The sequence below is a fragment of the Carassius gibelio genome, chromosome A5 (genome assembly GCF_023724105.1).
Source record: "Carassius gibelio isolate Cgi1373 ecotype wild population from Czech Republic chromosome A5, carGib1.2-hapl.c, whole genome shotgun sequence".
Lineage (NCBI taxonomy): Eukaryota > Metazoa > Chordata > Actinopteri > Cypriniformes > Cyprinidae > Carassius > Carassius gibelio.
The window spans coordinates 35,901,865-35,973,953 of record NC_068375.1 but is presented as its reverse complement, the minus strand read 5'-3'; the positions used below and the strand labels follow the sequence as shown (position 1 = coordinate 35,973,953).

Below are 72,089 nucleotides of genomic sequence, written 5' to 3'. Positions count from 1 at the left end.
AGGCTTTTGCATCTGAACTCTTCATATATATATATATATATATATATATATATATATATATATATATATATATATATATATATATATATATATATATATATATATATATATATATATATATATATATATATATATATTATGATACAATAACAATATTTCAATGTTTATTCAATATATATATTTTAAAACAGATATTTCTAAAAGCACAGACAAAAAAACAAAACAAAAAACAAGTGGCCTAGTAGTAAATCTCCACTTCAATAGCCCAGGGTCCAATCTCAGTATTTAATGCAAATCGCTGCCCTTTTCAAATAGTCAAAACTACCACCAATTTAGCAAATTCAGTCTACCATATACAGATAATTTTCTATCATATAAAAATGTACATTTGACTGCACTGTAAAAAATAATTCAGTGGCTTAGTAAATTTCACAAAAATAAAGAGCTATATTAACTTAATAAAATCTTTTGAAATCATTTAAGTGATATTTTGAGTGGGTCAGGTTAAAAAGAATAATTAAAAATCCAACAAATAATTTCTCTAAAATTAACATATATTATTTAAGTTTATGAAATGAAAATAAATAAGTATTTAACTAACTAATTATATCTTTAATATACCCTCAATATTTCTGGTGAATTCTAATAGAAATATTTGATAATTATTTACTTGTACTGATCTGTTTTAGAAACTAAAATTATTAAGTATTTCCTATCAATTTTCCTAAATAAAGTTCCAGCTTAATAAATGACAGTTTAAATAAATTGAGTAAATTTCGCGGCTGAAGTGATCACGTGTGCAGCTCGGCAGGAAAAAAAAAAAATCTGCTTTCCTCAGCAGCGACGTCGACTAGCCATACTCCTCACAACTCCTGGTATGTAACGTTAGTCAGCTAATCCTACTTACGTTTGTAACACTTTATTAAAAAGTTAATAATTATTAAGCATTTCCTAACAATTGTCTTTGTATTTTACGTCATATTCAACAAGTTTCGTAGCTTAATCGAAGTCACCTGAAGGACGGCTTTCCTCAGCAACGGCAAAGCCCGCACTCCTCGCATATCCTGGTACGTTATGTAATTTAGCCAGCTAATACTAATTATGTTTGTAATGTTTAATTCAGAAGTTAATTAATAAGGATTTCCTAATGTAACGAGTATTTAACCCGTCTTGTAGGGGAAAATGTATTAGTGCTGCCACAGAAGACTGAATAACGAAAAGATCTTAGTCCCCGCTTCCAGTGCTTTTAATCTCATTACACACTAATTGTATGTATGTTGTGTCTACTTTATTGGAATGTACAGACCGACGAGGGTAGGCTTCAGCTTAAGTAATGTCACTGGCTTCCTGAAGTAAAAGTAGGGGTGTGAGAAAAATCTAATATACTCCTCCCTCCTCTGGTCTAATAAAGTAGCTGAGATGCCCCTACTCCTTGACAGCTCTAAACAAAAAGAAATACAATGAGGTAAGTATGAAAATTAAACAATATTTATTATCTGTGTCTTTTCTTCTTTCTTGTAATCAAGTGTTAATTAAGGGTTACTAAAATAAAATAGAGTAAATAAAATAAAAATAAAAAAATGCATGGACTTTGTGTTTTCTTTCAAACTCACTACAACCCAGTCACTTTCAATGTAAAAACTCTAAACTTTTCACTTGTACAAAGATAAACCTCACTTCAAAATTAAATAAAAAAACACTTTTGTAAACACCACTTATGATGAATTTTAAGTTTTCAAAATGATCAACTTCAAATGATCAGACAATTACATTTGAGGAGAAAAAAACAACATCAATATATACGATGCAATTTCACATCTGGAAGAGCACTCACTCAGTTCACTTTAAGTTCTGTGATTCAACCGAACTCTCACAGTTCAAAGTTCCTCGGATCAAAAAAATATATATAAAAAAAAATAAGGAATTGAGATGAGCTGTCTTGACGTAGCGTGCGTTGAAATTATCTTGAGATTTCGTAGGAATGTCACCCAAGCTCAATGAAATGTCCCACAATAAAAAAAATTATAAAAAATGAGTCGAAAGCGAATGAATCAAACTGAGGTGAATCAAAATGAAATGAACCAACAGGGATGTATTAAACTGCGATACACCACTGAGATGTCAAACTAAGATGTCGTTGGATGGCAGGGTAACACAAAATAGTCTTAAACTCAAATCTTCTGAGGAAAAAACCCCCCGATGTTTAGCACCAACTGCAGACAGAAATTTGCATCTCACGTCCGATAACACGTACCGAACACTAAAATGCGCGTGACCAAACTTCCTGAAACGTTAGTTTGTACGAGCGTTTCATGATGGAAGAAGTCCAAAACTTTAACAAAAATGTGGAGAAAAAAATAAAATCTCTTCAATCGTCACTAATCAAGCTGAACTTGTGCTTTAAATACACTCACAGTTCTTATAGCCTTCACAAACATTACTGCGTCGCTCCAGCAGTCCAACGCAATGCGATTCACAGATCGAACTCACAAAAAAAACTACGTGACGCGAGGCACAGCTCACAAAAATTACTTGATGTTGTCCTTTATTCGATCTAAGCCCCGATTAACTTTCGTTTAAGTCACTTTATCGGACGAGCTTCTCAAATACAACACTCACTTTTTCTGTGCGTCACCATACAACCCCGTTCTTCCTCTCCTCTCTCACTCTCAACCCCCGAAAACCAATCCACCCTTCAAAATAAAAGTCCCCCAAAATTATAATGATTTTTTAGATAATATATACCCGTTACATTCCCCCCTGCTAAACCCTGCCATGCCATCGACATCTCCAGCAGGCTCATCTCTGAAACACAAAAAAACATATTAGGAAGACATCACATTGTACATGACTTTTTCTCCCATACTTTAAAAGTTACAGAACTTTCTAGACTCTTATTTCAGAATGTAATCATCCTTATACCTTGCAGGCAATCTACCCTGGGTTTCCCTCTTCGAACGTCTAAGATCGGGTACCCCACTAGTGTCAGCCTCTGAAATATCAGAGTCTTCAGATTCCCCATCTTGACCTGTGTCTACTCTCTCACTCCCAGCTACATTACCCTCTTCACATACCACTCCACCCTCAGCTTCCCCAGGTAAGCATGTGTTTGGTAAGTGTGTAGTATATGGGATGTAAACAATGTCTTGTGAGTCTGAGTCTGACAATTCTTTTTCTCTTCTTGCATGTGTAACCTGCCTTGTGGGTGAGGGGAAAGTACAGTGTCTCAACTGATCTCTGTGAACGACCTTTGTGGAACCTCCCTGCTCAGGACGTACAGTAAAGACTGGTAAACCTGCATGATTTTGCTGCATTACCAAATATGGTACAGACTCCCACTTATCTTGAATTTTGTTACGTCCTCTAAACTTGTGGTTACGCAACAATACTCTGTCACCAGGTCTAATGAGCGCTCCTGAGGCCTTGCGGTCATAGACCCTCTTCCTTCTCCTGGAAGCTTCTTGAGCAGTTACCTTCGCCGTCTCCACTGCAGTTCTCAGGCGTTCATGGTGATTCTTTACCCACTCATCAAGATCATCCGCCTCATCATCAGATAGGTCTTTTCCTCCGAGAACATCCATGGGCAGTCTTGCGTCCCGTCCGAACATTAAATAAAATGGGGAGTAACCGGTCGATGAATGAACATGGCTATTATAGGCCATCACAAGTTCAGGCAGGTGAGTTTTCCAATCCTTCTTCTTTTCCCCAGGTAATGTTCGCAGCATATCATGCATCGTGCGATTGAACCTTTCGCACTGCGCGTTCCCCTGCGGATGATAAGGACTGGTGCGACTCTTGCTGATTCCATACAATTTACAGAGCTCCTTTATTACGCTTGCCTCGAAACATCTGCCTTGATCCGAGTGCAATCGGGCAGGACACCCATAGCAGACAAACCAGTGTCGTACAAGGGCTTTGGCGGTGGTAAGTGCTGTCTGATTTTTCGTGGGGACTGCCACAGTAAATCTTGTAAACATGTCTGTAAGCACTAGAACATTCTCGTAACCCCCTGCTGATCTCTCCAGCACAGTGTAATCCATGGCAAGTACTTCAAGGGGTGCGGTTATGTTGGTGCAGGTCATAGGAGCACGAATCCTGGTGAATACATCCTTAGCTAGAGTACATCTTCGACACTGAGTTACCCATGTCTGTACGTCATTAGCCATTGTGGGCCAATAATAACTTTTTCGCATCTGCTCTAATGTACTCCTGCTGCCAAAATGTCCTCCATGTTCATGAACTCCTTTAAACACTTTCTCCCGTAAAGACTCAGGCACTACCAACTGCCAAATTTCTTCTCCGTCTCTTGGGTCCGTAATCACTCGGAACAGCACTTCATGTCTTAATTTCAAACGCTCCGACTGTCTAGCTAACTTCCTTTGCTGGGTTTCCATATCCCGGAAGGTACGTGTCATTATCCTCCTGTTCTCGAGTACAGCATTGTACACAGGTTCTATACAAGGATCCTTCCTCTGTTGCTCTTTAATGGATGGCCAGCTATAACCATCAACACCCTTCCTTATGGCCGCTTGTTTGGCAACTCGAACAACAGACTTGTCAACTCCTTCTTTTTTACTTGGCCACAGGCATGCCCGAACCTCGTCTGATGTCAGCCGAATGAAGTCTTTTCCATTGTCATCCTCCTCAGGTTCCATACTCCAGGGAATCCTCGAAAGAACGTCAGCATTGACGTTCTGTCTGCCGGGCTTGTAACACACCTCAAAGTTGAACTCTGCTAACTGTGCAGACCAACGCTGTTCCACTGCTCCGAGGTTTGCTGTCTCCAGGTAGCGAAGAGGGTTGTGATCAGTAATAACCTGAAATTTAGCAAATATCAGGTATTCCTTAAATTTCTCCGTTACTGCCCATTTAAGGGCAAGCAACTCCAACTTGAAGGCACTGTAATACCTGTCATTTCTTTCAGATCCCTTTAGACCTCTGCTCGCGTAAGCAATGACACGTTCAACGCCCCCCTGCTTTTGACTGAGTATTGCTCCAAGTCCATTGAGGCTCCCATCCGTCGTGAGTATGAACGGACACTGAAAATCAGGGTAAGCCAGAATCGGAGGCGACATGAGACAACTCTTTAGCTTGCTGAATGCGGACTGACACTCATCACTCCAGATAAACGGTTCTGCTGACTTGCCTTGGTGACCTTTTCCCACCAGGGCATGTAGGGGCTTTGCCAGCTGTGCGAATCTTGGGACAAACCGACGATAGTAACTCATAAATCCCAGCAGCTGTCTGACCTCTCTAACATTCTTCGGTGAAGGCCACGCATCCAAGCACTGAACCTTGTCCTTGTCCACTTGAACTCCTTTTGACGAAATGATGTGTCCCAAGAACCGGACCTCTGGTCTCAGAAGGAAACATTTACTTGGTTTCAGCTTCAGTCCGTGCTGACGCAACCTTGAAAACACAAGCTCCATCTTCTCACAATGGCTCTTGAAATCCACAGAGAACACAATAATATCGTCAAGATAGATCAAGAGAACGTCAAAGGCCAGATCACCTAATGCTGCACTCATTAATCGCTGAAAGGTGGCCGGAGCGTTGCATAAACCAAACGGCATCCGTGTCCACTCAAACAACCCGAACGGAGTTGTGACAGCAGTCTTCTCCCGATCTGATTCATTTACCGCCACTTGAAAATATCCTGCCGTGAGATCCAGTGTGGAAAACAACTGTGCATTCCCCAAAGCATCTAAGGATTCTTCCACACGCGGAAGGGGGTAGGCATCCTTAAATGTGACTTGGTTGAGTCTCCTGTAGTCGCAGCAGAAACGAACACCTCCGTCTTTTTTTATCACAATGACGGCAGGTGAGGCCCACGGACTGCGACTCTCGTTCAGTACACCTTGACTGACAAGATCCTGCACATGTCTCTTAAACTCTTGAAAAACGTGAGGTGGGACTCGTCGATGGCGTTGTTTTATTGGCTGAGCATCTCCAGTAGGTATGCTATGTGTCACTGTTGTTGTGTATCCATAATCTGTGTCAGTCTTGGAGAAAATATCACTGTAACGTCTCAGTAGGGCATTTAGCTCCTCCCGTTGCATCTCAGACAGTCCGTCCTGATTCATCTGAACTGGAATTGACAATTGTTCAGGCTGGCTCTCACTCTTAATGCTGCACTGTACATGTCGTTTAACGCGCAACTCATCATCATCCTCTTCAAATTCCACCATTTGCTTTGGAACTACTTTTTGAGGCCTAGACACAACTGCAATCCTGGATCTCGGCATTAACCTGACGGTTTCTTGACAGAGATTTAACACCCGCACCGGAACTTTCCCCTTTTCTGGGCTTGCAAGCACATTGGCTACTAACAATCCTTTTGGAAGGGTAACAGAGCCTGTGCACTCCACCAATACTTGATGCTTTACTTGATGAGGTATACTGCAGTGGCCTTCCACAATTTTCTCACTTAAGGGTGGGATTATCACAACTTGCTTCCCAGACACCTTAACGAATCCTATCCTTCCCTCTGGGCCCACGAGTCCTTCATCTTTCTTCACTTTGGCTATCACTCGTCTGACATTAGCATCTGCACGTTGGCTCACTTTGCTCTCCTTATCCAAATCCTTTCCAGACAGCAAAAGGGTTTTCAATTCACTAAGCACATTCATCCCCACAATTCCAGCCAATCCCTTCATCTCCTTCACTTCGGGGTTCGAGTCTGTTAGCACGAAAACACACTTCCCTGGAAGTAGCTTTCCCATGCACTCTATGTCTGCCTGTAGACATCCAAGGACAGGAATGTCTAATCCGTTTGCAGCAGTGAGGCGCACCCAGTTAGCAGATGCCAGCTGTATCTCTTGCCCTCCGAAATGATGTTTAAAGTGAGACTCTGAGATGGTGGTAACCTCTGAACCGGTGTCCAACAAGCATTTGGTGAGCACCCCTGCTATTTTCACATCCACTGTCAAACAGTCTCCAAAAGCGCTACCCCTTAGTGTTTCTGGCGCTATATCTGAATTCCAGTCAGCTGTATGGCTCCGGATTACGGAAGGCCCACTGGTGCTTGGATTGTCACCTGACGAAGCTCCTCTTAACACCTCAGATACTTCCGCCATTGATGATGACGCAGTGCCCCGGTTACCCAGCTCCTTAAACTGCCTACAACGTCGACTGGTGTGACCTGGTTGACCACATGTGTAACAGATATATTGCCCTTCACTGTTTCTCAGAGGCGGTCTTCTCATAACATCAGACTGGGGATCAACTCTCCCTTGACTATGGACAATTCTGTACAATTCTTCCTGTCGTGCAGCTATTTTCTCTATTGCCTCGTGCAACTTTTCTAGTGTCAGTGAGGATGGATTGTCACCAGTCGCAACTGTAGTGTGAACTGCTACTCTCGCACGCACAGGGGTCTTCAGGTTACCTTCAGATTGTGCTTCCTCTTCCTCAGACCATGTGATGGCGTCCTGCATCAGCTGTGCAAAAGTCAACCGTTGCTCTTCCTTGACCCTCCGTTTCATCTCTCTTCTCAGGAAATCATCTCTCAATCCAAGGACTAACTGCTCTTTCAAAACACTCTCTTCGTCTGGAACTCGTTTGGGCTCTCTGCGTTTCACTTTGTTGAGTTTTTCTCGTAAATCGTAAGCATAGGCACGTATGGTCTCATTCGGTGCTTGTTTTCGATCATAAAAGTCTTTCAACCTTGTGCCAATAGGTACCTTGTCTCCATAGGTTTCCTGAAGCAGCTGAAAAATGGACTCCACACAGTCATCCACTTCTTCCATCATGAACCTCACAGTATCTTTAGCCTCCCCCTTTAAGTGCTGCTTTATCAGCTCCACCTGATCTTCTTCTGGCACCTTCATGACTCGAAAGGCTGATTTCATAGAGACAATCCACTCTTCCACACTTCCTTCTCCAGGTTTTGTGGTTCCAGTGAAATCTGTAAGCTTATGATCTCTTGGAATATAGATCGTTGCTGGGGTTGCACGAGTGGATGCTTGCTGTTCCATTACTGCTCTGGCCAGTGACAAGGCTTCTCTTTGTTCCGTTCTGGCATGATCCAATGCCCCAGCTTGCTCCGCTAACCTCTTCTGCATTTCAGCAAACTCCTTCTTCAGTTCTTCCAGTTCTGCCATTTCCCTCTTGCTCACAGACCTGGGACAGAATACTACAACAACCACAAAAATTAGGCTAAGTATGGATCCTGTTCGTGACGCCACTTATGTAACGAGTATTTAACCCGTCTTGTAGGGGAAAATGTATTAGTGCTGCCACGGAAGACTGAATAACGAAAAGATCTTAGTCCCCGCTTCCAGTGCTTTTAATCTCATTACACACTAATTGTATGTATGTTGTGTCTACTTTATTGGAATGTACAGACCGACGAGGGTAGGCTTCAGCTTAAGTAATGTCACTGGCTTCCTGAAGTAAAAGTAGGGGTGTGAGAAAAATCTAATATACTCCTCCCTCCTCTGGTCTAATAAAGTAGCTGAGATGCCCCTACTCCTTGACAGCTCTAAACAAAAAGAAATACAATGAGGTAAGTATGAAAATTAAACAATATTTATTATCTGTGTCTTTTCTTCTTTCTTGTAATCAAGTGTTAATTAAGGGTTACTAAAATAAAATAGAGTAAATAAAATAAAAATAAAAAAATGCATGGACTTTGTGTTTTCTTTCAAACTCACTACAACCCAGTCACTTTCAATGTAAAAACTCTAAACTTTTCACTTGTACAAAGATAAACCTCACTTCAAAATTAAATAAAAAAACACTTTTGTAAACACCACTTATGATGAATTTTAAGTTTTCAAAATGATCAACTTCAAATGATCAGACAATTACATTTGAGGAGAAAAAAACAACATCAATATATACGATGCAATTTCACATCTGGAAGAGCACTCACTCAGTTCACTTTAAGTTCTGTGATTCAACCGAACTCTCACAGTTCAAAGTTCCTCGGATCAAAAAAATATATATATAAAAAAATAAGGAATTGAGATGAGCTGTCTTGACGTAGCGTGCGTTGAAATTATCTTGAGATTTCGTAGGAATGTCACCCAAGCTCAATGAAATGTCCCACAATAAAAAAAATTATAAAAAATGAGTCGAAAGCGAATGAATCAAACTGAGGTGAATCAAAATGAAATGAACCAACAGGGATGTATTAAACTGCGATACACCACTGAGATGTCAAACTAAGATGTCGTTGGATGGCAGGGTAACACAAAATAGTCTTAAACTCAAATCTTCTGAGGAAAAAACCCCCCGATGTTTAGCACCAACTGCAGACAGAAATTTGCATCTCACGTCCGATAACACGTACCGAACACTAAAATGCGCGTGACCAAACTTCCTGAAACTTTAGTTTGTACGAGCGTTTCATGATGGAAGAAGTCCAAAACTTTAACAAAAATGTGGAGAAAAAAATAAAATCTCTTCAATCGTCACTAATCAAGCTGAACTTGTGCTTTAAATACACTCACAGTTCTTATAGCCTTCACAAACATTACTGCGTCGCTCCAGCAGTCCAACGCAATGCGATTCACAGATCGAACTCACAAAAAAAACTACGTGACGCGAGGCACAGCTCACAAAAATTACTTGATGTTGTCCTTTATTCGATCTAAGCCCCGATTAACTTTCGTTTAAGTCACTTTATCGGACGAGCTTCTCAAATACAACACTCACTTTTTCTGTGCGTCACCATACAACCCCGTTCTTCCTCTCCTCTCTCACTCTCAACCCCCGAAAACCAATCCACCCTTCAAAATAAAAGTCCCCCAAAATTATAATGATTTTTTAGATAATATATACCCGTTACATTAACAATTGTGTTTTGCGTCATCTTAAGAAGTTTAACAAGTTTCGCGGCTCAAGCAAGAGGCACCTGTCACTGAAGGACTGCTTTTCTCAGCAACGACGTGAACAGCATCACTCGAATTTCCTGTAAGTAACGTTAGTCATTTTATAACTATGTATATTTGCAATACTTTATTCAAAAGTTGATTAAACATTGACCGTGTGTACGTGTACATAACAGTGTAGTTTTCTAAGTTCGTTAGTGGGGCAGCCATATGTATGTAAGGTTTTTTTTTTTTTTTTTTGGAGTGGGTTAACGTTCGTACTATTTGGATCACTGTTTATTTCAACCGCCATTTGAAAGTATAACGATAAGTGTAACCGTGGTCCAGCAACTATAACTATACATGCCCAATGGAAAACGATTTTGTACAGGTTCCCCTTTGGGGTCAGTGGCTTGTCAAAAGGGAACACATCATTTATGAACTTTCAAATGACATTCTGTCTTGTAAAAAGCTGTCATGTTTTTGTAAAACATCATAATTACTACATGAACTCAAGTATGAGCTCTTAAATCACCACTACAAATACGCCATGCAAAAGTATTTAAAATGGCGTGGACATAACATAGACTGGTGCGTTTTAATCAGCTCCCACTATAGGGAGTCGGCCGGTTTAAGGCCTGCTCCGTTGTAAAATCATTCTAGTGCACTATTATATCGCCAAACTGATATATATATATATATATTTTAAAGCTGAATTTTCATTCCATTACTCCAGTCACCGCAGCTGTTCTACAACAAATCCAGACCTGGTGGGTATTGAAGGACAGAGGAGGCTGGGGGAGGGGTACATTGTTTTAATTGAGTAAACTTACTAAATTTCTTAAGAGTGTTTAAATATATTCATTTTGATTTGAATTAAGTAATACTTTTGTTCCCTGAAACAGATCAGTTTAATTTACCATCCTTAAATAGTTTGATAGAAATTTCACAAATATATTATGTGTATTATAAATAAACAATTTGTTAGTCAAATACTAAATTGTTTTAGTAGAAAAAATAAAATAAAATATAACTGTACATTTTAGATAAAATTAACTGTTGTATTTTTAGTCAGTTAATATGTTTACATTTATGCATTTGGCAGACACTTTTATCCAAAGCAACTTACATTGCATTTCAGGGTACACATTTACAATCTTATAAATTTTTGCTAGCGTCGACGCTCTACTGTTTGAGCTACAGGAAAGCCATCTTTTGTATAATCAAGTAAACGATATTCGAGATTTTATTAAGTTAAGTTAAATATTACTGTAATATTTACTAAGCCACATAATTATTTAGAGGGTTAAGGGTTGAGTGTGAGGGTTAATGCAATGCATATTTTTTTTCAAGTAGTGCAATTAAACAAGTCATTTTACTTAAATATTAAACATGTTTATAAAGAAATTGGTTGAAATAATGCGGACCTCAATGAAAGCCTATAGCATTGATTTACAGCATAGAAGCTCGCAGTTGGTCTCTTTTCATTTTTCTTTTAGGTTTATTGTTAAAAATAAATGTCCCTATGTAGAAAATTAACCTGTCTTGTTGTTAAGAAGAATGCTGTTAATTTTTGCAACTCCTCCCCCTAGTAAACTTTGTTTGAGATTTTACCTATCATATGGTCCAACAGAATGTTTGCTTCTTCAGGTGCTAATTGTTTTGTGTATTTGTCACTTTCTTGTAACATTCAGGTTTGAATGTTAGCTCTAACCAGTTATCTTTAAAATATGCCTGTAGGGTTCAGCTGATCTACCCGTTTTCGTACAAGCAGAGTTGTCAGAAGAGGTCATAAAAATCGACATCCTTCGGAGCAACGATGGGGCAGTCAGCGATGTAATCTTGGGAATCTCAGCAGATTCTGCTGCTATCCTTTGGGAGTCACATTGGATTTGAGATATCCCAAGACCCACAAATACAGGTCCTTCTCAAAAAATTAGCATATTGTGATAGTTCATTATTTTCCATAATGTAATGATAAAAATGAAACTTTCATATATTTTTGATTCATTGCACACCAACTGAAATATTTCAGGTCTTTTATTGTTTTAATACTGATGATTTTGGCATACAGCTCATGAAAACCCAAAATTCCTGTCTCAAAAAATTAGCTTATTTCATCTGACCAATAAAAGAAAAGTGTTTTTAATACAAAAAAAGTCAACCTTCAAATAATTATGTTCAGTCATGCACTCAATACTTGTTCGGGAATCCTTTTGCAGAAATGCCTGCTTCAATGCAGCGTGGCATGGAGGCAATCAGCCTGTGGCACTGCTGAGGTGTTATGGAGGCCCAGGATGCTTCGATAGCGGTCTTGCGGCTCTCAACTTTCTCTTCACAATATCCCACAGATTCTCTATGGGGTTCAGGTCAGGAGAGTTGGCAGGCTAATTGAGCACAGTAATACCATGGTCAGTAAACCATTTACCAGTGGTTTTGGCACTGTGAGCAGGTGCCAGGTCGTGCTGAAAAACGAAATCTTCATCTCCATAAAGCTTTTCAGCAGATGGAAGCATGAAGTGCTCCAAAATCTCCTGATAACTAGCTGCATTGACCCTGCCCTTGATAAAACACAGTGGACCAACACCAGCAGCTGACATGGCACCCCAGACCATCACTGACTGTGGGTACTTGACACTGGACTTCAGGCATTTTGGCATTTCCTTCTCCCCAGTCTTCCTCCAGACTCTGGCACCTTGATTTCCGAATGACATGCAAAATTTGCTTTCATCCGAAAAAAGTACTTTGGACACTGAGCAACAGTCCAGTGCTGCTTCCCTGACGCCTGTGCACGGTGGCTCTGGATGTTTCTACTCCAGACTCAGTCCACTGCTTCCGCAGGTTCCCCAAGGTCTGGAATTGGTCCTTCTCCACAATCTTCCTCAGGGTCCGGTCACCTCTTCTCGTTGTGCAGCGTTTTTTGCCACACTTTTTCCTTCCCACAGACTTCCCACTGAGGTGGCTTGATACAGCACTCTGGGAACAGCCTATTCGTTCAGAAATTTCTTTCTGTGTCTTACCCTCTCGCTTGAGGGTGTCAATGATGGCCTTCTGGACAGCAGTCAGGTCGGCAGTCTTACCCATGATTGCGGTTTTGAGTAATGAACCAGGCTGGGAGTTTTTAAAAGCCTCAGGAATCTTTTGCAGGTGTTTAGAGTTAATTAGTTGATTCAGATGATTAGGTTAATAGCTCGTTTAGAGAACCTTTTCATGATATGCTAATTTTTTTAGATAGGAATTTTGGGTTTTCATGAGCTGTATGCCAAAATCATCAGTATTAATACAATAAAAGACCTGAAATATTTCAGTTGGTGTGCAATGAATCTAAAATATATGAAAATTTAATTTTTATCATTACATTATGGAAAATAATGAACTTTATCACAATATGCTAATTTTTTGAGAAGGAACTGTACTCACTTGAGTTGTTCCAAAAACTGTTTCTTGAGCTGGATCCTCCAAAACTCTGTTAATGTAAAAAATTATCTTCTTGTATAGTAGTGGTTCATGATCATCCCACAGAATGGGTATTCCTGATGGAAGTGTCTCTGTTATCAGATTAATTCTGTTGAAGGGATAGTTCACCCAAAAAGTTGATGTTGTCATAATGTACTCTCCCTCAATTTGTCCCAAACTTGTACGAGTTTCTTTCTTCTGTTGAACAAAAAAGATATTTTAAGTGAAGTGACGTAACATTCAGCCAAGTATTAAAGAGTGTTTGTTAATGCAGTTAAAGGTTGCCATTGACTTTGCATAGTATACTTTTTTTTTTTTTTTTCCTACCATGGAAGTCAATGGCAGCTTTCAACTATCTATTAACCAACATTCATTAAAATATCTTTTGTGTTCAACAGAAGAAAGAAACTCGTACAGATTTGGGACAACTTGAGGGCGAGTACATTATGACAACAACATCTTTTTGGGTGAACTATCCCTTTAATATTGAAGTGTTGCTTTTATTTTTTTTTATGGTTTAATGTTGAGTGTGACTGCAAATGGCTGGTATGCACCAGGAACAAAGTAAGATGTCATTTCTCTTACGGCTATCGTATTTTACATGTAATCAACTTGAATACTAAGATGGATGAAATGTTTCATAAGGTTTAATCATTTCCCTTATGGCTACTTTACAGCTTTTAATTTGTGCAATCTACTGGAATATTAAAATGGATAAAATGTTTCAAAGGTTGATTTTAGACTTTGTCTAATGTTTAATTGACAAATTTTCAATAAAAAATGTGTTTCTTTCTTTATTTGGTTTTATTATATTAATTATAAAGGGTAAATAGTGTAAAAAAAAAAAAAAAGTGAATGCAACATTTTGATAATTTATAGTCCAATATTAAGTTAAATTAACTTTTACATCTAGTAAACATAGCACATTTGTTTGGTTAAATTTCATCCAATATTTCAATTATATCTACTCAATATTTTTTTTTTATTTTACATAGAATTACAGTTGTGGTGTTTTATAATTTTGATTATATCTAATTAATTTTATTTCTCATATAAAGTAATTGAGTTATTCAGATTTACTTAATTTTTTTACTGACAATTACTCAATTTAAACCGTATATTTCATTGATTTCACAGCTTTAAAATTTACTCAATTTTTTTGAGTGTAAAAATGTTTCACCAAAAAAATTGAGTAAATAATAGTTAAACTTTTTACAGTGTGCCCTTTTCTTTATGTCCACATTATAATACAGGATGTTACGTTTGCTGTTAAGCTGACATTATCGCCCAGTGTCAAAGGAAGAGGTGAAATATGGGTCTTGTCGGTGATAACAGCCGTTATGTGAGATACTCTGTGACTCTCCAGTGACTTCGATTTTCACCTGTTTGTAAATCAGAGCTGTCACTTATGACAGGAGTCAGCTTGTGTGATAAGCTTCATTAACCTAACCACACAAAAGCTAAGTTTCGGGCACTATATTTAATTTGCCAAATGGGTGGTAAAAAACCTGGCGCCACATGGACAAGGACATGCAAAAAAAAAAAAAAAAAATAATAATAATAATAATTAAATAATAATAATAATATTAATTAAATAAATAAATCTCACAGATGTCAAACATGTACTAAAAAGTGAAAAGTAAAAAAAAAAAAAAAAAATGCTGATCTAATCTTTAAAAATCCCTTTGCTGTGTGAATTGTCATGTGCGAATCTGATTTAGTCACATTAAAGCATAGATGTATCCTTCACTGTCTTTGATATCCCACAATTCTGAGTTATGTTCCCTGATGGTTGAGCTAATAAAAAAAAAGATGGCATCTGAAGGTTGCGTTTGGTGTTCAGTTTGTGTGTAAATGTATATTTCTTACTAACATTTTTTACTTTATTCGCATAACTCAATTTTTGATAGTTTGGTTCAAAAACACTATAGCATTTACTATAGTACTATTTCATGTGGAAGGCGCCGGACGATTCCGTAGTTCTCACTTTCACACATTCAAATTTACTGCGTTGACGATAAAAAAACGTGAGGTTTGTGTTCCGTTTTTCTGTATCTGTACCACGGTATCAAACTTAAAGCATTCTATGACAGATTCAAATAGGTCATCTTGAGAGAGTTACAGCTTTTATTTCGGTATGTTTTTCACAAAGATCCATCTGTCTTCTGAAAATTGCTGGAATAATGATTTTATTTGCATTTTGGTAAGTATATTATAGGATTCAAATTTTTCATATTGATACTATTTTGATGACTTTTTGAACATTTATTTCGACATTGCATATTAATATAATCAAAATGGTGCATGTGTTTTGTGCCATACAGAGAAGTAGTAAAACTACTATATTAAGGTAACTGTTTGGCTACTATGTATTAATGATAATAACCTTTAAATAAATACTGTAGTTCTGCCAACAAGAAATATCCAATGTATCCAGTCAGAAATGTGTTTGACTTTAATTGGCAGTTTTAAATCTACCATATAAAGCATATTTTCACAATGTTCAATTCTGATGCGTAACCCGATTTATGTTTCACTTTATAAATGTTAAATGAATTGAGCAAAACAGGAAAGTGGAAGCTTTTGTCATTTGGGTTGATTGGACAAGGCTACATGAGTTAATGTGCATGACCTTTAATTTCTCACACATTAACATTTGGTGTCCTTTGAAATGTTTGTCTCCTCTTCGGTGTGTCTTATATTTTGTAGTCATTGTTGATTTTAATCACTACAAATGCCAAGTCTTCACAACAATCCTTCCAGCTCCGTAGAGGACACATTATACACCACTGAGCCACTCTAAACACCCCCTTTTTTACTTGCTTCTCATTTGTGGACTCTTGAAGGTGTCTGCTCAATGTTACCCGAGGAAGGAGTGGTCAGCCCTGGCAGACTAGCCTCAGGCCAAAACAAGGCCTGCTAGGGTGAGCGACTCACTCAGAATAGAATATGCTGCTCACTCAGCTTAATGCTTGCTCGCACCTGGACTTCTGAGCATTCCTCTTGGAACACAAGAGGAGTGAAATACAGATTCCATATGGAATAGTGTGTCTAAATTTAGCCTATGATTTTTCTGCTGGGAAAATTCACTATTTTGGCACATGGTGAAAATGATTTTTTTAGACTGTGGATATGCGTTAAAATGCAGCCTAATGCCTTTTAGAGAGGGCATGGAGTATTATCAGACAATCAAGATTATTCTAAGACATTATGAAACGATGCATTCGTTTAAATCAACAAAATAGATTGTATATTGCAGTGTAAGACATTACAGAGTTGCAATGGTCACAGAAAACTGGGAAATTAGATTTTCAGGCCGGAAGAAAGAGTAGAGATTATGAAACAGAAATGAAAAAGCCATTTAGACCAACATACATTTCACAGACTCGTATTTGCTAGTTACATTTTAAGTCTAACTGGTGAAGCAGCATTGTCAAGCATGCCCATTGAGACTTTTTAATAGAAATGTCAAGGAAATTTCTATACACTCAAAAAAAAAAATGCTAGATTAAAAACAACCCAAAACGTTTAAACCGGATTTGTTGGAAATTAACATTTATTTATAAGCTGAATAAATAGCATTTATTTATTTATTTATTTATTTATTTTTATTATTATATATAAATCTTCACCTTTTGATTATCGCTGACGCTTACAGCAATTTTGTGATGGATTTTTAATTTACAACCTATTTTTGGTTCATTTAAAGCAATCCGTATAAAACTACCCAGAAGGTTTGGTTAAACATTTAACCCAACCGCTGGGTCAAAAGAATCCAGTTGCTGGGTTTGTCCATATTTCACCCAGCATTTTTTGGAGCATATTCAATATTAATTTATGTAGTGGTTCGGTTATTTAACTGAATGGAAATTGCTTTCTGTGAAAAATCTCTGTTAAGGGATTTCTAAGAAATAATATCCATTAGTCAAGAAAACTCATGGAAATGAATGTGAAACCCTGTAGGTTGTCACATAAAATGTACTTTGGTAACCACAGTTAACAAAATGCCATATTACTGTTTCCTATTAATGTATTTCTTTTTTCTTTTCTTTTATTCCAGTGTAGCTATCACAGTGGTAATGCCTATACCAGTTTTCATAGTTTTATTTTATGAACAAAAACCATTTACTGTGGCATTTCTGTGGAAACTATGATACCATAGTAAATCTCTGCGAGAAGTAGCATTAGAAAGTCATCATTAATTGATTCTTATTTATTGCCTAAAATAAAGCCACTTATTGACATTTTAATAGGATTTGTGATGGTATCCTCATGCAGAATTTGCAGATGTTTGACCATATTGAAGATAAAAACCACATGTCTTGTGATTATTTATGAAAAGGAGAATGAGCCTTAATAACAATCTAAATACTCAATTAGTTATGCAAATTGATAACTTGATTGTTGAATAGAACTTAATAAGCCGCCAAAACAAAGAACTAATGAAAGTTCTCATTTCTCCAATATAAAGAAAGAATAAAGCCTTTCAGTGTCTATGAATGCAGTCAGTGAAAAAAAAAATGATTTAAACATAATTCTCTGAGACACCCATTATGTGTTTTTGAATTTCAAAGTCAGTAATGCCTTTCCAGTAAATTAACTATAATATAAAAATATATCATTCTGTATACAAAGAGACTGAAAGAAAGAAATAGCACAATTGTATTAAACTGAGATGTGGAAATTAGAAGAACAGAATTAAATTGATTTGAAATCATTAATAGACATAATTTCAAAGCTAATTATTGTAAATCATACACACTCAGTCAATCGAACAAATAAAATGTTGATTTGGAAATTGTCTGAATAAAGTTCTGTCTCTACAGTTTACTGCTGAATAAAAGTCAGATAGAAAGCCAGATGTATCCAACGACATACATGCTTCTATTTCTATTTCTGCTTTTGTTTTAATAATTGATTATTGATTGCTATCATATTGAATACAGCCTGAATGATCTTTCTAATTATTGTAATTGACCCTTAGCTGGGAGTTTGATTGACAGGTAATCAAACAAACATATTCCAAGCAAACCAGACAGGAGAGTAGATATACGTCGCTGGACTTGAACTTGAAAAATGGAATATATTGTCGTCTTTCTGTGGTTGAAATAAGATACCTTCTGATGTTTGATAATCATATTTATTTCATGCTAGTAAAGAGTTAAAGATGATCGGTTTACGTGCCGCTTGAAATGTAAAAAAACATTTAGGAGCCACAAAAACTTATTTGTTGATTGAATTTAATTAAGAATTTCTAAAAACCATTGCTCCACAATGTGTTTGTCACTGCGTGAGAACATTAATACATTAAGTATTGCATGAGAGTGTCATGGCTTGTTGGACGTAGCAACAGTAACTAAGAGGTGTGGGTCTTTGTGAAGGGTCAATTGCTAAGGCATTTGCATTTGAACAACTCCCAAATATTAAACGTCTGTCTGTAACTCCACACCGGTTGTGCTACAGCTGTGAATGAGACCAAAATCATTGAGGAGATAGGCCTATGTACTTTCTAAGTGATCAGATAGACAGTACTGCCTCAAGGGTGATAAAACTGATTAGGAAATCGGTGGAACCAAAGTCATATAGACCAGGATATTATAGAAGTGGACTCTTTTAACTTGGGCCAATATGCAACCTCCAACATACTATGGCATTGTGTTGGCACACATAGCAAGCAGTCTAGTAAATATTTAGTAATGCATCCTTATTATTGTGCCAGAGCTGCTATTGTTTTATTTGTTGCAATACACTCATGCTCATTCATGCATTTATACATTCACACTCATGCTAGGCGACTCACGGTTTTGTGTTCTGTGCTTGTGTTTCCTGTAGCCCTGTGGAGCCATCGCTGCACTACTCAGAGCTAGAGCAAGAAGGAGAATTATTTATTTAGCACACACCTCTCCTGTCATAGTTCATCTGCAGATAGCAACATAAGTACAGCCCAGAGGCCTTTGCATCTCTGCACATTAAGAACAACACTGGAACCCTCCCCAAAAGGCAGGACATTCACAATCATTGTATGCTGTGTTAGTGAAACTGTAGGCTTTTTCTTTAACTACTTATTTCTCATGACTTAATATAATATTTTATAGTGTGTGTTTTGGTTGTTTTTGCCACAAAAAAATAAAATAAAAATAAAATAATCTTGCAGTTCTGCAGTTGACTTTTTTTTTTCTTTCTTTTTTTCATTGTGGAATTCAAAAATGTACATCTCTCAATTCTTAACTTGTTTTCTCACAATTACAATTTCTGAGTTTATACTCTATTTCACAATTCCTTTTTTCTTTTCTTTTTTTTGCAATTCTGAGAAAAAAAAAATCTTTAAATTGTGAAATGTCATGTGTGTTTTTTTTTTTTAATTCTATTGTAGAAACTAACTTCTTTATACACTGAGCATAACTATAAATGCAACACTTTTGTTTTTGCCCCCATTTTTCATGAGCTGAATTCAAAGATCTTAAAAAAAATTCTATGTACACAAAAGTCCTATTTCTCTCAAATATTATTCACAAATTTGTCTAAATCTGTGTTAGTGAGCACCTCCTTTGCCAAGATCATCCATCCACCTCACAGGTGTGGCATTACATCTAACCGGCCTCACTACCGCAGGCGTAGTAAGGTATAATAGTAAGGTCTATAAATATGAACGCAGCACATAGTACATTCAATATACTGCAACAATAGTGGTATGCTATTCTGAAAATAAACTATGAGTACTCACATTTTTCGGATTTCCAGATTAGCTTCCCCAGGTTGTAAGGAGTCAATTAACATCTGAATAATATGTATTCAATTTAATCAGGGTGCAATGGCATAGAGAAAGAGAGTCTTGTGTCTGTTTTTATGCAAATTAAATAAAAAATCTGTTCAAGCACATAAGATAATAAGAACTTCTATGGATCATTGCATTATGTCTGTTCATTAAAATAAAACAATCAATTATATTTGATCATTACATCTGGTGTTTTCTCAGGTAATGTTTTTTTAGTGTGTTGAACTCCTTTAGATCTTTGTCTGTATTTTAAAATATTTAAACTAAATTTTCTGGTCAAAAAGTAGTTTTCTGATTATTCTTATTTACACTACAATTCAAAAAGTCGGGGTCAGGAAATTATTATTTCCACACATGAATGTTAAATTGATCAAAAGTAAAAGACGTGTAATGTTACAAAATAAATGTTTTGCTTTGCATCACAGGAATAAATTACATAAAAAAATATATTGAAGAAGAAAGTTTCCACAATATTGCGTTTTTACTGTACTTTTGATCAAATAAATGCTGCCCCGGTGAGCATAATAAACTTCTTTCAAACATTAAACAACTTTATGTAATCAGAATCTTTTTAACTATACAGCATGTGTTTTCCCCTGCCATGTTCTAATGCACATAAACTTCTGGAATATTCTTAGGTGTGAAAGCAAGTTTCTCCATGTGAGATTTTGTAATTTGTGTTATCAACTATGTCTATTAATACACTGCTTGACTTCTCAGATTTCCATCAAATTATGGAAGAAAATGTTAGTATTAACATCTAATTTTCCTAACTGGCAGGTACCCCATATGTGTGTGAGATCTCACCAACCCAATTAGAGAACACATCTGTTCCATCAGAGAATCTAGACATCATCCATCAAATGTGTCATATTCATCTCACTTCCTCTTTCCACATACTCATGCTACATATTACGCTCAACAAGATTGGCAATTCGCTTCAACTATGTTTTAGTTCAGTCCCATTTTAGAGGAGGGTTGGAAATTGGAATTGAAAGGATTTATTCCTACCATCTGATACACACAAGTTATATGGACTACTTTATTTTATTTATTAATTATTTGTGTGTGTGTGATTTTTGGTCTCGATTTTGCCATGACAGTCCCTAATCCCCATCTACTTTGTTGTAAAGAAGCATCTAAAAAAAAATATATATAATATATATATATATATATATATATATATATATATATATATATATATATATATATATATATATATATATATATATATATTTTTTTTTTTTTTTTTTTTTTGTTCAAATGAAAAGCACTTTGCACTTGACTGGGATGTATTTATATTTTGAAAGTTTGAATTAATAGACAAAGTTTTGTTCTCCCTTATGTAGACTACAATAGAACAAGTTAAATAGTTTAATTCCACACTACAAATGGTAATCCATTAGCATGCACCGTAAATGTTCATTTCACACATTTACGGAAATCGAAATTCCTAGCAAGACAAATTGTAAAGACTTCCATAAAGTGTTTAGGCCTGGCCTTTATAGTTCGGAGAAAGCACCTGATGGGATAAGTACTGGGCCGGAGTCAGCTGTCTGAAGACTACTTTCACAACCTTGAGGTCAGCTGATTATTCGCTTTCAACTTTGAGTGCCATTATGGAAAAGGCTGGTCTTACCGTATATCATTCTCTTACCAGAGGTTCATCTGCCGTGCTGTTTTACATTTCTTTACAGGAAGATGACTTCTAAAATAAAATGGTAAACCACACAAGAAACTTCCTTTATTACGAAATCAAAATAGCTCAATTTGGGAATGTTTATTTATTTATTTTTATTCTCTCTCTCTCTCTCTCTCTCTCTCTCTCTATCTCTTTCTCTCTCTCTCTCTCTGATCAGTGGCTTTTTCATGACATTAACCCTCCTGTTACCCTAAAATCTGGCAACATCTTTTCCCTACTGGGGCCAATTTCAACATACAGGCAAAAAAAAAAAAAAAAAAGTATAGCCTGAATGCATTGTAAGTCACTTTGGATAAAAGCGTAGTATAAATGTAAATTTGACCCCAGCAATTTTAACTTCCAGAATATGTTATTTTTTTACTTAAAGGTTTCTGTCGGGTAATGTATGTCTTTGTTGACTACTTAAATGCAATCAGATGCATGCAGCATGTTTGAGGGACGCTGGATTTTATCAAGATGTTTTCAGTGACCTCTATAATGAGCACATTCTTCATTGCATCAAGAAACATAAACGTAAATACTATATTTACAATGATGAATGTGCATAGTAGCAGTATTTTTTTATTTATTGTCATTTAGATGTTCCACACTCTTGCCACAGTGCAGTGGGCCAAAGATTCATTGCCATTGCTATGTTTTTAAAAGGTAGGAGCAGCCACACCAGTGGTGAAAATATTCACATGGGTGTACAGTACTTGGCACACAATGGCCTTTTTAGACATGCTGAACTTTGTGACTGACTGGCATCCACAGCTTTTAGCGGGGTTTGCAATTTCTGTGTTGGCTTGGTGATGGGTTCATACTAGCAGTAAAGTGATTTAACATTGATTTAACATTGTTTACAATTGGCTTTACCATAAACGATGTTTGATGAATACATACAGAGCAGTATACATTCTTATTTCAGTTTTAGTGTTAGAACTTTAAGAGCTTAAACTTATTTATTTCATTTACAGTTAGTATACCAATAAGTCTATACACAGGGTGACAGCCGACACAGTCTAAACTAGAGCCCGACCGATATATCGTTTTGCCGATATTATTGGCCGATATGAGCCTGTCGCCGTTTCGGCGAACATGCCACCAATATTAAAAATCTCTTTTACCAGAACATATAATGCAGATAAAATGCTTTAAATTATGTAATTACTTAGTCTGTCCAGCAAAGCGAGCTCCATTGTTTGCTACTGGCGAACTTTATAAAACGTTTTAAAGCTTAAGTCTATGGAAAACCATACAGCTTTATCTCTGTAATGGCTTGGCGAATCCGCACCTAATTTGGGGATCCCTTCAGCTCGAGGAACCATCTTGAACGTGAATAAAGTTTACATCTAGAGGCCTTCTTTTGAATGAGAAATGGTTAAATTCGCCGATCTTACTGATCTAGTGATTCAAGCATTGTCTCATTCGATCGTAAGTGGCCTGCGAAGTGGACTTAACATAAAATTTTGCCATAATTCCAGTTCCACAGGAATCTATATGTTACATTCAAAGGGCATTTTGTAAGTCGCTTTGGATAAAAGCGTCTGCTAAATGATTAAATGTAAATGTAATGTAAATATAGTATCCGTCAAATATTAGAACACACAAATGGGAAAGTGTCCAAACTTTTGACTGGTACTTTACTATTATATACACAAATAATATCGGTTGATATATCGATATATCAGCTTTTTTTTTTTACTCCCTAGTATCGATATCGGCCACAAAAATAGACTTTTGCAATGAGTGAACAGTTCAACGAAAACAATTAGCAAAGCATTGCGATAATTAAAGTTGCTCATTTTAAATTTGACATCTCATTTTACAAAACAGGTCCATAACATGAAGCCTTATGAAACTCAGGGACTTCACATTAGGCTTGTACTGCATCTAAAAACCCTAAAATCTAAGCTTTAAAAGTATAAGAGATTTCAAATAAATGGTCACTCAACTTAATTCCATCTGAAGATAGGAACACCAGCGATGGCTCAACCCTCTGTGTATTCTGTTTTGCTTGGGCAACTGTGCAACATGTTTAAATATAACACCACAGTTTCCTTCCATCCCCAAACTATTAGTAGCCTTTTCTCAACTACAGCACATGCTTACAATCCAATGATTCACTTGAATGGCAACCAGGTGTTTTTTTTCTTTTTTTCTCAACACCTCTATGACTGCCCCTCCCCCCATTTTCGTTTCTTCTCTTTCTCTCTTTCACACATGCACAAACACTCATACACTGGAGCCTTTTTAGGACTTGATCTTTAAAGCTTGTCCAGATGAACTGAATGACTCAGTCCAAAACATGGCTTGCTTTATTGACTGCTTATCAACCGCTTTGGTGGGATTTCTCAACACTGAGCTTCTGTATCTTGATGACACTGCTGTTGATGTCAGAGACATTTCCAGTAAGTCCATAAGCAGTATTTTCCCTGCTGAGTGATGATCAGAGCACAGTAGTCAGTGTATCTCTGACAAATAGAGATGGGAATCGTAGAGAACGAAGCTGGTTCCGACTCAGCTCTTGCTTTATGATGAGTTGGACACAGTAAAAGTGAAGATGGTGGCCAGTGTGATTCAGTAAGCAAGTCTAGAATACATTTTTGAGTCATTATATTCAAAGGGAAAACTGAAGAGAGCAAGAGATATTTGAACCTTAATTAAAAATTCTAATTTATTTATATAATATATTTAGGGCTGTCTATATTTAGGGCTAACTATTATTTTGGTAATCAAGTGTCTTTTGATTATTCTGATGGTTAACTGAGTAATCTGATATTTTTTTTTGTGTGTGTGTTAGTAAAAATAGACCCTAGCTAACAATAGACTTTTAGTTCAAATGTCCACTTAATCTTTGGCCAATTCTTTATGATAGAATTGCTACAGCCACTGTCATTTCTTGAACGAGATCATGTGGACATGAACACATACAAACTGTGCGAGTGTTTAAATTTATTTTGAAGTCAAGATGACTCAGTTAGCTTTTATAAATAAAAGTATTTATTTTCCTGTGTTGGTGAAGGTTTATAAATGATTTACTTTATAAATCTGATAGAACGATGCACATTGTTCCCAGATGAATGTTATAAACGACTCACAGCGTATGCAAAGATCGAGCTGAGACAATCCTGACAAACTGTTTGTGTGGAGCAACATTTACCATACCTACGTAACCTACAGTACATGTATTGAAATAAAGAGCATATTAAAACTGTAGCACATATATTTATTTAATTGAATTACAGCCTTTGTGAATTCACAGTAGCTTTATTATGATTTTTAAATGGTTTTAACATTTTGTGCAGTTTTAGAAAACAGTCTAATGATGCTTTTCACAGATTTTCATCAATGGAATGTGCCACTTCCGGTATTTTGCTGGTAATTGATGCAGGGAAAATGCAATCAAGGATATTTTATAATTGAGTGCTCAAATTTATTAAAGCAATTGTGACAGCCCTTAATTTCTTCATGCCTTATCACATTTCACAGATTAGAACCTCAACTATAAAGGCAATCAAGCCATTGGGATAAGTTGCATGTGTAACGGAGGCCAGCGAGTAGTGCTGTGCAGGTAAACCTCACTCCCCCATCTCAAGAGACGCACTAGCGACAGATGCTAGTGGCTGTAGCCATTTAGCCTCCTTGTTAGTGCGTCCGCCTCCCATGCCGGAAGACCCGGGTTCGAGCCCTGCTCGGAGCGAGTGCGAGGAGCATCAGAGAGGACCCGGGAGAGAGGGGTTACATTGGTGCCGTGACCCGGATGGGAGTGAGGTTTAGGGGGGTGAGTGTAACGGAGGCCAGCGAGTAGTGCTGTGCAGGTAAACCTCACTCCCCCATCTCAAGAGACGCACTAGCGACAGATGCTAGTGGCTGTAGCCATTTAGCCTCCTTGTTAGTGCGTCCGCCTCCCATGCCGGAAGACCCGGATTCGAGCCCTGCTCGGAGCGAGTGCGAGGAGCGTCAGAGAGGACCCGGGTGAGAGGGGTTACACATGTACTATATGCATTTATAGTGCTGTGCAGTGATATAGTTTATATATCACACTACATGAGTGTTCTGTATATATGTGGATATAAATGGATATGCTTATATATACAAATTTATATAGATAGCTCGGTGACAATATTATAAGTCATTTGTTCATGATTCATCAAATTGATTGAGTTGTGTTTGTTTAGCCGGGATGATGCAAAGAAAAGAAGTGTTTCTTTTTTTTTTCTGTCTCATCCCATCAGTTCAAATTGCCGTGTGTGTAAACAAAAGAAAACACTCATCTTTTCAGTAATAAAACAAACCATCCATACTCAAGTCCTTTCATTATAATCTAAGCCAATTGCAAAATTGAAATTTCTAAATGATGTTCATCAAGATGTAAACTGAAGAGACACAAAAATATCACTTGAGCAAGATTTCCAACGTCTTAATTAAGAAGCACACCTTATCAAGCATTTAACAAGGTAACATAAAATATTGATCCAGAGTAGTGGATGTTTGCTTCAGTATGGCAAGGTCTCCTCTCCTTCTCCCAGCATTGTTTTAACAAGGATCCAGGCGAACGCAGCAGTCAGGCTTCAGGGACTAGAGAGACAGATAATATGCAGCGTGAATTCAAGATGAATTCAAATACGAAAGAGACCAGAAACCTGCAATGCGGTAGAAATCAAATCTCTCCTCCCTCAGTCTGTCCTCCGCTCTTGTCCGTCTTCCGTACATGCAATAGGGAGTCAATAATTTACGGTGTTAGTATAATGAGCATACACAAATTTCTTCTTATACAAGGATGCATATACTCTGAGGTATTCCTGTCAGGTGGGATTATGGATGGGGCATCACAAGATGCCAAATACAAAGGTAATTAGGCCCTGCTTGCCGATATGAAGCAATTGTGGGCAATGCATATAGACAACAGATCAGATCAAAAAGGAAATGGAAAATTCTGATGAAATGGGTTCAAAGGTTTGCATTGTTGCCCAAGATGTATCTCTACCATGGGGCAATTATGTAAAGAGCCAACGTCGACTGAATTTCAGTTAAAAACATGCCACAACCAAGATAAGCTACGTGCAGAACTCCTTTTTAATGGACAGGTGCAAGCTAAAGGTTGATTTAGAAGCGCATGAACCATAATTGAGCTTTGTGCTTGTTCCGACAAGGGTATAAGGATGACATTCATCCACCCACTGAGGGTTGTTTTTTAATGTCTTTTCCACCATTGCAGAATCGGGTGTTATGAGTACAATGATAATCCGCTTAATTCATGAATATGGAAAACCTTAGTCATGACATTTCTGAAGTTGTTTGGGTTTTATGTCCTATCATGGCAAAGCTAATTTACATGTTATTTTGTGGGGAAATAGATTTAAATCAGGATTTGATGTGCTCTAATAATTCTGCGTTGACAGGTACTGTGCTTGATGAAGTCAACTATGATTTTTATCCCCATAAGCCACACTGCCTCTAACTGGAGATTTGTTTTACTCTAATTTGTTCAAAGGGAAAAAAATAGTGTCTATCATTGAATCGAAAATAATCAAAACTCCGGAGAGAGAGCCAAACTGTTATGTTGAGTCATTCCTACGAGGCAGTACATTTTCATGTCCATCATTTTTCTTAATATATCAGATACAGTATTATAAGCAATGTTTAAATTTGATCACAATATAACTACTTGTAATATTTGAATACTTGTTGAGTTATCATTTTGTCATGTCCTTGGAAGCTGTCTATTAGCATGAACATGTATGCATTGTGTTCCTGAGGTGGTAGAGCATTGTGTTGGCAGTGCAAAAGGTTGTGGGTTCAGTTCCCGGGGGAACAAGCATACAGGTTAAAAAAAAAAAAATATTTGGTTGTGATATTTTTCGTTTCTTAGTCCGTATCACATTAACAGTTGTTTTTAGGAAGCCAAACCATTTGGATATAATAATATAATAATCTAAAATAATAATCATTTTTATGACAAATATATTTATATTGTATTTCATCTGCACTGTAAAACAATGAATATTGTTAATTGTTCTATTTTACTTTTTTTTTAGTAATATTACAATACTTTTGTCTTAATCTCCTCACTTGTAAGGGTTAAAACCCGGGACTTTTATTTTGGTAGTAAAACTGCACAAACACTTCTCATTAGAGATCCAGTTAAACTTACCTAATTAAATCACAGCCTTTTGCAATTAGACAAACACACTAACCTATATTATGATTTGGATTTTAATTCGATTGACAGGTACTTTGCCAAAGCAATGGTGCAAAACACAATGATAAAGATTTTTATGTTTTCATTAAGTTTTGCATTCCTTTTGTAAAATGTAAAAGCCTTTTACTTAATGACAGTGCCCTCTGGGAAATGACAGTTCACACATAAGTAAGTACTGGCACTTAATTTCCTTAATTACCTTAATTTAATTCTAAGGTGTTTGTTTTGTGGTACTAATTAGTTTGCTTTATGAATGAATCCACCATCCAATCAAACCATTCAGGATCCGGCTTTTCTCATATCACTAGGCCAGCTGTAATTATGTCAGAAAAGAAATTCATTTGTCATTTGATGGTTTAATTCATTATCTGTATCTCAGCCTGTTCATTCATTCCACTTGATTCTGGAGGATTTCTTGTCTGTGTGCCCAAAAGGGAGGTATATTTGAATATGATCTAAAGCCCTCCATATTGTGTCACATATCAATGTGAGAATCATAGACAATGTTCAACTCATACATCAATTCTTTGTTTATGGCTTTGATTTCGAAGAATCCCTCTGCCAGAAGGCATTCAAAAATGAAGCATTGTTATTTTCCCCCCTGGCCAGATAAACAATGCACATCGCTTCTGCAATCATTCAAAATGCAGGGAGTTACATTAAATACATAAGCTTAAAACACTCGCTTGCTCACCGGCTACAATCACCACCTGTTAGCAGCGCTGCCAGATAAAGCCATTCAGGGTAACAACAAAGCACATCAATGTGTCATGGCACTGCTCCGGCTCAGAGCTAAAGCCATCTCCACCTGCAAAATGCTAATTTGACCCGGGTGAGTGTCCACACAGCGGGAATGCTGATGAGCTTACTCAATAACTGTCTGGCAAACAAAACCTATGTCTGAAAAGCAAGATTTTATTAATTCGTTTTACTCGTATGGCTCTCTCTGTGGTCAGTGTGGATATCAGATTATGAAGCACTTTGAGGCTTTATTAGTGACTTGATACTGCATGTAAACACAGAATATGGAAAATACATTCATAAACCTCAATGAGACACTTTTTAAATACATAACCAGTGGGAGTCACATGTGTTATGTAATCAGATTTTTAAAAGAAATGTGATGCAAAACTTGAATTAACACTGTAATAAAAATGTATATGCAACGAGTTACTTTTGAACTTTTCCAAACTATGTTTTTATTTTTATATATCATTATAGTTCAGTAATAGTAATATCAACTTGGAATGTTCATTTCACATATTTTCTCATTTAGCTGACCTTTGCCATCAACTAATGTTCACTTAAAGATAATCCTGAAAAACACTTATAACTGAAATTTAAATTAAAATGTTGTTGTGGCACTAAAATTCGGAATTGAAAACCATTTTTTATTTTTATTTGTATTTATCTGTATAATTCAATATGTATTTTCCTTGATAATATTTTATATATATATATATATATAATATATATATATATATATATATATATATATATATATATATATATATATATATATATATATATATATATATATATATATATATATATTGCACTTAATAAAATATGTAAATGCACTCAAGGATGTGATCGTAAATGACCCATATTTCTACTTACTACATTGAACACTTTAACTTCAAAAGGGCAAAGACAATCCTGTTTTCCATGTTACAACCTCTCTGAACTGCAGAAGACATATTATGCAAGTGATTTGACGTCTGTTGAGACTGGAGTCGACATGGCACTCTGGGTTCTTCTCTGTCCCTATGATTAGCCCATCCAATCAGAAGAACTACAAGAACCATTGGCACAGGCCATTTCCTTGAAGCTCCCTTTAGAATTGGTGGGGTCTTATCAGCACTCTTATCCTGTGTAATTAGCATGCAGATCTGCCCTCCACTGTGATTAGGAGGTTGGAGTTAAATGAATTAATTTAAAAGTGCAGGCTGAAAATTAAATTCAGTAGTAGGATTACTCTCCATGACCTTATCCAGCACTGAGCACACATGCATCCTCCTCAGCTAAACCAACGAGCAGTGTCATGGGGCGGCAAGCACAAAGCTGAGGATTTTTGCTAATTGATGTGATTTTCACCATATCCCTCGTAGGGTTGAGAATGAGGGGCAGGATCCTGTAGCGGTATGGTGAGTAAGCAATCCCTGTGAAGTGTACAGATGGGTTAAAATGTGAGACCACAGCAGCAGCACTCTGCACATCAAGAGTAAGTACTCTGATACGCATACTGAAGACTAGAAACAATTCATGTTGGAAACATGTCAGCACTGGATCTATCTGTTCAAGTACCCACTTTTTGGTGAATTTTTTAAAATCAATATAATGATATACACTACTGATAGATTTGATTAGATTACTTTTGTTACATTTTTCAAAATCGAGATTTATGCATCTGAAAGGTAAATAAATAAGCTTTCAATTGATGCATGGTTTATTGGGATCGGACAATATTTGTTGATACTGGGAAAATCGCCTTTCAAGTTGTCCAAATGAATTCTAAGCAATGCATATTACTAATCAAAAAATAAGTTTGGACATATTTACGGTAGTGCTGTGTGTGTGCACTTGGATGGGTTAAATGCAGAGCACCAATTCCGAGTATGGGTTATTTTTAGTGGTTAGAGAGTATGACTCTAACCCTAAGGTTGTGGGTTTGAGTCTCGACCCAGCAATACCATGACTTAGGTGGCCCTGAGCAAGGCACCGAAGCCCCATCTGCTCCCCGAGTGTCGCAGCATAAATGGCTGCCCACTGCTCTGGGTGTGTGTTTACAGAGTGTGTGTGTTCACTGCTCTGTGTGTGTGCACTTTGGATGGGTTAAATGCAGAGAACGAATTCTGAGTATGTGTCACCATACTTGGCTGTATGTCATGTTACTTTCACTCATCTAGCTTAACAAGTAAGACTTGATCAAGAAGTTTCACAAAAAATACCATACTTTTCATTCTGAATGTCTCAATGTTGTTCTTGTTATGCATATTTCATTTTCTTGCTTTTTTTTCTGTATGCTTCAGAAGATTTATCATACAGTGCATAGTTATATAGGTTAATTGTTTGGTGCTTTTATCTTTTTTCTTTTGCCCTTTTTAGAGTTTCTCAGATGCAGACACTTGTCATATGGAAAGAACAATATAAAAGATAAAAAGTTCTCCTTGTGTTTCATGGACAAAAGAAGGTCATAAAAGTTCGGAACAACATGAGGGTGTGTAAATAATGACACAAATCATTTTTGGGTGAACAGTTCTCTGAAGTTTTGTTGGCTTTGTCGGACCACCATCTTGATTAGCACCGAATTAATGGAAATTAAATTCCTTTTAAGCAGAATTTGGATGACAGATGGCCTGGAAATGCAGGAACAAAGGTTGAATTACCAGAATCCCATCTTTCCTCATGTCAGTGGCTCACTTTCATTATGCAAAATCAGATCCTGCCGTGTGTGTGTGTGTAGTGAAATTTTAATTTTTACAGAGGTTATCTGACACGGAAGACTCTGATTCTAACCATACCTGGTTAAACAAATCAATTTTCAGCATAAAAAAAACTGATTGTCAGATTGTCTGTTGCATGACTATGGGTGAAGTCCAACATTAATATCAACATTACACAGCTCTGTGCTCATTAAAATTCTTCCACGTTTGGAATTTATTCAACTATTTTCCCTGGCAGCACAGCTCAGAACACAATGTCTAGACGCCGCTGTACAATTTGAGAAAAAAAAAAAATCCAGGATTTGCTTTGCAGAAAATAATAAAAAAATATGGGGTGTCTTGACATTGTTATTTTGCAGCTCTGAGAATATTTATTCAGTTAGGGAGAAGGGAGATGGTGATATGTTTTTTAAGGCAGTTCATTTCTACGCTTCACTGCACAAAAACCAAGTGCCTCTTTTATTCAGGCATTCTGAAGTTGGTGGTGATCCGCACATCCAAAACTAAATTTCATGACATTTCACTATCCCAGGGGAGAATTCTTTGATATAGGAAAACAACCCAATACTCCTTGCATTTATTTCTACTTGATGTTCTTTGCATTGCTCGATCAAAGGCCTCACGCAGTTTTCGATGCGCCGCCCAATCAACAGTGTTCTTTAGCAATTTTTCTCAAGGATAGCTCCATTTCCTGTTTTCGTGAGTACCTTGCTTTCAAAGCAGTTCTTACCTACCATCTATTAGCCTGTTCTCCTTGAACTAGAATGTCAGTCTTCTGAAGGATTCCTTTGTGTACGTACTAGAACATATTTTAGATTTACTAGACCTCACATCCAATTTCCAACCAGTCCATCCATTAATGTTGCATTATTATTATTATTATTATTATTTTTATTAAATAGGGTTTAAATCTGAATGATGATGGGTGTTGGCTAGGTGTCCTTGATATCTTGTTGGGGTTTCAATTTCTTAAATTATTTGAAATGTGAAGTTGTAAACACACATTGTATTGAAAGTACTGTGAAAGCTTGAAAGGTCATTGTCGGCTTTTCATATTCGTTCAGTTTTTGGGAGTTAGATACAGATGGCACGTCTAATAAATACAGCAAGAGTAATATTGTCAGCTTCTTGGCTGACATAAATGTTTATCACAGCACGTGAAATCATGAGAGCTTAATTATAAATTCAAAACAGAAATAGACCTCTATCAGTATGGGCCCAATTGAAATGGGAGCAAGTCATATGTAGTAAGCAGACTAAACATGAAACTCAGTGAGCTGAGAAAGACCCTGGGTAAAACCCAATGGGGATGAACATGCTCAATTATTCAAATGTTTTTAATCGGTTCAAATTATCAACGAGACAGTGTCTAAGGGAGAGAGTAAAATACAGCTCAGAAATTTTCAGAATTAAGAATGGCATTTAAATTCTAGATTTTTTGTTGTTGTTGTTTCTTTGTGAATGATACAAATATGTTTTGTCTTTATTTTCGACATCAATACTCCAGTCTTCAGTGTCACATGTTACTTCAGAAATCATTCTAATGTACAGATTTGCTGCTCAAGAAAGACTTCTGATTATTATCAGTGTTCAAAATCAGTTGTGCTGCTTTATAATTTCGTAATAAAATCTTATTTTCAGGATTCTGCAATTAAGATGGTTCAACAGAACAGCATGTATCTGAAACAGATAAATATATATATATTTAAATTACTTTTACATCACTTTTTTTTATCAATTTAATGCATGCTTGCTATATGGGGTGTTTAATGAAACATTAGATATTAATAATCAAATGTTTAGAAACATTAGAAAGCATATAAATTAGTCTTTAATTAGTTTATATTTTAACAAATTAACCTTACTTTTATGAACCATGGTGGGAGAACACTTAATTTCCCAGAATACTCTAGTTTAATAAAGACCCGTGCACACCAAGAATGATATAATAATTACAATAACTCTAACTGTAACTGCATTAGCATACACACAAACACATAACATTCTGTTCACTTTAAGGGCATGCTGCAGTTTTTTTTCATCATTATAATTATTATTATTATTATTATTATTATAGTTATTGTCCTTAGTGTGAACAGGCATTTTAAGGGATAGTTTACCTCCACAAATGAATATTATGTCATCATTTACTCATCAATGAATTTGTTGAGCACAAAAGAAGATATTTTGAAGAATGTAGGTAACCAAACAGTTGAATAGTATTCTGTGGAACTTATTGGCTGTCAGTCAACTCTTTGGTTACCTATATCCTTCTGATGATGGAATTTTCATTTTTGGGTAAACTATCCCTTTAATTCTTCAAAACGGAGCCAAAGAATATCAAAGTTATTTGAACACAATGCAGTGGACATTTTGTGGCACTGTATAGCAAAATCATCTTTTTTTTTTTTTTTTAACAGTATTGAACCTTCAAGTCATTTTGAGTACTTTTGAACATAGCCGATGTTCCTTTTCTTAGGCAAGTTTTATACTGGAGACCAGTGTGTATGCAGAGTGACAGCAGCACACATCCATTGCACACTGGCAGCATTTCTAACTTCTGCTGAACTTGTAGTGCTCCTGTCACTGTCAGCCTGTCACATCCCTGCCATAGGCTGCCGAGATGTGACAGTTTCCCCTCCCACACACAGACACACCATATAACCATATTAGATATTGAACCATATAACATCCTGTGTAGTGTAGTACTTTATATGGTGAATCTTCAGCTTATAGAGGATAGCTCCACAAAATATTTTGTCGTCATTTACTCACCCTCGAGTTGTTTCAAACCTGTATGACTTACTTTCTTCTGCTGAATAGAAAATTACTTTAATATAGTATGGGAATAATGCCTCTTATTGTCACTAAGGCTGTATAAATAATGTAAAGAGTAATTTTAGTATTTAATGCATCTATTCCTGTGATGCAAAGCTGAATTTTCAGCATCATCTTCAGTGTCACATGATGCTTCAGAAATCATTCTAATATGCTGAATTGATGCTAAAGAAATGTGACCCTGGACCACAAAACCAGTCTTAACCCTCTTGCCCTCATTGGTATTATTTGAACGAAAAAATTTGCAACATTTGCAATATGAACACAAGAAAATCATGGACATAATTTGTGTATGTTAAAATAAGAATAAAAAAATAGTCACACTTGACTTCTTTGCGGTCAAAAATGACAGACATAGGAAATTAATGGGAAATACGTAAAATTTGAAAACTAAGGTAGGCTAATCTATCTTTTGGTGGTACAAACTACAAATCAGCCACTGGTCAGAAAAAAGTGTGCAGCAATCAAGGGTCGACTCTGTAGAATATCCAAAATAGACACTTAACCAAAATTATCTAAACCTTGACAAAATGTAGTCTTTTATAATGTCTAGATGTATATCTAAATGCAAAACCTTAAAATAAAGAAATGATGTCTAAAAAACAATGGCAATCTAACAGCTTCTTCATGGTGCTAATACAAGATGTTACACAACATTGCACAATATTTTATTTTTAATTTCTAAAAATAAGTATAAGAAGTAAAAATAATAGCTGAATAAATTAACTTTCCATTGATGTGTGGTTTGGCTGAGATATGTCTATTTGAAAATCTGGAATCTGAGTGTACAAAAAAGAGATATTGAGAAAATCCCTGTAATACTATTAAAACTCCATACTCATCGGGAAGGAGGCGGGAACCGGCGCACAATCAAAATGAAATTTTAATAATTCAAAATAAACACAAAACAGCGCACCAGCCCCTCACGGACGACTGGTGCGCACAAAATAAAAAGCAAACATAAAATATGGCCCAGGCCTGGTCCTCTCTCGTCCTTCACGGTCGTTGCTCCAGTTTTATATCCTTCCATCTCCTATGTGGGACTCGAGACAGGTGGTGGGAGGCAGGTGCAGCTCATCTCCAATCACTACACCAGGGGCATGTTCAAGTTCAAAACGTTGCGCAACGTTTTGCTACGGTTTCCGTTCTGAACGTCACGTTTCCTGGAAACGGCGTGCACCGGTGTGCAACGGGGTTTGAGATGCGTTTTCTCTTGTTTGGTGGGTGTGTCAGAACTGCAGTCCAATCAGCAGCAACATGTATATAAAGCACGCGGTATTAAAGTGAACTGGCACAATGTCTTCAAGGAAAATAACGTAAAAATGTGTTCGTTGCAGCTCGGTATACGCAACAACTGAGGATGTTAGAAGACATGTTTGTCGTAAGTTTTATTGTAAAAATATAGGATATCAACATAATGATGTAGTTGTTTATATTTTTAGCTTCTTTGCAAGTGTATGACATTTGGTATAGAAATAAACAATGGTAATTAAGTGCTTTTCCTACAAATGAGAAAGAAAATACAGGGTATTAAAACTGTTTGAACTACAAATAAAGTCAGTATGTGAGGCTAAATAGATGGCTCCGAAAATTCTTCACAAAGAACACAAATAATGGCCTTCTCTGCTGCCATAGTTGCAACACTTGCATCAGAACAGTGTGTTCAATGCATCACCGTTTCTGTTTAAAAAACGTTGTGCAACGTTTTGTCGGGGCTGAACGCAGCCCAGGCCTCACTCCTTGTTCCCAAGTCTCTCGGCCCCGCCCCACTCGTCACAACCCCCTTTAAAGTTGTCCAAATGAAGTTCTTAGCAATGCATATTACTAATAAAAAAATCAAGTTTTAATATATTTACAGTAGGGAATTTCCAAAAATCCTTCATGGAACATGATCTTTACTTAATATCCTAATAATTTTGGCATAAAAGAAAAATCGATAATTTTGACCAATATAATGGTTTTTTTTTGGATATTGCTAAAAATCTACCCCAGCGCCTTAAGACTGGTCTTGATCACAAATGTTTCTTATTTTCAGTGAAGAAAAGAGCTTATTTTTGGAAGCTGAGATGTAACAAGGAATCTTAAAGAGGTGGTTGCGATGTAACTTTTTTTAATGTTAGTTTATAATGTTGCTGTTTGAGCATAAACAATATCTGCAAAGTTGCAGCTCTTAAAGTTCAATGCACACAGAGAAATCCTTTAAAATTCTGTCAGTTCTAAACCTACAAAAACGGCTGGTAAGGGACTACAACGAGTGTCTTCCCGGGTCCGTTACGTCACCCAGATAAACGCCGCCCCCGGGGACACACAACAAAGGGAGCAAGGCCATGTTCTGCTGCTTTAGAGAAGAGGAAGAGAAAACTAGGGGTGCACGTAAGCCTGTTCATATACATTATCAATCACAATTCTGATTTCTAATGATTCTAATTGATTCACAAGTTTCAAAACCAATGTTCTAAAGCAGCTATTCTCAATCCTATCCCTCCCTTCACCCTGTTCTCTCTCTCTCTCTCTCTCTCTCAGATTGTCAGATCAACACCAACAAATAGTTCCATTTATACACTTATTTTCACATAGCAATGAGAAGCTTTATACATGTAGGGTTGCTGTGCTGCATTAAAGCTTTAATCAGAATAAAATAGTATATTAAAAACTAACAGAAGCAGAAGCATTTACAAACAACAGTGCATCTAAAAGTATGAGACAGCAACAAACAAAAATCCCATTAAGAGCCATGCTTGCACAGATTCTGTTCGATCCTCTTCATTAATATTCTCTGCGTCTCAATAGGGCTCAAATTGATAAACATTATAAAGGACAACATTGTTTACAATACAACCGGAGCACATTCTGAGCTTGAAGGGCGGGATGTTCATGCTCGAGGCGGTTTAACACACTGAGCCTGCTGACCAATCTCAGCCCATCACATATTTCTGTGGGAGGGGCTACATAATAACAGGAAACAAATTGAGCCTTTTCTCAGAGAAGGGACATCAGTGTGGAATAAAGGTAAATTATGTGAAATGTAATGCGTAAAAACAAAACAAAAATAAAAATAAAAAGTATAAACACGTTAGACTGCACCCCATAAACACAACTAAGCCTAGACAAAAAAAAAAAAAAAAAAATCATCATTTATCAATATATGCCTTAAAAGTTAGGGTTAGGACACAAGCATATAGAAGAATGCAAATCTAAAACAAACTAAAAGCCACTAAACTCCAGTGTTGGTTTAAAAATGTTTAGCCTCTTCTTCAATCCGAGATGTCTTCAGAAGACTTTGAATGTAGCACAAAAAAATAATTAAATAAATAAATAGTTTTAATTTTCATTTTTGTTTGATCAATTCCTTTAACTGATATCTGAACCAGAAACAGCTTTGCAAAGATGTGTGTGTCTTTTTCTCAAACTAAATTAACAGTGAGCTGTGGTACCAATTATCTCACAGATAACTATGTTGTGTCATAACATAATGATGTGCAAGATGGGTAATAATACAGAGCGCGCCATGATGTAACCTGCAAAAAAGTAACACACAGAGCTTATTTAATTGGATGGCTGGCAAAGTAGAATTCATTTTTTTTATTTGATTTTAGAAACTGATCTAACTTTTTTAACAGACTGTCATGTGCTTAAAAATCTGGCGGCAACTATAATTACTATACATAAAATGTTATTCATTTATTTGGGCTCAGGCAGCTGTAGATCATTTTGTTGACTAGTTAATGTAAAGGTTATAATATCACTTTTTTTTCATTATTCCTCATAGAATTACACTGCAATAATTGCTAACCTGCAATGGCTACATTAAAAGAGCTTTTTTTGTACCTGATTGTGGCAAGGTGGGCGTGGTTTAGCGAAGTCTGCAGCGGGAGAGAAAGACAGGAGATGAACGGTGAGTGAGTGGGTTAAACGAAATAACCAACACCTGTCTCTTGTTTCAGTAATTGGCGTGGAGAGAGTATATAATGCCAGGAGAAACAGGAACAGGTGAGAAGGACTGACTCTAAGACCATGCGGAAAAGTCTTGTGAGTTAGCACGACGACCGGAAGTGTTTGAAAGGTGGCGTGCTGGAAACCGTCGTGAGTTTTTTGAAATAACGTATACTGTATTTTAGTAAGTATAAAAGTTGTTGATATAAGAAGAGTACGATGGGGAAATCGAGGAAAAAGAAAAAAGAGGAGGTTGGATCAGAAACAAGATCTAGAATTGATGAATCAGAGATTGAAGACGAAAATGATGAGATGGGTTGGACACAAGTGGAAGGAGGGAGAATAAAAAGTGTTGAAAAAGCAAATAATAAGAGGAAGAAAGATAATGAAGGGGATTCAATAGGTACAGATGAGGATAGCGAAAGGGAAGTGACAAGTGAAAGGAGAGAGGAAATAAAAATGATTGTTAGATTTAAAGAGGGACAAGGAGTAAAAGGGGTAAACCCAATTGAGTTAACAAATGAGTTGAGGAAACAGTTAGGAGAGATTAGAGGTGCAAGAATACTTCAGGATGGAGCATTGTTGGTGATTTGTGATAATGAGGAGCAGAGGGATAAGGTGATGAAAATGAAGGTTGTGTGTAAACAAGTGATTTCAAGTTGTAATCAAACAGGTGGAAAATCATGGTTATGTGGAGTAATTACAGGGGTAGCATTGGAGGTCACTATGATAGAGTTGAAGAGAAATATTAAAGGAGGAAATGTAATTGAAGCAAAACGACTGCAAATGAATAGAGAAGGGAATAAGGAGGAAAGTCTTTCTGTAATGTTGCGTTTTGAAAGTGGTGGAGTGCTACCAAGTAAAGTGATGATTGGATATGTTTGCTTTCGGGTGAGAGAATATGTGCGTGCTCCGATGAGATGCTATAACTGCCAGAGATATGGTCATATTGCAAGTGTATGCAGAGCCAAAAAGAGATGTGCACATTGTGGGGAAGAACATGAGTACGGAAAATGTGGAAGAGATGTGGAAGCAAAATGTTGTAATTGTGGAGGAGCCCATAATGTGGCATATGGAGGGTGTGAAGTGAGAAAGAGAGCAGTAGAAATTCAGAAGGAAAGAGATGGAAATAAGCTGTCATATGCGGAAGCAGTTAAAAAGGTGGACTCAAGGAAAAAGAAAGAAAGTGAGGAGAAGGAGTTGTGGAAAGATCGAACCAGAAATGAAGAAAAGGAAAGCAAAAAATCGGATGACACAATGATAGTTAGTAAAAAAAGTTTTGTGTTATTCATGGCAGAGGTAATAAATTGTTCAGCGCAGACTGAAAGAAGAACAGAAAAGATACAGATAATAGTGAGAGCAGCAGATAGGTTCCTGGATATCAAAGGGCTAACATGGGAAATGGTTAGAGATGGTCTAACTTTAGAAATACAGCCTAGTCAAGAATCATGGGATGGACAACAATCTTGATGTTAGTAATTTTACAATGGAATGCTAGGAGTTTGGTGGCTAATGGATTGGAGTTTAAGGGTTATCTAAATAAGATGGAGGAAAAGCCAGATGTGATATGTGTACAAGAGTCTTGGCTGAAACCTAAATTAGATTTTGTAATTAAAGGGTATGTTTCTGTGAGAAGAGATCGGGAAGAGGGAAATGGTGGTGGGTGTGTTACTTTCATTAAGTCTGAAATGCAGTATAGAATGGTGGGGAAAGGAAGAGAAATGGAATATGTAGTGGTGGAGGTATGGAAGGATGATAAGAGTGTTGTAATAATAAATTTTTATAATCCATGTAGACAAATGACATTGGAAGATATGTTAAAGATAGAAGGGCAAAGTAGAGAGAGGGTGATATGGTGTGGGGATTTCAATGCCCATAGTAGTATGTGGGGAGGAAGTGTAACTGACAGAAATGGGAAGGTGGTTGAAGAATTGATGGATGAGATGAATCTGATCTGTATGAATGATAGGGGAGGTACACGAATAGACATGAGAACAGGTCAAGAAGCGGTGTTGGATTTAACCCTTGTAAAAAGTAGGTTAGGGGGTAAAATTAACTGGAAGGTATTAAGGAAATGTACTATAGGTAGTGACCACTTTCCTGTTTTGATTGAAATGAGTGTCAATATGAATAATTGTGTAAAAAGAAGTGAGAGAAGAGAAGGGAGATGGAATTATGAAAAAGCTAACTGGACTGAATATGTGAAAATGGTGGAGGAGGGTATAGACATAAATGAAGTAAGAAGTGTAGATGACATAGAAGCTATAAGTGAGAAAATTATAGGAGTTATGAAAAATGCAGCAGTAAGTAATATTCCTAAGAGTAAAGGAAGAAGAAAGACAAAAATGGTACCATGGTGGAATAAGGAGTGTGATGAAGCTATTAGAAGGAAAAGGAGAGCATACAAGAAGGTAAGAAGATTGCATAATTATACAGATTTAATTGAATATAAGAGAGAACAAGCAAAAGTAAGAGAGGTGGTAAGAAGGGCAAAAAGACAACATTGGAGAGATTTCTGTGATAGAATAGGGAGAAGTACATCAATAGGAGAAGTATGGAGTATGATCAGAAGGATGAATGGAATAAGGAAGGATATGGAATATCCTGTTTTAAATGAAGGGGAAGTTATAGCAATAGAAAACTGTGATAAAGCAGAACTGTTTTGTAATACATTTATAAAAGTAAACAGTACGGAAAATCTGACTGAAGAGTTTAAGAGGGAAAGGGAGGAAGTACTACGAGAGCATCCTCATCTATTGGGAAAGAGACAGGATGGAGATAATATAATGGATGTCCCGTTTGGAATGACGGAACTAAAACGAGCGCTGAGGAGAATGAGAGAAACTACTCCGGGGCAAGATGAAATCAGCTATTATATGATCAAGCAGTTAAGTGAGGAATCATTGAGAGTAATGTTGGAGTTCTATAATAAAGTGTGGGAAATGGGGGTGCTACCGCATAGTTGGAAAGAAGCATTGATATTGCCAATAAAGAAACCAGGGAAGGATCCAAATAAGCCGGCTAGCTATAGGCCAATAGCCCTTACATCTCATGTAGGGAAAGTGATGGAGAGAATGATAACGGATAGATTAGTATATTTTTTGGAAAAAGAAGGAAAATTAACACCTTTTCAAAGTGGATTTAGGGTAGGAAGAGGAACTATGGATCCGGTTATGTGTTTGGAAGCGGAAATAAAGAAAGCTCTGTCAAATAAAGAATCAGTAGTTGCTGTGTTTCTTGATATTGAAAAAGCCTATGATATGTTATGGAGGGAGGGTCTGATGATTAAGTTGGAAGAGATGGGGGTAGGGGGAAGAATGTTTAATTGGATTAATGACTTTCTTAAGCAAAGAGTAATAAGGGTGAGAGTAGGAGATGCTATATCATCTCAAGGAATAATAGAAAATGGTACTCCTCAGGGAAGTGTAATAAGTCCAGTACTTTTTTTAGTAATGATAAATGATATATTTAGTAAGGTGGATAGGAGTGTTGGTAGATCACTGTTTGCAGATGATGGAGCTGTGTGGTTTAGAGGGAGAAACAATAAATTCATTATGGGGAAAATGCAGAAGGCGGTGGATGAGGTAGTTAAATGGTCATATAAGTGGGGATTTAAGTTATCAGTGGAGAAGTCACAAGTTATTATATTTTCCAACAAGAAAGTAGATAATGAATGGAAGTTAAGGATATATAACAGGGAAATGGCTCGAGTAACATCAGTTAGATTCTTGGGAATGTGGCTAGATACTAGACTTACATGGAATGAACATATTGATAAGATAGTGAATAGGTGTAAAAGAGTGTTAAATATAATGAAATGTATGGCAGGACAAGAGTGGGGAGCAGATAGAGGGGCGCTTCAAACAGTATATATAGCAATGATAAGATCTGTACTAGATTATGGAAGTATAGCATATGGGTTGGCGGCAAAATCACAGTTAGAGAAATTGGATAGAATTCAAGCACAGGCGATGAGAATTTGCTGTGGAGCATATCCAACAACACCTATAGCAGCAATGCAAGTAGAGATAAATGAAATGCCGCTTAATATTAGAAGAAAACAGTTAATGGCTGTGTATTGGACAAATCTAAATAGTCAGAATGAGGTACATCCAACAAGGAAAATATTAGGAAAAAGTTGGGAACAAGGAATGAAGAAACATAAGAGTTTTGGGTGGGTGGTAGAAGAAGATATTAAGGAGATGGGGATAAACAATTATAGATGTGTACCAAGAGTAATATATCCGAATACTCCTATATGGATTATTCCTCAGCCAGTAGTAGATTTAACATTACTGGAGATAAGACAGAGTGAAGGAAATAATGGGATGGAAGTAATGAGAGCAAATGAGTATTTAAGAATAACATATGGAGATAGTATACAGATTTACACAGATGCTTCCAAAAAAGGAAGGAGAGTAGGAGTGGCAGTCAATGTGCCAAAGTTAATGGTGAAGAAAAAAGCTAGAATTAGTGACCAGTTGTCAATATATACAGGTGAGTTGATGGCTATTTTGCTAGGAGTACAAATAATTAAGGAAAGGAAAATAAAAAATGCAGTCATATGTTCAGATTCTTATTCAGCAATAGTTAGTATCTATAATCAAAAATCTGAATCAAGGCCAGATTTAATCATGGAAATTCTTCAAAATCTCTTTGAGTTGAAACAAATTAAAATAGAAGTACAGTTTATGTGGGTCCCAGCTCATGTGGGAATTAAAGGCAATGAGGAAGCAGATAATTTAGCCAAACAAGTAGTAGATGAAGATAGGGTAGAAATTGAGTTATCACATAGTTTAAAAGAAATCAAATCAGTAATAAAGGAGGAAATGATTAAAAAGTGGCAACAATATTGGGATAATGAGAGTAAAGGTAGACATTTATATGCAATACAAAAGAAAGTGGGAAAAGGTAGGAAAAGAGGGAGAAATAGAAGGGAGGAAAGTATAATTACAAGACTAAGGGTGGGACATACCGGTTTGAATAAAACATTACATTTAATATCTAAGCATCCAACGGGTTTGTGTGAGAAATGTGGACAAAGTGAAACTGTGGAACATGTGTTTATTAATTGTAATGGTTATGATGAAGAAAGAGAAGTGCTAAGAGAAGAATTATGGAAGAATGAAGGGAAAGAGTTAACATTAAAGAATATATTAGACTTGGATATAGGAAATAGTATGGTTAATGTGTTGTTTCAGTTTTTGAATAATACTGGTTTAATGAATAGATTGTAGGATTAATATGTATATAGGATTATAGAGAGAGGTAGAAGATGCGGATGAAGTATAGTGTGAGACAGTGTAAGTAAATCTGGAGGTAAATAAGGTTGCGGATGGGAAGTGGGAGTTAAAGGGAAGTGGGGTGGAAGCTGGAGGAGCTGAACACGCAGCGCCAGTGGGTTTTATTTACTTTTATTTTATTTTTATTTTTATTTTTTTTTGGGGGGGGGGGGGGGTTGCTTAGAAATGTTAAGAGATAGGAATGTTTCTGATCTAAGCTACCGGATGATGGCAATAATGCACTGTTAAGTGCGGTTGCCAATAAAACGAAAAAAGAAGAAGAAGAAGAAGAACAGGTGAGAAAGTAGAACTCCTGACGGATGATTGGGCCTCGTAGAAGAAAACCCGGAAGCGATTGCGATATTGTGTTTATGTTGGTGTAGTTTTACACTGTGTGTGAGCCGTTAAAAGTGAATTATAGAAATAAAGTACTGTCAGTAATCAATCCATCCGACCCCTCCGTCCTGTTCCTTTCCACTCACGAACACATTACACTGATTTAACCAAAGTAAGTTTCAATAAGTTTTTTATGTGTGTGTGTGTGTGTGTGTGTGTGTGTGTATTGAAGTCTCTTATGGTCACAAAGGCTGAATTTAAAAGTAATTGTGAGATATTATTACAACTTAAAATAACCGTTTTCTATTTGAATGTATTGGGGAAATTTATTCATGTGATGCCATTTTCAGCATCATTACCCCAGTCTTCTGTGTCACGTGATCCTTCAGAAATCATTCTTATATGCTTATTTGCTGCTTAAAACGTTTCTTATAATCAATGTTGAAAACCGCTTTTGCTGCTTAATAAGGAATACATCAAATTTCTAAATCTATTCAAATTCGAAAGTTACTTTTAAAATGCAGTAAATTCACAATCTTACATTTGATCAAATAAATGAAGCTTTGGTGAACATAAGAGTCTTTTAAAATAAAAATACCATAATTATTCCATTGATTCAGTGATGTATCATAATTTTGCTCAAAACCATTTAATATAGACGTTACCAAATTATTTTTTTTTTACACCCACCCCTATCTGCTCTGACTCACTCACATATTGTATGCTGTTTCTTATTTGGTAAACAACGGAACCGTTTAGGGACATCTGTCACACATCCTCAGTCTAAACCCCTGTTATTTATTTAGTTTCACAAACCATCCTAGCCATACAACAATACCCCATCTGCAAGCCTGTGGTTACTTAACACCTCCCCTGAGCGATAGCCCTTTTGGGAGAGACAAGAGTGTTAGTTTGTGCCATCTGCATTCTTACTACAAGGAAGATCTCTCCCTTTCACAGAAGCAGCCATTACCTCCAGGTGCCCTCCATTAGTGAAGAGTGAAGTCCGAGGTAGAGCAAACAGTTGGACTCTCTTCACCATGATGAAAGAAAGGTATGCCACAGACTCGGGGATGGAATAATAGCGGTGTTGTTCTAGAGAGGTTTTGGGGTCAGAAGAAGCCGAGGAGGAAGCGGTTCTAAAAAAGAGAATATTTGAATGCATAAGGAGGAAAACATCCTTGATGCACTCTGGATGTGTTTCAAATTGTGAAGCTGGAGATAAACGTGATTGATTTTAGAATCCGATTTAAATTAGAGCTGGGAATCAGCCTGATATTTAGAACTTTAAAAAAAGGGTTTAGTTATATTTGATACATATGGCTGATATACTATGATATAGTTAGAATATGGAGTTCCTACTCAGGTGAAAAAATACCTCAAATCTATGTAATTTGTTGCAGTTGATGATATTTGTCTGGCCAAAAAGAAAGATAAAATCCTGAGAGCTCGTACTATAAATCAATCAGATTTTTATAACATTACAGCAGCCTACTTGCATAAAATGCATTTAAATATCAGCGGTCACTCTATATCTGCCAATAATATGTCTTAGGGAGACGATATTTAAATTCTTAGTTTTATGATCAAAGCTCTGTAGTTTCTAAACATATAGTGTAATGTTGTGGAACAAATAAACATATCTCAAAATACTGATGATCATATTTGATACTCCCAATTAAAAACATGATTTATCTCACATAATCCTAGGTGCTTCAGTCCAGTAATTGTGCATCTTGAAAAACTACTAAAACATAAGAGTAAAGATTTCAAAGACTTGTGAATCACAGGCCCTATCAATATTTATGTATATAAAATATGATGCAGTTGAGTTACAGTAAAGGCTAAGCTTAAATGCCTGCTATATATATGTATATGTGTGTGTAATAAGTACTGTTAATAAATGGTTTTTCAGATTTATTTTCAATTAAAATAAGGGTTGACATCACAATTTCTGTGATTTTCTCACAACATATGATATAAGAATATAGCAAAAACGAATTCCCGGGAAATTACCCCAGAAGGACGTGTTTCTGAAACTAGTGAAAGATGTGTAGTAAGAAGTGCAGGTCAGTGAAGCTGACGCTCCATGTGGTTGTGGCCGCTGGCATTGTGCCCAGTCGTGGCATGCAGGTGTGCTGGAGAGAGAACAGTGGAAAACACAGAGCAGGAGGCGGGATGGTCGTGGGATTGTGGGCTGCTTAGTTCATTTGCCCTCTGCACAAGCAGGGGAATGAAAAATTGGCATTAACTGTTCTCCTCTGGTTACTTTCACATGCTAGCCTAGTAATAACTGAGACACTTGAGCTCATCACAATGAATAACTTCAGTAGACATCCTTGTCTTTCATGATGCATATGCTAAAGAAAGGCTTAAATGTCCATCCATTTAGATTACACCGTTTTAACTAATACTAATAACTTCAATGTGATGCTTATTTATCAGTCATAAGTAAATAAAACGGGCACGATTAGTGCTAATAAACAGAACACAAAATTACCTGGTTTATATATTTTTAATCAATAAATCCAATTTGTTTCAATCCCATACGTCTTAAATAACTGAACACTGCTTGTTCCATAGCTAGCCATATTATTTTTACAATTAGCAAAATTGTTGATTCTAAGCATTCTGAATAAATGTATTTTTTTTATTTTATAAAATAGATCCAGATAGTGTGTGTGTGTATGTGTCTTACAAAAATACATAATTTAACAACTTTGTGGATGGAAACATTATTTTTATTACACATTTTATTTGTATTTATCAATTCAAATACATAAATCTTAAATTTGGCATGTTGTATAGTGATCCATGTATTCTATGCATACAGAAAATGCATAATGTGCATTAAATACATATTGCTGATATTTGGTAGAATTTATACATATGCTATTCAGCTACACCAACAATTTCTTCAAAACTACTGCACAAATAAGCATGTAATTTAATAATCTGCCAGCTCTCTCTTTTACATTTTAATGAAATCATAATCAACATTGTTAGCAAAGCTAAGGTTATCTGTGTAAACTTACATCTCAGTGGTGTAATAAAATTGAGAAGCACTGGGGTGAACAATTCCAGGATCCTCCACTTAAAAAGTTCAGGGATTTCTGTGGATGTCGTCTTACTGATGATGGGGGACAGGATTGGGGTTGTGACACTACTTAAAAGCTACTTACAAAGCTGTTAACATCCATAGCCCAATGGTTTTACCCTAATTCACATTCGTCCAGAGGAGACACAGAGCAAAATGGCACTTAACCTCTACATGGCTTTCTAATGCTGTCATCTCTTTATTTGAATACTTGGATCTAGCATTATCAGCTTGATCAATTGTTTGTCTCTCTTTCCTCTTTTCTTTCAGATCCCCCTCTCTACGTTGTGAATGAACCAGACACCATACAACATTCCCTCAAAGATGATGATGATCTAAAAATCTTCAGTCTAAACAGGTGTTTCTTTAGTTTTATTCTTATACTTTATACTAATTAGATTTAGTTTTATATTTTCAATTAGAAAAGATATATATATATATATATTTTTCACTTCATTATTAAATATTTTTAAACAAAAGTCATTTACATTTTTCAGTTTATTTTCAAAAAAATATTTTCAAATAATTTGAAAAAAAAAGTTGTTTTAATTGTCAGGTTTTTTTTTTCAATGGCTTGTGAAGGCAACATTTCATTTTAATTTAGTTTATCAAATCATATTTTAATTTTGATTCACATATTTATATATACACCCACGCAGAGAGAAACTCCAAATAAATGGTAAATCCTATATATATATATATATATGACATATAATATTAGACGTATAGAAAATGTCTTAAAGCACTTATTAAGTCTTTGCATGCCTACCATCAACCACAAGAGTTTCAGTTGAGAAATAAAAAGACCGGTCCACTGGACAATGCTGTGTGATGAATCCCTTAAAATGTAAATGTTAGAAGCTCACCAAGAGCGTAGACTTGAAATTTAAGTAGCACACCTTCCCTTTGTTTTGATGGGACCTGACAATGATTGCACAACAGGAGTCGGACTGTGATACTCTACCGGTGTGTTGCTTTAGGAAATCGATTGACACTCTGCATAAAGTTTACGGCAGCACCCGTTTCTTCCTCAGCATGAAATCAACAGCCGCGGCAAACTAATGCATCGGAGACCCAGTGTTTACTGCATGCCCCGCGGCTACTCGGAGTTACAAACGCACACATATACTAGCACACACACAATCAAACACATAAAGCAATTGCTGTTTATTGCAGAGGTGTGTTAGAGGCAAAAGAGCTAATTTCCCTCTACAATCCTTGCAGGTGAAATGCAGTTGAAATGAATTTGGTTCTTCATCAGATAAAAGAGGGCAACTACTCAAACTGTCTGAACTTCTGGAAAAAGTTTAAGAACAGGAGATGACAGGATACTAATGCCATGCTGAATTATGGATGATGGCCTTTTATCTTCCCATCATTAATTAGAGGAGCTACTCCACTTTCAAGTTCGTCTTTACATACCAGGCTGTTCATTTAACACACACAAACCACTAAGACGTCAATCCCATCAACAAATTAATGCATATGCTTTAGGAAAAACTAAAAACACAAAGATGACATAATAAATGCATATTTCATTAAAATCTAACACTAAATATAATATTAAAGAAATATTACGGGGATAACCTTTTTTGGATAGCCTTTTTGTCTTTGATATTAAAGAGCCACACAGATGGGAAATCAAAAATTACCTGTATTACAGTGTATGATGTAGCTGTCCATCAGTGTAAACAATGTGCAAAGTAATTTAACCAAAAAGTACACCATTTATCAAGTTATTGGCTTCTAAAGTAAGGAGTCGACTCTGAATCGCTGAAACGAGTCGTTATAGATTTCAAATCTTTTGCCCATCTCTATGTACGTCACTAGGAACACTTTGCATAATAATCTCCGCCTACCGTGTTGGGAGAAACCGAACTCTGACCTGCCCCACCCACACAGACGCTCTGGTTGGTGTGAGAGCATCATGTCGAGGAGACAGTGTGTTTTTAATTGTAAAGGCAAGTTTGTTTTATTTTCACTGCCAAAGAATGAAAATCAGAAGAACCAATGGCTAAAATTAATTTTTACCACAATACCAGAGCAGTACAACAAATCCCTTTTAATGTGTTCACAACATTTCACTGATGACTGCTTTTCTAATCTTATCAGTATGTCGCGCTAGCACTATATTTTAATGCTAACGCATTGTTTACCGTGAAGCACAGTAGTTTTGCGAGATATTTCAAATGGTTGCGAGTGAATGTTCAAGTTTTGTGAGTGAATGCAACATTTCTTGGGGAGAAACAATAGTTTTGCAAGCGATCGCAAATGTTTTCTGTCTGAACGCAATGTTTCTTGGGGGAAAAATAGTTTTGCAAGAGATTGCAAACGGTTGCAAGCAAATGTCAATGTTTTGTGAGTGAATTCAAAGTTTTTTGGGTGAGCTATGGGCGTTTCGTTTTACAACACGTACATGCGGAACAACCAATCAAAACTGACTATGTCAGTTGACCAATCAGAACACAGTATGCTACCGAAAGGTGGGGTTTAAGGAAACTGAATCTTTTGAACAGCTTCACGCGAACTGTTTGGGGATCTCCTGAGAATTGAGGTAATTGTAAAATGATATTTTGACAAAATGACTGTTTCTTTTTAACCTTGCATGGATTTAAACCTGTTGTACAGGACTTATAAACAGTGATAGGAAGCTTAGAATTTTCATCTTACTGGCTCTTTAAGATTATTTAAATTACATTTTATAATAGCAGATTGTTTGGGAACCTGCTTGAAAATATTAGTCACTAGTTTTGCAATTCCATTTGGTGTTGCTAGTGACACGCACACAAAATTTATGACAAAGAGTGGTCATTGTTTGCATGTGACAACATCAAAAATTCTTCACCAGCATGGCTTGTATGGGAGGGTCACAAAAAAGCCAATCCTCAGAAAAGGCCACAGATAGTCACTACTAAGCTTTGCCAAAACACACCTTGAAGATGAGACTAAAACTGAATTATCTGGCCTCAACACCAAATTATATTTCTTGCAAAAATCCAAAACAGCAAAATATATAATATCAAAATAATAGTATTCCTACAGTAAAGCGTGGAGGTGATGAAATGCTGTTATAAGTTTCTCTGCAGCAGGGACTGGAGCACTTGTCGGGATAGAAGGAAAAATGGATGGGGCCAAATACTGTAAAATTCTTGAGGAAAATCTGCTGCCCTCTGCCAGAAAGTTGTCAATGGGAAGAAGGTTTACCTTCCAACATGACAATGACCCAAAGCACACAGCACAACAGACACACAGTGGTTGAAGGAGAAAAAGGTGAATGTCCTTGCGTGGCCTCATCAGATCCCAGACTTAAACCCCACTGAAAATCTGTGGAATGACCTAAAGACTGCAGTCCACAAACGCTCACCGTCAAATTGAACTGAACCTGAGCAGTTCTGCGAAGAACAGAGAGCAAATATGGCAAAATTATTAGAGACATTTCCCAACAGACTAAAGGCTATAATTAAAGCAAAATGTGGTTTACCAAAATACTGACACGAGGGTGATCATTTTTCCAACTCGGTGATTCTTTTTTTTTTTTTTTTTTTTTTTTTTTTTTTTTTTTTTACTCTCTCCATGTTGGTGTTATGTTTCAATTAAATACAGCTAAAAAACAAAAAACACTGTACCCACTATATGTGCGTTTGTGTGGGTTTATATATATATGCACATTGTGCTTGTCGTTGTGCTGCATACAAATCTATGGCTCTATAAAATATATTGTACTATAAATATTTACATTATAAATAAAAATGCTTCAACACATTTTATCATATACAATTTATAGCTTTTTTTCCATTTTTGCAGCATTTTCATATAATTCATGTTTTACTTACAATATAAATTAAAATATTAATGTATTATATTACAGAACCTTAAAGTTTTTTAGCAGACCAGTCAGGCACTGATATAGCAAAAAGAAAAAGTCATTGTACGAGGAGGTCTTCGTATCTCATGGAGTGGGGCCAATTAGCAGTCCTAATTAAGGGTCTGTGACATCTGAATCAGCAGAGCTGTTACAATTGGCTGATTGGTGTTATATTGCGCTTTCTCTAGTGCTCTGGGAAACTCTCTGAGAAAATACTAGAGAACAGACGAGTCACGACTCCAGCTGAACACCCACCACATTCTCATTAGAGGAAGCCTCTGCCGCCCACACTGGGGGGTGATTATCCAGCTCTTCTTCCTCAGAGCTTCCTCTCTTCTTGTACTCTTTTCAAATAGCTTTCTTTCTGTCATTTTCCTCCTCCTAGATCCTCTCATACATTCAATTCAGCTCTTTTTTTTTTGTGGTCAAGTTACTTTTGGTTTCCCTCGCTGAATCCTAAAGGGAGCAGTTAGTCGAGAAATTTCAGAGCTTGATCATTTTCATCTTATGGTCTTTATGTACCAATTTATATATCACTTGCAAACATTAAATAGCTGCTAGCAAAAAAAAAAAAAACCCTTAGCAGGAAAAACTGAATTAACAGATATTAGCAATCCTCTCTGTAAGAATAGCATTGGCCTAAATAGAGTCCTGTGGGAGAAAGCTGAATGCCTTTTATAAAAAATCAGTCAAATGAATCAGTCAAAAGAAGAGAAAACACCAGCCTCACATCAAATCTTGTATATCCAATCAAACTATTTCTTGAGAACAAATTTCACTGTCAAATCATGGATGGTAAACAAAAAAGACAGGTACCGACTTTAAGGATGAGAGCAAGAACACAACCATCTATTATAAAGGAGAATATGGCCCAAACTGCAATAAATGCAGGTTATGTTGTATCACTTTGATGTCCAATGTAAAATCTGAGCCCTGAAGCAAAACCAGTTGAAAACCCATTTTAATAACTATACTTTCTCCCTAGGATGACACAAATAAAGATATGTGTCCTTCTATAACAGGAAAGCCAAGGAAAGAAAACCTGAGCCCTGAGGTAATCAGACAGTTTTATTATAAAAAGTGTCATCATCTTGATTTATACTAAAGCAAAAACAAAAGCTTCTTTGGTTAGCTGCCAAAGTCATGATGAATGATGTTCTTTTTTCTTTTCTTTTTTTTATTTTTTATTTAAGATGACATTAGATCGATTCACTGGGGTGTTGACATTGGAATCTTGTCCCCCAACATGTCTCCCACCAAACAAACCCAATTTCTTTCTCAGGACAGAGCAAGGTCAGGTTAAAAAAAAATATATATATACATACATAAATATATATATATATATATATATATATATATATATATATATATATATATATATATATATATATATATATATATATATATATATATATAGCCATCTGGGTCATGGTTCAAGTAATTTTTGACAGCATGCATTGTATTATTTTGATCACATTTTTGTGAATTACTATTGCCTCTTGACCTTATTAACTCTGATTTCACATTTTAATGAGCGCTACTCTACATACAGTGTCCACTCTACAGTACGTGGTGTGAATGAGTGTCGCTGGTAGTGTTGTGATTCTAACCTAAGGTAGTCAATGACTCTGGCCAATGTTTCACAATCAGGGAGGAAACAAGGAACAAGAACAACAACAAACTATATGAGACAGCAAAAAAACAGATGCCCACAATGAGCGATTGTGTGAGTGTATTAAAATTACTAAAACTCTAGTTTAAGCGAGCACAAAGATATGTTTATCACTCATAACATTTGGAGAGAAAAAGCACAGAAATGGGACAAGGCTGAATCTTTCTACTGTGCATGTTGAGTGCCTGTGTGCATGCACACTATCAAATGGAGTATATTTTAAAAGGCAGTGCATTCAGCTGTGTGAATGCTAACGTGTGTAAACATGCACACTGTATATATACCTTAGAGTACACATGGCTTTAGAATATTATATCTTTTTTTAACTATACTGGAAGACCTAGTCATTACTTGAAAAGAACCAAGATCCTTTAGATCAGTAATAAAGAGACATCTCTTTTTCAAACACTGGCCCACTCAATTCTCAGAAGACATACAGTAGAGGGAAAAAAAACAACAACAAAGAGAAGCACTTTTCCACCCTCCTGTCCTTCTTTCTTCTTTTCTCATCATTCTTATTCCCCACAATCAAACAGTCTTCTTCACTCTCTTGGACTGCCACAAACTGAACATCTTTGAACATCTTAGGCATCTTTGTGACCTTTAACACCTGTGTCTACTAATTAGTCCAACCCACATCAGTTACACCATAAGCGGGTTGCATGCAAGAAGCCTGTAATACTTGGAGAAAGTGTTCTGTTCGATTTTCCTTTCGCCTCAATTTGGAGTTGGCTGGTGCAGCATCCCTGAAACTGTACTACTAATTGTGCCATGCTAACCATCCAAAACCTGAGCCCTTTGTTCTATATACTTATTTAGTAGAAAAAATCTTAAAGCATTGCATTGCAATTATAGTCACTAATAGTGCAGTTCACCCCCCCCCCCCCCCCCCCCAAGTATGTCTAGATTTGTCTTGTGTTTTTGAGGTACAAACCAATTGCAGTAGGTACTTTTAATGTGTTGTGAAAAAGGTCTTTGAGAACAAGATAAGATGAACACTTCACAGATCCCCCGAGGGAAATTGAGACGTTACAGTGTGCAGGTTACTCAGACTACAGCGATAAAGCAAAAACATCAGCTTCAGAATGTACTTGGATACTGTAGTAACACTTATATACTATAAAGCAAATCACAGATGCTTGATTGCTTGTATTGTTGCAAAGTGTAATTATATTATCATCAAGACCTAATCTGCAAATTGCGACTGTAAGGCATGAAGATATTAAGTTACAAACAATAACATCATGATTTTCTTTTTTTTTTTTTTTTTTACTGCTTTGAAACAATGTTCATTGTGAAAAACCCATTACTTGTGGCTTGAATTATATGACTTATGTGGCTTATTTTTCCGGTCTGAAGCAAAGAATTGGAGGTTCTTGAAACACACAACTGCGGTCTCAATGGCGTCCTGTGTCTAGTTATTTTTTATTTATTTATTTTATGTATTTTTTGCATCGACAGCGAGAATTTATTGAAATTACACTGTGATGGCTGGAATGGAATACTCATCTGCTCCCAGCCAAATCTCTCATTACAGAAAGCAGATACAATCAAGCATTTGCCATCCCTAAAACTGGCTATAGCAGATTTTATTTGTGCCTCTCAGCATTGTAATTAATGGTTCCATTTCCCAGGCCTTTGTTAGAGAGTGTAATTACTTTAGGACATCTCTTTATAGTGAAGGCGGTCCCATATGATTGTCTGTCTCTCTGTCTGCCTCAGAAGTACTGGAACCTATTTAGGCACGTATTTTGCATCACTTAACAGCTTTAAAGGAAGAGATCACCCCAAAATAAACATTTGCTGGAAATGTACTCACCCTCAGGCCATCCAAGATGTAGATGAGTTTGTTTCTTCATCAGAACAGATTTAGAGAGATGTAGCATTGCTTTACTTGCTCACCAATGGATCAACTGTAGTCAGTGGGTGCTGTCTGAACGAGAGTCAAAATAGCTGATAAAAAAAACATTTCAATTATTCACAAGTTAATCAACATAACCAACAAAACATGTTTTGAACTGTATAGACTGTTTTCACTCATAAACAATGTTTGATGTGTCAATATTTATCTCATGATTCAGACAAGATTTTTTTTTTTCACTGGATAAAGCAATATTCTGAATTGAGGACATATTTGGATTTGTTAAAAACACCTTGATGGAATTGTTTATTCCAAACATCATACAGGGTTTTTTTTTTTTTTTTTTTTTTTTTCAGCTTTTTGGACTCTCATTCTGATGATGGCACCCATTCACTGAAGAAGATCCATTGGTGAGTGAGTGATGTAAGAAAAATTTTTTCCAAATCTGTTCTGATGAAGAATCAAACTCATTTACATCTGAATGGCCATTGAGGGCAAGTCATTTTTCAGCAAATTTTCATTTTGGGTGAACTAATGCTTTAAATATGGTGGTTTTCAAATAAAAGCCCTCAAAAGAAAAAGACAAATCCTTCTCAGAAAGCTTGCATTGCATTTTTGCTAATGACATGCATGGCACATCTATTAGAAGGGTGAATGGGAAAGAAAACATTATTTGCACAGCGTTTCTATGCTTTATTTGGTTTGCTGGCTGTTTGCATTCGAAGTCTGTTTCTCATACCGCCCGTGGTGTTGTAGCGGGACCCCAGAGAATCTGACGGCAGTCACATGAGCAGCTTCTCTCCTCCCTGGAGGTCCAATTACTGCTGGCTTTAGAGCAGTGGTCAGGCTGGAGAGAGGCTGAGTGCTCCGGGTCTGCTGCAGCTCTGATTAGTCAAAGACTGCCCGAGAATTAGAACATGATCTAGAACACGGTGATCTTTCAGACAGTCTTTGGTGACTTCAAGGATGAACATTTAAGAAGAAATGAGCAAACTCTGAATAGTGAATGAGGCCATGCGCTTAGAAATTAAATATAAAATACATGTGAAAATATGATATTAATGTCCCTACTGTGAATTTGGTAAATGTGCCAAGTATTTGGAAAAATATGATATTGACATCCTTATTACTTTGAAATTTATTTTACTGTGAAAATTATATTTAAACAATTATGGAAGGACTGATAGATAGATATATTGATGGATTGATTGATTTAACTCTGTGCTAAAAAAAAAAGAGCACAGCTATTCACCAGTAGCTCCAAAATCTGTTCGGATTTTGATATAAGCCAAGAGGACACTGGTTTTCAATTGCAGTAAACAAAACTTGTTTCTTGCGAGACTAGCATATTCTCACCAGAGCGTATGGAGCTTTTTATAATGGATGGGTGCATTTGTTTTGGACTTCAAATTTCGGGCTACCATCCACTCCCATTATAAAGCATTGCTTAGCCTGGACATTATTTAATAAAACTCTGATTGTATTCGTCTGAAATAAGAATGTCATATACACCTAGGATGGCATGGGTATGAGTAAATCAGGTGGTAATTTACATTTTTGGGTGAACTATCCCTTTAAATTGTGCTTGCGCTATCATCCATCAATGCCATTTGGTTTGTCATTTTGTGATTTAACGCAGTGATATTCATAGATTTTTTTAGTGCCTTGTTTGAATGTCAATTTTATTTTATTTTTGGCTGAAAAGCAAATTGTACACCTTGACCCGCACTAAAACAATCTTGTCCAGCCAAGACATACATTTACATTAATTCTGCTCTTTGCTGGATCTGTTCTAATGTGTTTAATTTATGTAAACCTATGCCTTCTTTTGTGCTGAGCTGTACTAGTACATTTGTCTAGAGTCTGAAAGACTCACATGTGTTCATATATTACATTGTGAACATCAGGTGTAAAGGTCAGTATCTGAAGGTGCTGGATCTTTGAATGCAGTCCATCAGCTTTTCTGTCATTCTGACATTAGCTCATAACATCCATCAAAGCTGCTCCAAAGGCCACTGCACAAGATCTCACTGACTTTTAATGTCCTCAAGAAGGGCAGGATAAGACTGTCTGCAGCATTGCAATGGAAAAGGATTAATCTATCCTACAGTCTTGCAGACCTTTGACTAACATTATACAGTCTAGTTAATTTACTACTTTTTTTTTTCTTTTTTTTTTGCCTGAATAGACAAAGGTGTTGTTTCGATGCCACCAACGCAGTTCTTTTTTTTTTGCAATGTTACAGTCGGAATAAATCTGCATGATTAGAACGCTTTCAGCAAAGTGCTAACTCATTTAAATAATGACAAAGCAGTCTCTGTAAACATGCACAAACAATACAGAAGGAATTACTGGAAATGTAATATTAAGGTCAGTATTAAATTCAAAGCTAACCAATATTTGTTGTTTAGTAACATATAAACACTATTTGTAAACATTTAATTTATAGACATTTCTTATAGACATATTGCATCATGGGACTGCTTTTTTGTTTTACAAAAAAATAAAATAAAACGCTTTCTCAGTATTTTTGTCTTGTTTTCCGGTACAAATCCCTAAACATTCTCAAAACAAGATACATTTGCATGAGAAGTACAGTACAAAAGGAGGATTTGTAAAGAAGAATGTCGTAGGATTTCGATATAAGCCAAGAGAAGACTGGTTTTCCTTTGCTAAAGTAAGGAAATTTTGCTTCCTTTGCTTCTGTTAACAAATGTTGGTTTTCACGAGACTCACCGGCGCACTCACAACGCAGACCTCATACATCATCCACCCGGAGCTGCTTCCGTGTACAAGTGTTTGTGTAAGCTAAATTAAAGTGATTATTATGTTTGAAATATGGACATTTTTTCTAACAAAAATGCATCGATTTGCTACAGGAAGACTTTGTTCACCCCCTTAGCCTTGCGAGAAGCTTCTGTTTTGTGGAATACCGCTTTTTATTTAACTTCTTTTGGACTTATGCATGCAACACATGCAGAGTGCCATTAAAGCTTGAAAGACCAAAGACAGTTTTTTATATAACTCCGACTGGATTCGTATGAAAGAATAAAGTCATATACACCTAGGATGCCTTTAGGGTGAGTAATTTATGAAATAATTTTTATTAAAATTTATATGAGTTATTATAAAGTGTTGTAGAATTGCCCTGTAATTTCAAATGAACATTGAATATTGGATATTAGATTGTAGGTCACATCTCACTTTTCTTTTCTGCTTCACAGTCTACATGTATTCAGTCAGGTTTGTTTTTGTGTTTCCATGTTATTTTGGCTTTCAATATGAATAATTGGGACAACGTTAACAGCAAGGCATTTTAATTACAGTATTGTTCAAAATAATAGCAGTACAATGTGACTAACCAGAATAATCAAGGTTTTTAGTATATTTTTTATTGCTACGTGGCAAACAAGTTACCAGTAGGTTCAGTAGATTGTCAGAAAACAAACAAGACCCAGCATTCATGATATGCACGCTCTTAAGGCTGTGCAATTGGGCAATTAGTTGAAAGGGGTGTGTTCAAAAAAATAGCAGTGTCTACCTTTGACTGTACAAACTCAAAACTATTTTGTACAAACATTTTTTTTTTCTGGGATTTAGCAATCCTGTGAATCACTAAACTAATATTTAGTTGTATGACCACAGTTTTTTAAAACTGCTTGACATCTGGGTGGCATGGAGTCAACCAACTTGTGGCACCTCTCAGCTGTTATTCCACTCCATGATTCTTTAACAACATTCCACAATTCATTCACATTTCTTGGTTTTGCTTCAGAAACAGCATTTTTGATATCACCCCACAAGTTCTCAATTGGATTAAGGTCTGGAGATTGGGCTGGCCACTCCATAACATTAATTTTGTTGGTTTGGAACCAAGACTTTGCCCGTTTACTAGTGTGTTTTGGGTCATTGTCTTGTTGAAACAACCATTTCAAGGGCATGTCCTCTTCAGCATAGGGCAACATGACCTCTTCAAGTATTTTAACATATGCAAACTGATCCATGATCCCTGGTATGCGATAAATAGGCCCAACACCATAGTAGGAGAAACATGCCCATATCATGATGCTTGCACCTCCATGCTTCACTGTCTTCACTGTGTACTGTGGCTTGAATTCAGAGTTTGGGGGTCGTCTCACAAACTGCCTGTGGCCCTTGGACCCAAAAAGAACAATTTTACTCTCATCAGTCCACAAAATGTTCCTCCATTTCTCTTTAGGCCAGTTGATGTGTTCTTTGGCAAATTGTAACCTCTTCTGCACATGCCTTTTTTTTAACAGAGGGACTTTGCGGGGGATTCTTGAAAATAGATTAGCTTCACACAGACGTCTTCTAACTGTCACAGTACTTACAGGTAACTCCAGACTGTCTTTGATCATCCTGGAGGTGATCATTGGCTGAGCCTTTGCCATTCTGGTTATTCTTCTATCCATTTTGATGGTTGTCTTCCGTTTTCTTCCACGTCTCTCTGGTTTTGCTCTCCATTTTAAGGCATTGGAGATCATTTTAGCTGAACAGCCTATCATTTTTTGCACCTCTTTATAGGTTTTCCCCTCTCTAATCAACTTTTTAATCAAAGTACGCTGTTCTTCTGAACAATGTCTTGAACGACCCATTTTCCTCAGCTTTCAAATGCATGTTCAACAAGTGTTGGCTTCATCCTTAAATAGGGGCCACCTGATTCACACCTGTTTCTTCACAAAATTGATGACCTCAGTGATTGAATGCCACACTGCTATTTTTTTGAACACACCCCTTTCAACTAATTCAACTAATTGCCTAATTGCACAGCCTTAAGAGCGTGCATATCATGAATGCTGGGTCTCATTTGTTTTCTGAGAATCTACTGAACCTACTGGTAACTTGTTTGCCACGTAGCAATAAAAAAATATACGAAAAACCTTGATTATTCTGGTTAGTCACATTGTACTGCTATTATTTTGAACAATACTGTATTCAAAATGAAATGGTATTTATGCTTAAAAGGAAGTTTTTTTCTCCTTTAAGTCATCCATCTTCCTTCTAACTGGCTTTTGCCTGAACCACTGAGGGTAACCAGCCATACATCCAGCAGGAACCATCTTTTCAAGGGAAGTTCACAGTTGCTTAGTCCTTTCACACATGCATGTCCATAAATAACATTATACAAGCCCATAATCTTGCAAACGCAACACTACATGTTACCTATCATGCAAGCATTTTAAAAGCAGTATTAAATATTCATGTGAGAAAATGATTATTACTGTTTTTCAAATTTATATTTTGCAATAAAAGATTGCACTTGACTCCACGGTTCTTTAGATGTCTGATAGGGGTATTTGGTAAGAATGATATGCACCTGCTGTTGTTTTAGCATCAGATTCCCTAAAGAAATTATGCAAAAACATGGCCAACTGGTTTGAACAGCACAATTTCCCATGTGTCAGGTTGATGAGCTACTGAAGGTTGAATACCTGCTTTCCCTAGTCAGGTGTTTTAAGAATAATAACATTAAAAACTCAAGATGCATCACCATTCAAGGACATTTAGTGCCTGGTTACATTAAATTGCAAGAGCTGTAAGATGCAGGTTTTTGCATTAAATGTTGTGCAACTTTTGATATTCCATTTTTAGGGTTTGTTTACACCAGGCAGGTTTGAATGAATTATATCCTGTTCCTGGAGGGCCACTATCTTAGAGAGTTTAGGTACAACCAGCTCCAAAATACTTGCCTGGAAGTTTTGTTGAGTCTGAAGTCCTTGATTACTTTAGTTCAGATGTGTGACAATGAATTAAAACAAACTCTAGTGTGATTGCTCTGGTGTGCCATCTGAACCTGCCGCACAAAATGGGCAAAGGGAGGAATCCTGTGAGGCAACAGATGTCTCTGTGCCTGACTGAATAATTTCAATCAGGTGGACTGCTTGGGGATGGAGCCTCCACTCATCCCTGAGATAGACCTGTCGCAGGATTGATTCTGCTGAACAAATGAGGTCACCCAGAATGTGAGTGGTTAGCAGAAATCAAAGTTCCTGCTGGCTACATGAGGAGATGACAGGCGAGTTGTGGCATACAACAGGAGGGTCTACTGCCCTGGTGCCTGCCCTCATTGTGCTGTCCATCCGGATTAGCACGTGCATGTCCAGGTCTCTAAGGCTACACGCCTTTACATGAAGCTTCTTAAACCATCTTGGAAGCATCCGGTGTTAGTGCTTTTGGATACTGATCTAGAGGCCCACCCACCCATAGAAACAGAGGTCCTTCCAAGGATTGGAACAGGACAGAACCTCATGTGAATGCCATGTGGCACAAGCCACAGTACCATGCTCATCACAGAACTCTGTCATACAGGCAGTGCTGAAGCATCCCCGTCAGATTGAGCCACATGTTGCTAATGTGGACATTGCGCTCCCCAGAGGCTGTGTCGTGACCCTCCGTAGCCTAGAGGGCAAAGTTAGTCGTCGGACACAGTTCCTGCATGCTCCAGGTTAGGACTACCTTTGTGCAGACCCTGGCATAAACACCTGAAGGACAGCCATGACGTGCAGAGCGGACACAGCTTGTCAGTATAAGTTCTCTCCCAAAGGGATGAGGCAACTTAGGTGCTCTGGACAGGAGTCTTGGATGGCCCGAACAGGTGGCTGTGTTTTGTGCGTTTTGTCCACTGTAATCGCTCTCTCCATTGGGGGGACCACTGTATATCCCTTTGCTGGACCTCGTCAAGGGTGGTGAGAATGCATGGACCAATGTATTGTGTTATGGCAGAAAGGTTCCTTCCATGATCTCTTCAGCTACTCATACACTTCTGGGAAGAAAGAAACTGGAATGGGATTTCTAGAACCAACCAACCCTAGAGAGTGCAGGAATGGACTGAGTAGTCCACTAAAGCCTATCACTCTCTGCTGCCTGTGTAAGCATGGCTTCCATCTCAACATCAGGCTGACACTCAGCACCCAGATGTGCTGGTTCAGTAGAGTCAATCATTTGTTCAGTCAGACCCATCCTCCGATACTGCCATCCACAAAAATTGCTTCAGAATATGCGCAGCCCAAACACTGAGCACAGCGATCATGCCTGTCAGAGGGTGAGATGTACAAACTGCAATCAGAAGGGCACAGATGAAAAGGCATGTTGTACATACACAAATTCACCTGTGAAGCTCTTTTAGATAAACTGCTCTTTTAGGAGAAAACTTTCTCTCAAAGATTGCTGTTGAAATACCCTGGGGTACTTTCACTACACTTATTGGTGTATGAGCAAGGGAGAGACCACTGCGTGTGCCATCCAACGACGAGGAGATTGAGAGGTGAATGAAGTGCTGCATCTCTAACAGACACTGCATCGGCTCGGAAGAACAGAAAGAGTGAGCAAATGCCACGCTGGCTTATTTATACCTGGATATCCAGGGGCGTGGCCAGCTATGCAACTTTTGCTCGCCAATTTCATTCCCATTTTCTCAATGATGTTAGAGCTGTTTGGGCTCCCAAATGCAACCCTAGTGTCGGACCTTCAACACAACATCAAAGTAACTGACTGAAAGTGAACCTGCTTTCCATGGTCAGAAATAATGCAATATTGATTGCATCATGCAAATTGCACTGAGTTTTATGAATAATGCATAAAATCATGGTGCATTGCTATTACAGAACATTTTGTGTTTGGTTACACTGAGTTGTAAGAGCTGTAATATGCAGGTTTTTACTGTAAAATTGTGCAAAATTTTACTGAACTTTTGTTTCCCTCTATTAAGTTGTTTAAAGTTGGCAGGTTTGGTATGATTTTTTTGGTTAATTTGAATATGTATAAATGCTGCAATCTGAACCCTGGTGCCCACCAAACAAGTGGATTGGGACACCCTGAAAAGCTTCCAAATAAACTCTGGTGTGGTTCAGCTGATGTATGAATGCAACAAGGACAAAAAAAAATCTAAACGAACCATTTCCCTCGAATATAGCGGACATAACCAAATTTAGGTCAAATGATACAATAATGTCATCTTGTCATCTTGCTCCAGCATAAAATATCTGTCAGCTACTATTTTATCTTGGCATTTGCAACAATGTTTCCACAAGAAAAATTAAGGAATGCCAAATTACCCTTGCCAGTATGCAATCAATTGAGCAGATTCAGTCGTTTCCAGTTTTCCTTTGTTATACATTATGCATTTTCATTCATTTTTATTTCATCAGGTGTGTGCAGGTTCCATCTGTAGCCAATTGGATGTTTAGTGTGGAGTAGTTTACCGTTACTCATTAGGGAATCACATTATAATTGGATCTTGTTGAAGATAACATAAAACAATATTCACAACAGGAGTGGGAAACAATCAGAATTGAAGAGCTGGCTCACATTCAAATCATGAGCTGAAATAACAAGAAGAGCAATTTTCGGAATTATATTCAAATAAATTCAAAACAGGAGTTCATCAGTCAAACAGAACAATATGAGCCAAAATTAACTTGATTAAAATCATGTGCTCTTTCATTAAATATAATTTTATTATATTCACACTACCATTCAAAATGCTTGCAGGAGTACTAAGATTTTCTAAAAGTTTATTTATTAATTTTTTTCTTACTAGCACTACCAGTCTCTTATGATCACAAAGGCTACATTTGTTCGACCAAAAATACAGTAAAAACTGTAATATTCTGAAATATTATTACTATTTAAAATGACTGCTTTCTATTTAAATTTATTTGTGACCTTGGACCACAAAACCAGTCTTATGTGTTTTTTTTTTTTTTTTTTTAATTACGATTTATACATCTGAAAGCTGAATAAATAATGTTTCCATTGATGTATGGTTTATTAGGATAAATATTTGCCCTAGATACGACTATTTGAAAATCTGGAAACTGAGGGTGCAAAAAAATCTAAATACTGAGAAAATCGCCTTTGACGTTTTCCAAATGAATTCTAAGCAATGCATGTTACTAATCAAAAATTATCTTTTGATGTATATACGGTAGGAAATGTACAAAATATCTTCATGGAACATGATCTTTACTTAATATTCTAATTATTGTTGGCTTAAAAGAAAAATCTATGACTTTGACCCATACAATGTTTTTTGGGCTATTGCTAAAAATATAACCCAGCGATTTAAGACTGGTTTTGTGATCCAGGGTCACATTTCAAAATGTAATTTATACCAGTCTTCAGTGTGGCATGATCCTTCAGAAATCATTATAATGAATTCTGATTTGCCGCTTAAGAAACATTTCTAATTATCAATGTTCAATAGTTAAATAGTTCTTGCTGCTTAATATTTTGATACATTTTGGGGGGGTCATTTGATGAACATAAAGTTTAAAATGACATTTATTTGAAATAAAAATCTTTTGTAACATTCTTTACTTGTATCAGGTTAGGTTTCCAAAGACTAAAAACATTTAGTTCAGAATAACATGTACTGTTGAATTGTGTACAAAAAGACAAGGAATATGTATTAATCTAAATAAAGGCAATATTTAATTTCATGTTGACTTTCAAAAGGATATTCTGAACTTTTCCAGCATGAGCTATTGTAAGTGTGTCCATCTTTCTCTTCAAATCTTCAAATACTTGTTACATCTTCTAGCCACCTGGGGGATGAAAAAAAAACAAAAAAAACATGCACAGAGGGTTGAGAATAAATTATCTTTTTATAATGAATTCTGATTCCTTGAGAAATGCGTTGAGCATGCTCTTGGGCTTGTAATGCATGCAATCATATCTTAAAACAGCTGGAAGTTTTTTTTTGTTTTTTTTTTTACCTTGAAATGTAAGTTTCAAAATCATTTTGGTACACTGACTTTTAATAAGTCAAATGGCTTCTGTTTCATTCCCATGCTTCTCTCCAAACGTCTGTTCTGAGAGTTTGAAAGTTTGGTGAGCAGATAAAAAATTCAGCGAAAAGGGCAGATTGTTTTATGGCAGCAATAAATGCACACATACAGCAAACTACTGTAATTACTACAGTGAATTCCTCTCGTTTAACTGAAGGGGGCTCTAAAGTCGTAAAAATACACAAAACTATATACAGTTCCTATAAAGGAGACACACTGTAGTTTCTGCACTGTTGGTATCACTAAAAAGAAATGTAAAACTTGCTGTTTTTAAAAAGCTTTCCCCAACACTTATACTGGCATCTAAAAGTCCAGCCTCCAAATTCAAACCATTGGTTGATCTTATTGTTCCTGTGTTGAACAGGTCCAATTAAGGGGTGTTTACATGACGTGACTTACATGAAAAACTGAAACATTTTAATTCATTTTGCTGTCCTTAACCCAATAACATAATTCTATGGGCCTAAAAAAAGTTTTTGAAAATGATAGTTATCATCTCTACGTAAACTACACAAACATAAATTTGTGACATCATGCAATGTGTATTTCATGTTCACGCTATAGGACTGCATATGTGTGTAGAAACAAACTGTTACTTTATAAAGTGACAATGCTGACTACTGGGCTGACAGGTGTAATACAGCATTTTTATTCATTTTTGCAGATCTACATGAATTGGGATTCTCAAAACATTCTCAAAATGTTGTTTCACAAATCTTTAAAAAAATGCAAAGTAAAAACTAATTTTTTGTAAAATTGCTTTAATGTAAACTTCCCTTTTTTGGTAAACCTGCTGGTAGAAACTAGAATTGCACCATTTGGAACCAACAAACATTTTTTCTTTTGATAGTCATTTAACGGAGCTGTAAATCATATCTGTTATAGTCATTTTTAAAGACTCTTGTGGACTTATATTTGAAGTAACACTCCCTGTAATAATACTCCTTGCTTGTTTTTGTAGGGCCATCAGCCAATAAGCATCATGATGTCACGTTCGTTATTTAGAGCCATTCATTATTTAGCGTTTTAACAGAAAAAAATACATTCATTGTAAATATTTTTACACAGATTAGGGTTTAACAGGGTAATGCTTGATCTTGAATCATTGACTACCCTAACTCCACCTTAATTTGGCTTCATGCTATGAATATATTCTCTCTCTCTGCAGTCTACGGTGGACTGTCGCCATCTAAAAGAATCATCCTCACCTCAGAGATAGACAAAACCTTTCCTCAATCATCTGAGACCTGTCAGAGGCTAAAACGGCTCATTAATAGCTAAATGAATCACATAGTAAACCACTTCATGCACCGCTATATGTTCACATCATCTTTATTGATCCAGCTCCTGAGGGTTGATATACAGCACCAATCTAATTGTGTTCAGTGAAGAGTTTATGGTGTTTGCAAGGGAGAGGCATCTATTAAAGGCTCCTTGGCTAGAAAGCCACGTGACGACCTGTCAACAAATCCCTGAGATGAAATGGTGCTTCTGTCATTAAAAATAATAGCGATAGAAGACTCAAAACAGGTGGGAAAATCCAGCTTGCAAGTTAAAGAACAGAGAATATAGAGATAGACAGGGGTAGGGATGAGAAAAAAACACCAGAAGACACCGCCACAAAGTGCTAATTAGAAAAATCGAACCCTTTTTCAGGAGCCACTTTTGAGTACAAGACTAATTTTAATGGAATCTCTCATTCCCACTTTGTCACTCCCAGAATGCACTAGCATTGGAAATGCATGGCAACACATTTCCGACGAAGGTGTTTGCCAACTGTGTGAACAATGTCAGTACTGCAAGGTGGCAATGGAGCCACACTTCAGTTTTTTTGCTTCTGTCACATTGTTGAGACTTCTTGTTCAACAAATAGTACAGAATGTCTTACTGTAGATTTTTATACCTATTTGCAGGTACACTCAAGAATAGGGCTAAGAATGAATCGTATGGGAAAACAAATAGAAAACATAAATGCAGTTCTAATGACAAATGATTAGTCCTATTTGATAACATAGTAAACAAATTCTAATAAATTACGTAGTTTTTAATGTTGCTTTACAGTGCAAATTCTTCTTCTCCTTCTCTTTCTTCCTTTAAAAAAAATAGCCTACTACTGACATGTGCATCTTCAACTACACATTGTCATATGAATAACAAGTGAGTATCACAAACCTTAAGTACGACAGTACGACTGTCAGGAACAGGGCTGTCGCTAGTGGTGTGAAAAGTGGTGATGATTATAGGGGCCCAAGGGTGAGGGGGGGCCCCCGGCGATCTCAACCGTCTGGCTGAGGCCAGCCTAAAAAGACGTTTAGGACAGTTTACGGTAGTGATTCTTTTTGAACGAATCTTTTAGGTGAACGAATCGTTGTCGTTCACCCAATCCACTGACTCTTATTTCTCGTTCACTGAAGTTCCTCCCTCCACAGCAGTGCGGCGCTATTAGCAGCGATATTAGCAACCCTTCTTGGAAAGTATGTTCGAAAAAACTGTCGGTTAGCCTTAAGTGAAAGTAAACAGTTGAGAAAAACATGGGATGTGTATTATATTGGATACATTCATTGTCAGTGACCATGCCTAATTTTGCTAATAGCTGCTATAATGTTAATCCAAGAAAATTAAAGAAAGAAAATCACTCATTGCTCTTGACTGAATTACTTTGTAGTATTAACAATAATTAATGCACCGTCAAACCAACAATTATTCAGATGCCAGATACACTGTTTGATTTTGATAGAACACTATAATTCATGCAAGTGCGTATAGCAAAAAAAAAGCAAACTGTGACATATTATACCCACATTTTTTTTACAGTGGAATACTAGTGTAATGGATTTAAAAAAATAAATAAATAAATCTGAAACTTTGACCTGACCATGTTTTGCTTAAGTGTTTATTTTTTCCTGAATTGCTAATTGTAATGATAAATCTCCATACTCATCGGGAAGAAGGAGGCGGGAACCGGCGCACTCGCCACACTAATGTTACCTTTTCACAACACAGACTGAACAAAATTAAGTATTGCTTGATAATTGTTCAAAAGCTTACACAAGACACCAATGCCCTGCACCCTTCAAATAACACACTTCAAGGGCTTTGGCCTTCAAAGGGAGTAGGGCATAGGGATGCTCACTTCGGTGTGGAATTCACCCTGAGTGTCACTCAGCTCTGACTAAAATTCAATAACGCTAAAGCTGTAATATGATTGGTTATTAAGCCACACGTGATCCAAGGTAACCGTTTCACTTTCTCAAATAGTAATACAGACTCTCTCATATCCCAATTGTACATCACTTTCTGGTTTGCAAAGGCTAACCAGCTAAACTTTGACCTCCAGGATACAGCAGACAGGAGGTAAGCCAATTTTTACCCCACACTGCCCATAAAAGCATCATAGAGAATATCAAAATACAAACCATGTCCCTAAAGAGATAAACAATGGTACAATAACAGTTTATTTGAATCTTGAAAACTCATAATTGCTAGTAGACGGGAAATCTGTTATTTATATGAATTATTCATGAATTAATTACATTTGAACTTTGTCTGTGTAGCAATTATTGTAAACTACTGGCCTAAAACATAGATATTTAGAGTATACATACTATAAAAGCTTCACATAGATTGTGTAGTCCTATTCATGCATGATTATTAAGAGTGTCTCTGTGGAGGTCATCAGAGAAGCAATTAGAAGTTTCCCTGAGGAAAGTCAGCAGGAGAGACAAAGACTTATTGAGAGAGTTCGAAAGATCCAGTCAGGTTTGTGCTTCATTCGCCATGGTGACCTGGAAGAGAAATTATTTACTTTATTAAAGTCGTTAAAAACCTTCCCCAGCCTGCCAATAAGTATGTCAAGCATAAGGGAGATTTAGATGACCTTGTATTTTCCTGGAAAGGTACTGAATTGTGAGGTATTGGAGCATCTTATTTAATTGGAGTAGGATCAGAACTGACATTGCAAACTTGCCTTGATAAGAAAAGGAAATCTAACTAAATAAATCCATCGCATCCATTTCCCCAGCAGCATCTATGGCGACATTAACCATTAAATTCAAGTCAATTTGGTCAACGGCCAACAGATGGGCGACTGAAGGTGTTAATTATCTTTCATGACAAGTTTGCATATTTCCCTGCAAGCTCTAACAAGGTGCTAAAGCTCTTTTTGCTCAGAGGCTCACTGAGGCAAGTTCACACTAACATCACATTAATTGGACATTACATTGGCTCATCATGACTGACTACTCAGGGTGTGTTTTATTTCACACATCTATTGTGCTGATGAAACTCGCAGTAGCCAAGCAAACCCTGAAGTATTTTAGTGTTTTCGAGGCTTTAGAATGTATCGTGATTAAATAGATGCTGATCATCGGCATTATAGAATGTTAAGTTCAGAAAGGAATTTTGTGATTATTTACCATCTGCGTTACTCTGCAATGAAAAAAAAGAAGAAAATTCTAAATTTTTCAATGGGCCTAATTGAATTTCTAAAATTTAATTCACAATTTAATTGAAACATTTATATGTGATCACTTTTTTTCTCTTTTGTATGGCAGTCATTCAAGACAGATGGTTTTCGTTCACTGTTCCCATCGCTTAGCTCATGCCCCAGCTGCGTTGAGTTCATTGCTCGAGGAATGTTGAAAAATGTTTGAAATCATTTGAGTTTATTGTAGGGTCTTTACTGTGATGGCAGAATACCACGTCAGCTGAATAGTTGGCCATTGTGCATGTGCGAGGAAAATGTTTTCTGATTGGATGTAATTTACTGTGACATGGATGGCTTGACGCAAGTTGGAAACAGAACAACAATAAATGCAAGTGTCTGCTACAGCCTTATCTACTCAAAAGACCATTAGGATGACATTTGCATAAATAGAACACTTTAAAAAGAAATGAATATGATTGTTTTCATTATTCAAAGAACAATGAAGAAATTGTCAGTGATCACTATTCAGGTCAGATAAGGATGAAATAGAATAGATATTCCTAGACTAGAAGAACCAAGAATGAAAAAGTAAAATCAGACACATTTTGTAATGCTCCTTCCTGGCTGTGTTGCACCTGCCACTCTCACAACGAGAGGCTGAAGTTTATTTTTAACCAGGTCTGTGATCACTTCAGTTTGATCTTAACAGTTTGAGCAACACATTTAATCACATATTTTTTTTGTGATTCTGTCATGCTAAGTAATGCAGCTTTGCAAAATGGCTGTTATTGAACCCCGGTGTGAAGCAAAATTATATTATACAACAGCAAACTTGCTTCAGTGAGCAAAGTTTCTTAATTCATATGTATGGAGGTTGCTGTAAAGGCGAAAGAGTAAAAAAATAATTTGCAGTTTAACTAGTGTGAGAATGTAAAATAGTAATGCAAAACCAAAATACAAGTGTTTTGGTAAAAAATAAAAATTAAAAATAAAAATAAAAACATGTACATTTATATTTAATCATTTAGCAGACACTTTTATCCAAAGTGACGTACAAATGAGAACAACAGAAGCAGTCAGACCAACAAGAGAACAACAACAGTATACAAGTGCCATAACAAGTCTCAGTTAGTCTAGTACAGAACACATAGCCAGGTTTTTTTTTTTTTTTTTTTTTTAATAAACGAAAATACAAGAAAAGGAGGAGAAGGAAAAGTGCTAGTATTAGTTGGTGCTGGCGAAGTCTTTAGATGTTTCTTGAAAATAAGTAAAGACTAAGGTAAAAGTAAAAAGTAAAAGTAAAGGTCCGTGAGAGTGATTTTGAACTTCTTTAGGATGGCACCACAAAGCGTCGTTCACTTTTATATGTAAGCTAAGCTTAGGAGAAAAATGCATTATATGACCCCTTTTAAGAAAAAGAGCTATGGTTTAACACTTTTTATCCTTTCATCTGCTTTGTATTTACAGGTAGACACCTTATATGACATCTGAAATAGAATACAGCTGTGTAGAAAAGTTGAGAGGAAAAAGAAAGGAGACAAGCCCTGAGATACCACCATACCAAGTTGGGAAAAAATGTATTATCCCTTTCAAATGAATTTGTCGTACCTTATGTGTCAGCAGCGCATTATATTGGAGAGAGCAGCTGTCAGAATGAGGCTCTATTGGGAAGAAAGTGGCAAAGATTGAATTACTTTTCTCTCTGAAGGCTGACTAAGAACATACCAACAGAAAAAAAGGTAGTTTTGACATGACAGTGTGAGATAACTGTGAAGCAGCCTTTCTGATACAGATATCTCATCCAACTGTGAAACTTTCTGGATATGAACTAAAATAATTTGTAAGTAGACTGAAATTCTTTCTTTTTTAAAGAGGTTTTATTTTATTTTATTGGTAACGGGGCATAACTGTTCAATTAAGGATATAGTTTCATGTTTCCTGTGCCACTAGTATCAACAAATGTGAAAATGATTGTTTTCAAACAGGTTTCTTCAATTTACTATGTAGATAGCTCTACCAATACTCACATTTTGATTGCATTTAAAAAGTATTTTATTTAGTGATGCACCAAAATGTATTTTTTTTTTTCTTTCTGAAAACCAAGACCAAAATTAGACTTCATTTGGCTAAATTCTAAAATGGAAAATACATACATTACTTAATAATCAGTTAATTTATCACATTTAATAATCAACACTAAAAACAGTATATAAGCATTTATATTATATACAAGGAAGTTTTCTTATAAAAAAAAAAAAAAAAAAAAAACATGAATAATACAGATAAGACAATATATCGTGCAGTTCTAAGTTCAGAAATGATTGCACAGTCCACTTACAGTTACTGTACAGTGACAGTCAATGTAAAAGGTACTGAGGCTTTGTATAATGCTTAACAACACTTCTTTATCATTGTAAAATCACTGTAACCCACCCTGTTATTGCAGTTTATGTTGAGGTTTCTCAGTGTCAGGTTATTTAGTAATCTGCATTTAAGTAATCAGAAATGTTTCAAAGAAACTGACTAGACATAAGTGAGGTTGTTGATTAGCGCAATTGCTTTCACTTGCTTATATCACTGGTGTAAGGAGCACTGGCAATGAAATAGCGATTAATGTTATCAAATGTTGTCGTCAAGCAGAAAAAAAACCTTAAAGATAACAGATAAGCAATGTTATTGGTCATGCAAATTTTTCTTACAATGACATCTCTGGATCTGCATCAGTACCATTAATCGTCTCCTCTGATCTTCGGTAACGATGTTTGTGAATATGTAGGCGTGACAGAGAGATGAAAGCCTGGAGAGGAAGATTCAAAATGATGGTGAGTATAATATTCATCTGATACATATTTATTTTAAAGGAAGGTATGGAGAGAAACTATAGTATTTCTGTTCAGTAGGGCTCTGAACATCTGTACTAGAAACACTCCTTAGATCGCTGAATGTTTTTTTCTGTGTGAAGGGAACACTGCAGCTGCAGATTTTTTTTTTGTAAATATGTTGAAACATTCATAGTTATGGCTTAAATAATGGAAACGCAGATAGATGCACTTGAGCCATTATGTTTTGTGGGCTGGGAACCTATGCAGTTACTGTTATGTCCATATGTTTTGACACAGACAAAGTTTATTTTATTTTTTATGCTGTTGACCAAAACATATTCAAGTTACGGTTATATTATGAATACGGATTAAAGTGCACACTCTGAGCTTTAATTTGAGGGTATTCACATCAAAATTGGGGTAAAGGTTAAGGAATTATAGCTCTTGAATATGTACCACCCCCCTTTTTTTAAGGGACCATAAGTAATTGGACAGCTGACTCAAAAGCTGTTTCATGGACAGGTGTGGACTATTCTTTCATCATTGCTCATGATCCAAAGGATACAACAGCATCTGTGAAGCAAGATGAATTCTGAAGTGTATAGGAACACACCGTCTGCCCAGATTCAACCAAATGCAGCAAAGTTGATTGGACTGTGTTTCACAATTGTACAAATGGACAATGTCGCAAAAAGTATAGCAAAAGCAACCCAGGAGTTTTTGAAGGTAAAAAAAAGTGGAATATTCTGCCATGGCCACTTCAATCTCCT

General features: G+C 36.5%; 2 long non-coding RNA genes across 3 annotated transcripts; both read left to right on the top strand.

The window, feature by feature from the left end:
• Positions 1-27,969: 27,969 nt before the first annotated feature.
• LOC127988135 (uncharacterized) lies at positions 27,970-31,552 on the top strand. The gene is made up of 4 exons (XR_008161512.1): positions 27,970-28,100; positions 30,044-30,156; positions 31,041-31,152; positions 31,273-31,552. It is a non-coding gene; the product is annotated as an uncharacterized LOC127988135 (long non-coding RNA).
• A 12,196-nt stretch (positions 31,553-43,748) lies between these two features.
• On the top strand, positions 43,749-55,188 carry LOC128014212 (uncharacterized). Of its 2 annotated transcripts, XR_008183499.1 has the most exons (5): positions 43,749-43,939; positions 44,728-44,821; positions 47,135-47,222; positions 51,715-51,783; positions 51,923-52,011. It is a non-coding gene; the product is annotated as an uncharacterized LOC128014212 (long non-coding RNA). The 2 variants fall into 2 exon arrangements; XR_008183500.1 differs by lacking the exons at positions 51,715-51,783; positions 51,923-52,011 and adding an exon at positions 54,619-55,188.
• Positions 55,189-72,089: the final 16,901 nt, after the last annotated feature.